The 72,089-nt window shown below is 34.6% G+C and overlaps 1 protein-coding gene across 1 annotated transcript; it reads left to right on the plus strand.

The window, feature by feature from the left end:
* Positions 1–34,228: 34,228 nt before the first annotated feature.
* Positions 34,229–40,733, plus strand: LOC131074153 (cytochrome P450 76T24-like). The gene is made up of 5 exons (XM_059218900.1): positions 34,229–34,446; positions 36,955–37,099; positions 39,978–40,097; positions 40,189–40,204; positions 40,408–40,733. The coding sequence occupies exons 1-5, from the start codon at positions 34,229–34,231 to the stop codon at positions 40,731–40,733; spliced, it is 825 nt and encodes a 274-aa protein (XP_059074883.1).
* Positions 40,734–72,089: the final 31,356 nt, after the last annotated feature.

Here is a 72,089-nt window from a genome sequence, read left to right on the forward strand (position 1 = left end):
CATTCACCCAGATTCCAAGAAATGAGAATAAAGCAGCAGATGCAATGGCTACAATAGCATTTGTCTTGCAAAATAAGGAGAATCAATAGCATTACAAATTTATTGTGGAAGATATCTTAACCCCTACCATCCAATCCCAGCATATCTATCGAATTTGCCATATATCAGGAACCAGTCAATCCTCATATGGTCAAATTTATCAGTATTTAAAAGATCATATCCTTCCTCTTGAATTATCTTGTAATCAAAGAAGAAACTTTATCCACCAGTCCTCTCGCTATACTATTATTGCTGATATCCTATATAGGCATGGTCTAGATGGTACGTTGTTTAGATGTCTTGAAAAAGATGAATCTGAGAGAGTTCTTAATTACATTCATGTGGGTATTTGTGGTACACACTCAAGTGGTTTAACATTGGCTAAGAAACTCATTCGTATGGGTTACTTTTGGCCTTCTATGGAAAGAGATTCATTCATCTATGCTAGAAAATATTTTCAAGAGAGATCTGCTATCTTGATAGAAGCAATAGAAGTAGTAAACATTGATACATCAAAGGATATTAAAATGCTTCATTTTTCTGCCTCATTGTCAGAAAAAGAGAGGAAATAATACATGGAATTCTTTATGCAAAGACAAGTAAATTTTTCTTGGTCTTATGTAGATATGCCAGGACTTAATCCAGATCTTATCATGCATCATCTTAATGTAGATTTAAAAGAAAAACCCGTTAAGAAGAAGCTAAGAAAGATGCATCCGCATATTTCTCTTCTTGTAAAAACTGACCTGAAGAAACTATTAGAAGTGGGTTTCATAAGACTAGTTGCTTATCCAGAATGGGTTTCAAGTATTGTACTTATATCAAAACCAGATAAAAGCATAAGGGTCTGTAAAGATTTTAGAGATCTAAATAAAGCATGTCCAAAAGATGACTTCCCGCTACCGAACATTGATATCATAGTGGACTTATCAGTAGGACATGAGATGTTTTCATTAATGGATGGCTTCTCAGGATATAATCAAATAAGAATCGCACCTGAAGATCAAGAGAAGACAACTTTCACATGTGCATGGGGAACATATTGTTGGAATGTTATGCCATTTGGGCTTAAGAATGCATGAGTGACTTATGAAAGGGCTATGACGACAATTTTCCATGATATGATGCATACATTTATGGAAGATTATGTCGATGACATACTTGCAAAATCTCATACAAGACAAGAACATTTGAATATTTTAAGCAAGATTTTTGACAGGCTGGAAAGATATCAATTGAGATTAAATCCAAAGAAATGTGCATTTGGGGTAACCTTTGGAAAGCTCCTTGGGTACATTATATCAGCTCGTGGCATTGAAGTAGATCCTGAAAAAGTCAAAGTCATCATGGAGATGGAGTCACCTAAGAACATAAGTCAATTGCGATCTTTACAAAGAAGATTACAATCAATTGGGAGATTTGTTTCTCAGTTGGCCGATAGATGCCTTCCATTTACCGATCTTCTACATAAAAATGTTCCTTTCAAATGGGATCTAAAATGTGAAAAAGCTTTTTTGCAAATAAAAGAATATCTTATGCATCCTCCAGTACTGATATCACCAACCAAAGGGAAACCATTGTTACTCTATGTCTCAGCAACAAGTGTATCATTAGGCACTCTCCTATCCCAACATGATGATGAAGGAAAAGAAAGAGCAGTTTATTATATCAGTATAACACTTGTTGGATATGAATTAAATTATTCCTCAATCAAAAAGATATGTCTAGCTGTTGTATTTGCAACTCAGAATCTGTGACATTATATGTTGATTCATTTTGTGAAACTAATAGCAAAGATAGATCTGCTCAAATATTTGTTGAGCAAGTCAACATTGACAGGGAGACTAGCCAAATGGGTTATGATACTGAGTGAATTTGACATAGAATATGTTGACCAGAAAGCTATCAAGGGACAAGTCATCGTCGATCAATTGGCCGATGCACCTTTATAAAATGACATGCCTTTGCACATCGAATTTCCTGATGCAGATATCTTGACAATAAGTACAAACTTTTGGGAATTGTACTTTGATGGTTCTTATACTGAATATGGATCAGGCGCAGGAATCTTTTTCATCACACCTCAAGGACACACAATTCCAAAATCGTATAGACTACGATTTCCATGCACCAATAATATTGTAGAGTATGAAGCATTGGCTATAGGGTTTAAAATGGCCATTGAATGGAATGTCAAAGAACTCCATGTCTATGGTGATTCACAACTTATCATCAACCAAATAAATGATGAATATCAAACAAAAGATGATAAGCTTATGCCATACAAACAGCTGGTGGAGGAGTTTAAAGAACACTTTAAAGAAATATCATTCACCCAGATTCCAAGAAATGAGAATAAAGCAGCAGATGCAATGGCTACAATAGCATTTGTCTTGCAAAATAAGGAGAATCAATAGCATTACAAATTTATTGTGGAAGATATCTTAACCCCTACCATCCAATCCCAGCATATCTATCGAATTTGCCATATATCAGGAACCAGTCAATCCTCATATGGTCAAATTTATCAGTATTTAAAAGATCATATCCTTCCTCTTGAATTATCTTGTAATCAAAGAAGAAACTTTATCCACCAGTCCTCTCGCTATACTATTATTGCTGATATCCTATATAGGCATGGTCTAGATGGTACGTTGTTTAGATGTCTTGAAAAAGATGAATCTGAGAGAGTTCTTAATTACATTCATGTGGGTATTTGTGGTACACACTCAAGTGGTTTAACATTGGCTAAGAAACTCATTCGTATGGGTTACTTTTGGCCTTCTATGGAAAGAGATTCATTCATCTATGCTAGAAAATATAAACAATTCAAATCCATGGGAATCTCATTCATGCACCAGCACAAGAGTTATATCCTATGACAGGATCATGGCCATTTTCACAATGGGGCCTTGATTTGGTAGGAAAGATCAATCCCTCTAATGGACATAAGTTTATTCTGATTGCTACTGAATATTTTACTAAGTGGATTGAAGTAGTGCCTTTAACAACAGTGACAGGAAAACAAATATCATCATTCATCTTGAATTATATAATCTGTTGTTATGGAGTTCCTATGACCATTATCACTGATAATAGAAGACCATTCAAAAATCAAGATGTGAAAGAGCTATGTGAACAGTTTCATATCCAACATAGGTTCTCTACTCCATATTATCCACAAGGTAATGGTCAAGATGAGGCGTCAAACAAAACTATCTTGAAAATCTTGAAGAAAATAGTCAATGAAGCTGGAAAAGATTGGCACATTCAGCTAAATCCTGCTCTTTGGGCATACCGAACTAGCGTCCGCACTCAAACAGGGGCAACTCCATATTATTTGGTCTATGGATTAGAAGCTATATTACCTATAGAAGCAGAGATACCTTCTCTACGATTATCCTTGCACAGTCTTATACCAGATGAAGAACAACGAGTCTCTCGACTCCAGGAACTAGAACAAATTTAGGAACGTCACCAAAATGCAACAGAACATTTGAAAGTATACCAACAAAGAATGACCAGAAGCTATAACCACAGAGTCAAGCCACATATTTTCCATATTGGAGATATAGTTCTAAGAGAGAATCCAAGAAATCAGCAAGACCGAGAAAAGAAGGGAAAATTTGAACCGAATTGGCTAGGACCTTTTGTCATAGTAGCAACATATGGATAAGGAGCATACAAATTATCTACCCCTGAAGGTGATTGGTTTGATGAACCTATCAATTCTATCCATCTCAATAAATTCTATGCTTGAGATATAAAGTCCTAAAAAAATCAACCAAAAACATATAAAGTCTTGAAAAAATTTTAAAAAGCATATAGAGTCCTGAAAAATTCAATAAAAAAATCAAAATATGAAAAAAATGCAATAAATTTAGATAGTGAAAACCTGGTAAATAGGCGCTATCTAAAAAGTAAGTTCTTCCATCTATGAGATCGCTTTGCACACCTATCCACTCCATCCTATCGCATCTATTGCTTCCATCATATCCTAGCTTATCCATTCCATATTTCGCATCCATTGCTCTGAACCATTTAGCAAGAAATATGCAGCTTACCAACAGTTAACAATCTTTGATATACTTTTCACAGTCACTGTCTTAGATTTTATCAAAATTAATCATATTTGCATTTTAATCCCGCCATGGTTTGGATCTTGATCAGTTCATACATCCATAATAAAGTTTTGTTTCCGGTGGGGGCAAAATCCTAATTCCTTTTGCTAAGGCGATCTTTTGAATCTTTGAAAATCCCAAAACATTTGAAAAACTTAGAAAAACCAAAAACACCTAGGATTTTGAAACAGATAACAAGCAACAAAGCAACAAAGATCAAGGCATTTCATCAACAACTGAATCGTGAACTCAAGAAATGAAGAATCAACTAGCAAGCTATAAAGAATTATCAAAGATCATTCATCAAGAGGATTATATTAGTTAATGACCATAAGAACATGTGAATGACATGCAAGATTCAGTTTTTATATCTTGATTTTATTGCTAATCATGTACTCTATGCAACTCAAGGATGTCCATGAATAGAGAAGCTATGATGAGGCATGATTATTTTTATTTGATTGTTGTCTGTGGTTTAACTCTCACTATGGTATGTACTTGTCTCAGGATATGATTGGTAAAAGATCAAGGAGGACGTTCCAAGTCATGCATGAAAGGAGACAATCCTTGTCTATTCTGCAAGCAATACTTAGGTCAACCTGATCCATTATATCAAGTTGCTTGTATTAACTTGCTATATCAAAATCCATGTAAGAATTACTCAGGTCATCTTGAATCTTTGTATTAAGTTGCTTGTATTTTCTTACAACATTTTAAAGCTCAATGATGAAATCAAGTACTGTTACAAGACAGCATATGAAGAATGGCTATATAATTTTTAGTTAGATCATTTCATTAGCTCATTATTCATCTGCATTATAAGCATTCATTTGTCAATTGCATTATAAGCATTTCATTTTATTAACAAATCAACGGCCATAAATAAAGATTGAGTATACTTGGACAAACAAAAACAATTTGCATTTAATTATTGTAGGTGCATTCTTTTTTTAGAATCATTTTAATCATCATCCATTTCATTTAGTTGTATATAAATCATTGCATTAGTTTGCATTCAATTAAGTGCATTGCATTAATCATGTAGTGTATTATCATTATTATTTACATTATCATTTCATTAAAGATCATTTAGTTGCATCTTTGCACTTAGATTCGTAATCATTATAAACATTACATATAAAATCAAAAACATTGCATGTAGATCATTTGCATTTGCATCATAAAAATCAAAAACAAATCAATCATTCATTTGCATTTCCATATAGATCATTTCATTTTTGCATCATTTACATATCATTTTAGTTAGTAATCATTTTCATTTACATCCATCATCCATATAATCAAAGCATAAAGCATCATCATAAAATAGAGTAACATGCATATAAGAAAGATCATCATCATATAAAGTCCATGTCTGCATATAAAACAATAAAAGTCCAAGTATACAATGATATCAGATAAACAATACAAATGCTCCAAATCAAGTCACGACTATCTTGTACCACTACCACCCAACTCTGTCCGTATCTGTGGTTGTGGGAAAGAAGATCCTCCATATGCCTGTCTCCCATGATCACCACTCCTCTGAGGAGGTCCCATGACCCCACCACTGCTAGTGTCCATCAATACGGTGCTATGATAACTACCTTCTCTCTGGCTCTCTACAGCTACCTCCTCATATCGTTGTCGCCAGTGGGAAGTCTCCTTCCCAGTTCGAACTAATTCTCTAATAGTGTCAGCTGAGAGAGTACCAGGTCCAACTTGCTGAATGTGATCAAGAAGGCCCTAAGTATCATGTTGTCTCCTAACAACTCTATCCCTCTCAGTCATAAGAGTTTGCACTTGTGCTCGAAGGTGATCAATTTGTGCTCTCAGACTATCAATGGTATCCTGCTCTAGCACATCATGCACTGGTGCATCCTACTCTGGAAAATCCTATTGTGGTGCATGAACCCCAATCTCCTCCTCACCAACAACCTGTCCAACTACTGGAATCTTGGTCTGAATAACTCTTCAAACCCGTCATCTAATTAGGGGAACATGATCCTCAGGATCCTCATCATCTCCACCATGAGCTACAATAACCCTAGGGTCTAGCTGAATTTGTCCAAAATCAATGCCTCTCCCACAACCTCCATCTAGTCCAATCATCCTGCCTCCTCCTGTCAATGGCAACCCTCTCGATGATCTCATACCTGCCCTACCATGATCTCTCCCAATCCATCCAACATCCCTCCCACCCATAGGATATGGTCTTCCAATCTTGCCAACCGGTCCAAACGGTCCTCCATAGACTCTCAAACGACCTCCCCTCTGTCCAGGTCTCCTACCACCACCACCTCCATCCCCACCCTCATCTCCACCTCCCCCAGACTCATGAGAATCTCTGAGCTCTCATCTATGTCTCCATCTCCTCAAAACTGGATCATCTGAATCATCATCCTCATCTCCTAAGCTAGGATGAGGATCTACTGGATCAGTAATACAAGGAAATCGATGAGCTAGTATGTACTGAGCATAATCTGCAGTAACCCTAGGATCAAGAATGTGCAATCTCATATCATAAGCCACTCTTGGAGTAGCAACAAACTTTGCACAAGCAATCTCAAATGATAACAAAGGTCCCCAATCTCGCCTATCTCTGTACCATCGAGCATATATCATCACACCAGTAGGCATAGGCTGGATCATCCCAAACTATCTAAGAATGCGACTAATCAACTATCGCTCAACAATATAAGGTAACCGACCAATGAGATATCTACTATGCATGATAAAAGGTAATGTTTGTGCATCATCCATCCATGGCTCACAACCAACATATGGTCTCCAATTAATGCTATCCAATGAATCAAGCACCCAATGCCAGTACTCCATCTTACCCAGCTTATGCTGAGTAAGGATACCTGCATAAAAATATACATATGGCATCCTCTCTCCATGAACTCTGTGATGGATAGGTCGAGTAATAGCAATGTGCTCCCAGCACCAAATCTGCAATAGTGTGCATCCAATAGACAAACTAGCACTCTCATAATACACCACCTGATAAAGATCATGATATAAATGTGCGAGCATACAAACACCCCAAGCATATCGAGTATGATGATGCATCATACTCAAAAGAATATCACCCCATCCAACAGAAAAACCTCACGATCTCCTATCAGGACAAATAAATCCTCCAATCAAACCAACAAGAATCATAGGAAGAGTCTCATAATACATCACCATATCCTCCTAGCGGATCTCTCCTCTAGAGATACTCTCATCAACAAACAAGACTCTGCAAGCCTCTATACCAACTCAATCTTGAAAATCATACTGCACTAGCTCACCAGTCATTGGGATGTGCAGAATCCTATAGACATCCTCAAGAGTCGCACTAATCTCACCCGTAGGTAGGTGGAAAGTGTTATGCTCACTGTGCCATCTCTCAGCTAAGGCCCTCAACAATCCTCTATTATGCGTAACCTTGGGCATATACAAAAAATAGCGTAAACCACATGCATCTATATGTCTAATCTTAGCTCGTGTAAACTCTGGCACTAAATGTCGCACTGCCAATAATTTCTCTCGACACTGGAGAACATCAAGTTTCTCCTATTTATCAAGAAAAATAAATCAATCATCAAATCAAATCGAAGCAATCTATGCTATCTATCTATCAAAATCAAATTGAAGCAACTTATGCTATCAAATCCTTTTAAAACCTATCAATCGTGGTTTTCTATCAATCATCGAGTTCACTCAAGACTCTGCTAAGCTCTTACATCAGAAACTAAATCAGTTTCTTAGAGCTACTCACACAATCAAGCCAATCAACCAATATATCAAGCAATCAAGCCAATCAATCAATCTATCAAGAAATAAAGCCAATCAACCAATCTATCAAGCAATCAAGCCAATCAACCAATCTATCAAGCAATCAAGCCAATCAATCAATCTATCAAACAATCAAGCCAATCAATCAAGCAATCCTATTAATCAATCCAGCAATCAAATCAATCTATCAATCACGTAATCATTCAATCAAGTCCCTATTTCATCATCACTGCGTATTAAACATGTTAAATCTAATCATCAAAGTGATTTTTAGCCTTTGCACTTATCAACAAACATCAAACTTGAGCAAAAGTGCTATCCTATTGAGCACTTGTGCTGAACTACAACAAATGTGCTAAATCTAAATGCATTTGTGCTAAACTAGTGCATATGCGATATCTTTTTGAACAAATGCGCTGAATCTACAAGCATATGCGCAAACCCATGCAAAAGCGCTAACAAACAAATCATTTGCACTATCCTATGCAAAAGCACTAACATCCTTAACATATGCGCTAACAAAAAAATCATTTGCACTAGAACATGCAAATGCGCTAATCCTAATTGCATATGTGCTAAAACAAATTGCAAAAGTGCTAACTTAAAATCGCAAAAAATTGAAAAATTCAAAAATGCACCTAAAAACATGAAAATTTGCACGAAATCTTGAAAACAAAGCTCGGAATAAGATACATACTGGATGCCCATACTCGGCAGGTCACTGATAATGCCGAACATGCTCAACATGATGGTTCTCCACAGGAATCACCATTTTGCCACCTCAACAAGAATATTTTCTCCACAAGCTGACAAGGATAACAATGAAATTAAAATTAGCCTTGCTTAATTTTATATTTACTATTCAAAGAGTACTTCATGCTATTCAATGGGGCAATTTAATTTGTTTTTTACAAATGAATTTAATTGACTAAATTTTTTTATCAATTATCATGAGATCAATCATTCAAACCAAATTTTTCAACAAATTCATGATCAATTTCCTGAGGGGGCACACAATCAAGATTTTTAATCTCCACCAGGCGCACTATCAAGTCTTGATTTAATCTTTGAAACAATGTTGTCTTCACATCATTTCAAAGAGGGGCAAAATGTGTACACATAAAAATTGGTTATGAGCGATTAAATAAATATTTTATATTTATTTAATAATTATTCTTCTATTAAATAGTTATTTTGAAAATATTAATTTAATTAATTCATTTTCGTGTCTTTCTATTAATTAATTCATCTATCCTATTCCTCTAATTAATTAATTAATTAAATATCTAATATTTAATTATTCCTTTTAACCAAATTAATTAAATGTCTAATATGTAATTATCTCCTTCAATCAATTAAATATCTAATATTTAATAGTTATTCTCCTATCCTATAGTCTCAAATATTAAATAATTTCTAAAATATTTAAATCCCTTTTCCAACTCACCTTCCATCTCAACTTCATCTTCCCTTTGCCAACTCATCCATCATGTGGCTAAATTAATTCAACACAATTAAAATAAATAAATCATTTATTAGCCTTTTATCCTCAACCTCCAAACTTAATGAATATTGTGTACATACACATATTTCATAACCATTTCCTATATTCTCTCCAACACCCCCTACATCTTAGGAAGGACTTGAGTCCACTTGTCCTATCATGCCTAAATCTTCTCCAACCATCCCTAGATTCCCTCAGTCAGCAACCCAATCAAGGTGAGATGAGTGACACTTGTCTTCTCCTTCCCCCTTTCTCTCAACCTTCACCTTTGCTCACAGCCATCCAAATCTACAGATCTGATCATGATCGTTGATCTAAATCACATCATCTCATCCTCTCAAAGTCTATAAAATCAAGAGCTTCAGTTGAGTGAGAGTTAGACTTCAAGAGACTTCAAGAGAAAATCAAGAGTTTTCAAATCAATCATATGCATCCATGAGTTTTTGAAGCAAATAGCAAATAGCAAATATCATATAGCATCATAGTATAATCATTTAGCATAATCATGTAGTATTGCATAGCATCAGTTAACTACAAGTTATCAGTCCATTCTTCATATGCCATCTTGGAAGCCATCAGTGCATTGTCTAAGAGCACACCATCTGCAACCAGGAACAGTGGAGTTAGGACACAATGGGACATAAGCCATGAAAGTAATATTAGTATTTTATTTCATATGTACTTCATGTAGTTTCATTGGTTGAATTTGGATTTCCTGTAGTATTTCCATTTGTATTTTGTGAAACCAACTTATTGCAAGTAGCATCTTGAGGATGAAATCCAAGCTCACATAGGTGTTTTCATAGTTTTGTTTTCAATCACCCAGTCTTGGCTTGTACATAGCAATTTCTTGTAAAAATGGTTGCCCCATAAAATCCCTTTGTGCTACCATCATGGCCTATTGGTACATGTAAGGAAACCACTTTTATAGTGTGTATATGTAGGGAGAACTTCTGGAAGTGAATATTGATATGCTTAACACCTTGTTCTAGGCGAGTCCAAGAGTAACCCAGCTAGAGAAGACAGGGTGAAATTTCAATGCATAGTGCAGAGGTGAACACAAACCTATAGCCAAATCATTTGGGAGGTTCATAAGGTCCGTATAGACTTTCCATTACAAGGAGAAGCCTTGACAAGACCTGTAGATACCCATTTCATAAACTTGACCAGTCACTGCTAGTTAAGAGGCCTAAAAACCCTAGCAAACCCTCACTTTTGGGTTAGGGCATCATACGGTGAGTTGGGAAACCAAAACCACCAAAAAAACTAGGGGATAGGTGAATGATTGAATAAAATCAAACCTTTTTGCAAGGTCTTTTGGACCATTTTCTTCTAAACCCTTGAAAACTGGATTTTGGAGGCCTAATAGGGGCTCATTCCTTGTCGCCCTTTTTCTAGGAAAAATGGTGAAATCGGTAGTAAGAATAATGGATGCAAACCACAAATGGACCCAAATGGAATAAATTTCATTTTAAAAGCCACCTCCACACCTCTGCAATGACTCACAACAATATGGGGATGAATTGACAAGTTGAGGTCAAGATAACAAGACTGAGCATATGGGAAACACTTTGAATTGGTAGGGTTCCTAGTTAAAAACTTGTTGCAAACACCTTGAGATTGGGAAGAAGAAAACCCTATAAGAGATTAAGAAGGACTTGGAGGTCTTGGAGCATAACTAGACCTGGAGAGGTTGGTGGAATTGAGCAACACCAACTAGGTGAAGTGTGAGCAAGCTAGGTGAACCCCATCAAATTGGTATCAGAGCCTATAAGATTTGGGCTAGGTGAGTAGATGTCCTTAGTGGAATCTATAGGAGACAACAACATGGTGACCACTATAGAGTTGGAAAAGAAAGTGGATGATTAGGAGGAAGATAATAGACTCCTGAAGGAGAAGTTGATTGAATTGAAAAGTAAGCTTGGTGAGGTCGAAACCAAGGTAGATGAAGTGTTGGTAAAGGTTGAAGGAGCAGAAGGGAAGGGTAAAGAGGTGTTAGAGATAGACAAAGTACTTGAACCTGATCCTTTCTTAGAACAAGAACCTTTCCTAAAGGCATTGAAGGCTTTAAGTGGTAAATCACTAGAAGGATTGCCATTGTTTACTGGTAAGATGGAAGTAGAAGTGGTTCTAGAATGGATAGATGGCATGGAGAACCATTTTGAATGTGAAGGCATAACTGAAGCCCAAAGAGTTAAAGTGGCCAAGTCTAGGATGAGAGGAGTTGCTCTCACATGGCAGAAATTTGTGCAAGATGAGAGGAAGAAAATGGGCAAAGCACCCATCTCTTCTTGGAAAGGGATGTTAGTCAAATTTAAAGAAGTCTATCTCCCTGATGACTATGAAGTGCAAATTCAAAGGAAAAGGCACAACTTAAGACAAAAAGACCTTGATGTAAGTAGTTATATGGAGGAGTTCCATAAACTTAGCCTTATATCTCATGCGGTGGAAGAAGAGAGTCTTAAAGTTGCTAGATACCTAAATGGTCTACGGTGGAACATCCAAGAGGAAATTAGTCTAATGAGCCCAAAGAAAGTTCATCAAAGCTATCAACTTGCCCTTAAAGTGGAAGAAAAACTGAAAAGAAAACATGATTCAAGTAGTAATAGGGGCAGGGGTAGAGGAAAAGAAAATAGAGGCCATAGGGGAGGCTTGGAGGAAGAAGTTCTGAACAAAGAACACAAGGTGAGTCTAAACTCACTGAGCAGCAAGAAAGTGGCACTAGTAAAGGAGGATTCAATAGAGAAAGGGGATCCAATAGTGGCTTTAAAGGAAGGTCTAGTGGATAAGGTAGAGGTTCTTCATATTTTGTCTGAATGAAGTGTTGCCATTGCAACCAACTTGGTCATCCAGCATATAGGTGTCCAAAGAAGGGATCATCATCACAAAGTAGTGAAAGGAGAGTGAACTATCTTCAAGAAGAGACTTCAAGCAAAAAAACTTTAGAGGTTGGCTTAGAATAAGAGGTAGGTGATAACTTGATGATAAGGAGAACTTTGATAAAATAACCTATCAGAGAAGAGCCTAGCCAAAGAAGGTCATTATTTAGGATCAAATGCAAGATTATGGGCAAAGTTTGCAAATCATTCATTGATTCAGGGTCAACAGATAACATTGTGTCAGAAGAGGTAGTGAGTAAGCTTAAATTGCAAAGGATACCTCATAACAACCCATATAGAGTCACTTGGTTGAACAAAGGCCAAGATGTCCTAGTCAATGAGCAAGCATGGGTGGATTTTACCATTGGGAGGTATAAGGACAAAGTTTTATGTGATGTCCTACCCATGGATGCATGCCATCTTCTATTAGGAAGACCATGGCAATTTGATAGACAAGCTATTCATGATGGAGCCAAGAATGCATACTCATTCAAGAAATATGGAGTCACATTCAAGATCCAATCTATCCTTGAGGAAGGTGAAAAGAGGGTAGCAGGTCCTAATGTTCTCTTGGTGAGTTAAAAATAGTTCTTGAAGACACTTGAGGAAGGTCAAGGTATAGGGTTTGCATTAGTAATGAAGCCTAAAGAGGAAGACAAGAAAGAGCAGCCAGATTTGCCAATAGAGGTTCAAGACCTATTGAAGAAGTTCAAAGGAATAGTGAGTGATGGATAACCATCCACCTTGCCTCCTAAAAGAACCATAAGCCATGAAATAGACTTTATTCCCAAAGCATCCTTACCTAACAAGACAAATTACAAAATGACTCCCCAAAAATATGTTGAGATTGCCAAGCAAATCCAAGAGCTTTTAGACCAAGGCCTAATTAGGAAAAGCATTATCCCTTGTGTTGTACCTAGCATTTTAACCCCAAATAAAGGTTGTACTTGGATATTGTGTACTAACTCTAGAGCTATAAACAGGATCACCATCAGATATAGGTTTCCAATTCCTAGAATAGATGACCTAATGGATTGTTTAGGGGAAGCCAAATACTTTACCAATATTGACCTTAAAAGTGGATACCATCAAATTAGGATTAAGGAGGGTGATGAATGGAAAACTGCATTCAAGACAACAGAGGGTCTTTATGAATGGCTTGTAATGCTATTTGGCTTATCCAATGCTCCAAGAACCTTGATGAGACTCATGAATGAGGTGATGAAGGACTTCATAGGTAAATTTTTGCTGGTATATCTAGATGATATTATCATTTTTAGTAAGGATAGGGAAGATCATATTAATCATTTGCAAGATGTTCTACAAAGGTTGTATGATGAAAAGCTAACCATGAACTTGGACAAGTCTAAGTTTGTTAAGCAGGATTGTGTTTACCTTAGGTTTGTGTTGTCTCAAGGAAACCTCAAGATGGATCCCAGCAAGGTTGAAGCCATAGTAAATTGGCCTACTCCTAAGTCAGCAACAAAGGTGAGAGGCTTCCATGGACTAGCTCAGTATTACAGGAAGTTCATTAGGCAATTCAGTGGTATATGTGCACCAATGTTAGACACCATTAGAGGTGGAATGAAGGCAAAGTTTCAGTGGAATGAACAAGCAAATAAAGTTTTTGAAACCTTTAAGGAGAAGATAGCTACTCAACCAGTGTTAGTGTTGCCTATTTTTGAGAAATTCTTCACAATGGAATGTGATGCAATCAATGTTGCAGTAGGTGTTATCCTAAGCCAAGAAGAAAGACTAGTAGCTTTCCATAGTGAGAAGCTAAGTGGACTTAGGATTATAGTCTTTTCACAATTTTGGCTTGTACTAACCTTAGCAAAATTAGGTTCCTAATAAGGACTCTAGGAGGGTCCAAAGAGTGAGTGTGATTTTTATTTTGAGTCAAGTGTAGGCCTAGTTGAGTTAGTTTTCTTCCTAGGTTTGTATTTTGTGCATAGGTAGCAGTTTGAGTAGGAAATTGACCTTCTTGATGGTCAAAAGTGGCATAACTTGGTATAATAATTAGTGAGGTTTATAATGGTCTTAGGAATGCTTAAAAAGTCATGAGTAATGACTTGAAATAGGTTTCATACGTTGACAAAGCAAAAAGTTGTAAAAGTTGTCATGACAACATTTGAAACTTATCATGACAATTTTTATCCTAAAATTGCTTAGCGATGGAGTTAGGAATAGAAAAATTCCCTAGAATGCCTCCACACATGGGGAAGACTATAAAAACCTCCTCTTGCATGGTTACCAGGGTTGGAAGTTTGTGTTTGTATGATCAACAATCTGAAACTACTCATTTTTCGGACTGTTATCACTATTTTTGGTTTATTTTTCTGACAATGTGAATACAAAATGGATTGAATCCATTTATCCAATTATGGATTAAGTTTCTTTGGTTTATTTTAGAGTCATTTGTTTCATTTCAATCTTTGTAGTTAGTGTGTGTTGGTGTTTTCATAGTTTTGTTTTCAATCAGCCAGTCTTGGCTTGTACATAGCAATTTCTTGTAAAAATGGTTGCCCCATAAAATCCCTTTGTGCTACCATCATGGCCTATTGGGACATGGAAGGAAACCACTTTTAAAGTGTGTATATGTAGGGAGAATTTTTGGAAGTGAATATTGATATGGTTAACACCTTGTTCTAGGCGAGTTCAGAAGCAACCTGGCTAGAGAAGACAGGGTGAAATTTCAATGCATAGTGCAGAGGTGAACACAAACCTATAGCCAAATAATTTGGTAGGCTCATAAGGTCCATACATACTTTCCATTACAAGGAGAATCCTTGACAAGACCTTTAGATACCCATTTCACAAACTTGACTAGTCACTGTCTGTTAAGAGGCCTAAAAATCCTAACAAACCCTCATTTTTGGGTTAGGGAATTGTATGGTGAGTTGGAAAACCAAAAACAAAAAATTAACTTGGGGATAAGTGAATTATTTAATAAAATCAAACCTTTTTGCAGGGTCTTTTGGACCATTTTCTTATAGACCCTTGAAAACCAGATTTTGGAGGCCTAATAGGGGCTCATTCCTAGTAGCCCTTTTTCTAGGCAAAATGGTGAAATCGGTAGGAAGAATAATGGATGCAAACCAAAAATGGACTCAAATGGAATTAATTTCATGTTAAAATCCACCTCCACACCTCTGCAATGACTCACAATAGTATGGGGGTGAATTGACAAGTTGAGGTCAAGAAAACAAGAATGAGCATATGGTAAACACTTTGAATTGGTAGGGTTCCTAGTTAAACACTTGTTGCAAACACCTTGAGATTGGAAAGAAGTAAGCCCTAGAAGATATTGATAAGAAATTGGAGGTATTGGAGCATAACTAGACCTGGTGACGTTGGTGGAATTGAGCAACACCAACTAGGTGAAGTGTGAGCAAGCTAGGTGAACCCCATCACTTGCCTATATAAGGAGGATCATATTCATTGTATTGGTTAATCCAATTGATAATTTTTATATTGATGAGAATACAATTTTTTCTTGTAATTCTATTGTCTATATTTATGCTTTTCATTGTGCCCTTGATCTTGGCAAAATCTCACAAGGAGCATAGAAATGGGGTCAAGGGTTGGAATCTTTGTCAAGTTCTTAAATTAAATTTGTGCATTTGTTGTCAAAAGTTGCATATAAAATCTAAATTCCATCAATCCTTTTACTTATTTTAAATTTCTTTTATAGAACATTGCTTGCTTCTTAATTGGAACTGTGTGTTCACTAGTCAAGATTAATACATTTTTTGTCATCATTTGTACTTTTCCTTGTTTTGTGCTCTTTATGATTAGGAAATTTTGTGGTTTGTAGATAAGCATATGAGATATTGAAAATTTATACAATTTTGCCACAACATTAGAGGCAATTGAGAACTGCCATTTTTATAGGGGAGAGACTATATGCTCAAAATGCATTAGTGTTGCAAACATTTCTGCATATTTTATGGATGATGGAATACACATTGATAAGATGTATAATATTCATTGGCATGAGAATTATCTACCAATTGTTGGAAGGATCTTAAGGATACAAATTGATGCTAAAGAAATTCTTAGTGGGGTAAGCTATATATATTTCATTTCATTGCAAGAGGTTATGCTTTTTAACAAGCTTTTTATCTCTCTTTGGTTAATTTCTCTTTTAGATGTTTTGAATGTTACTTTGCCATATGGGAGCACAAACATGGATTATTTTTTGGACTTCTTATTGTCTGAAGTAAAATATTTTTTTTATAACTATGGTAAAGATAACTTTATTACATCGAAAGAATTATCTATTCCAAATAAAATGGGTTGATGTGGGTGGTGCAAATTGTAATGTCTACCTATCTTGGTTGATGATTTGTCATGCCAGGTCCACAACTTTATTGAGCCATAACATGTGCAAGCATGTCTAATACAATAGAATCATACATCAATTTGACAAGCTACAACCAAATAAGTGGATGAAAATTTAACCTATAAAGTGCATTGGAGATAAGAAGCCGCTAATTTTAACGTTACAAAGTATACTAAGGTTTGAATTTGTTTTGTTTTAAAATAGTATTCAACACTGGTTGTATTTCATTCAGTTACTATGATTGAGAGTTTTCAATCTTGTCTACATTGTTTGATGTGGATTACCAATAATTTACTATTCCAGCTCACTGCTTGAAACAAATATGGCACAAAAGAGAATACCAATTTATATACTATGACCATAAAAGGCCTTTGAAACTGTTGCAACAAAACAATTATAAAATTTCTTGAAAACATGTTGTCCAACATTTTTTATCAATAAAAACTACATTTATTTTGTGTCACACTCGTATATTTTTGTGTGCTAAAAAATGTTGTGGCAGGATCTACTTGATGGCATGACATGAATGCTAGGGGACTTTACTGATCTCTTCCTATCAAGGCTTGATCCTTTATGATTGGGATTTCAAAGACCTTCATAGCTATATTGTTGGTACTACTCTTTCTCTATTTTGATAGCGATCCAGGTCCTTGTGTTCTTCTCTTAGGATATCTTCTTTAATGGTGTTGCTTTCCAAAACCTTTGTTAATTATTTTCTATTATAAACATTTGTTTTTTCCTTCTTGAAGCTCTAGCTTTTGTTGTGGCTCTAACAACTTATATGTTAAAGAAACATCCACAAGAAAAATATTAGTATTCTTATTGTTCAAAGAAAATAATCACAATATTCTCATAGCTACAACTATTATAATCTATTTTCCTTGAAGGAAACAAGATGCATATAATATTTTCAGGATAACACCAACTCTCAAACTTTGAAAAAACTAGAGTTTTTCTTTAAATAAATTATGGATTATCTCTTTATATAAAGTAGTTTTTTCATAAGATAAGATTTATTTTATTTTTTTAATTATTTAAGGCTTTAGATTTCCTTAGTCCATAAAAAAGTGATGAGTAGGTTTTAGATTTAACTATGTCTATTTGTTTAGTATCAATGTTTCCTGTCACACTCTGTGATCCATTATTCTATCTCTCTAGTTTTTTGATGATGGATCATAGAGTGTGACCTAAAAATATGATCCTAAACAAATCAAACACAGTTAAATATAAAATCTACTCATCACTTTTTTAATTGTTTTTATTATACAACAACCTTTTGTCTTATTTGTGATGGATGTATTTTGGTTGAACTTTGAGATCGGTATAGAGGAAAGGACCCAATAGCCATCCATGTACCCATAACCACTATGTTCTTTCCCACCCAACCCTCCAATTACTATCTTTATAAATAACTAATACATCATAATTAAAAGAAAATTAAAACATCTCACATGAAGTTGCCCGCTTGTACCTAGAATAATTAAGAATATTTGACTGGAGTTGTGCAAATTTATTGATGAATTTGGAGCAGGCAGCTATTGGATCCATTTCTCTAGACTTATTCACTTCACTTATTTTCTTATGTTTTATAGAAAGAAACTCTACATCTAGAGTTCTCATGTTCTTTTCTTCTTAAATAGAAGTCCTTTTTATCTTAATATGTACATTATATTCTCATAAAAAGATATTATGATTTATTATTTTATCATCCAGTCATGGATCACAAAATTTGATCCTTGTATCATCGATTCAAAATCTCTTATACAAAATGTAGACACCTAAAAATGTCTCATTGATCACATACTAACTATTCATCTACTTAATTGAGTAATTCTTTAATTATTTGATTAAAATAATTAGTTCTTCTAATTATCACATTCAACATTGCTAATTATTCAATTTCTATTATCGAATCAATTTAATCAATTAATCCTCTTCTTTATATTAATTAAATATTAATTATTTAATTAATGGCGACATTTTCCTTAATTAAATAATCTTTATTATTTAATTAAATTCCATTTCTAATGTTTAAATAATTTCATTTAAATTATTTTAATTAATTAATTATTCCCCAAATTTCAATCCCAATTAATTTCATTTTATTTTTCCCAAATTCGAATTTCATATCATTCCAATTAATTTCATTTCTTCCAAATTAACATTTCACCAAATCTGAATTTCAATTAATTTCATGTGCATTTTAGCATTCGAAAGTCCAAATTCAAATCCAAATTGAAAATAAAAATCAAATTCAATTTCAAAATCCTACAACACGTGACGAAATAAAATTGATTGATCAAATTAGTTGACTAATTAGTTAACTCCTCAATCTCCTTTTTTAACTCTCAATTAGTTTTTTCTGACTAATCAATCAATTCAGTCTTCTAATCCATCTAATCAGTTATCTCTCAATCAATTTTGTCAACTAACTAGTCTATTTAATTCACTAGCTAATCAATTGAGTTCACTAATCAATCACTCTTAGTTATGTGTCAATCAACACTTGAGTTCAAATCCTCGCCTCTTTTGTGTTGAAAATCTATAAATTCAATCCATTTTCTCATTTTCAAGCTACATCATAGTATTTAAAATAGTTGCTAATTGTAAGATTTTGCCAAGATCTAGAGGCAATTGAAAGCACAAATAAAAGAGAATAAAATAGATGATAGAAATAAACTGTATTCTATCAAGATGAAAATATTGATCAATTAGATCATCAATCGATACAGACAATGAATATGAGCATGCTTATATAGGCAAGGCTATATGGATGTGTGAGCACACAAACATGACATGTGGCTCAATAAGAAACAAGGGTAGGTAGGAAATAGGTGTGGGTAGGTAGGAAATAGGTGTGGGTAGGTAGGAGAAACCATAAAATATTCCACATGAGGTGGATCACCCACTGAATGTGGAATGTAACAATAAGATAAGTCCACAAAAGGTGGAAATTCTCCTACACACACTATCCCAATGTGGCACAAACACCCAAGTGTCTCATACCCAAACTACTCTGAAATGCATTTCCTAAGTAAACTTAAGTAAGGTGTAATAATATCCAAGATAAATAATTATTTACACCAACACCCCCCCCCTTTAAATGCAACTTAGGGGAATGCACTTAAGTCTACAATGCAACTAAGAAATGCAAGATGGGTCCCGACTACTAGGCCATGTTAGGTACCCATGTACAAATGCAAATGCATGAAAACCAATGCAATGAAATCTCTCACAAAGCGGGGAAAGAGAGAAAAACCCAATGGGAAAAAACCCTCCCCCAAAAGAGAGATGAAAACTAGATACAAATAACTCTCATAGAAGTATGTGAAGGAGAAAACCCCATGTGAGGAAAAGTCCCCCCCATGTGAGAGAATAAGAAGAGACTAGGAAGCCCCCCCTCAATCCGGAATCTACACCAATGATAGAAGCTCAATGATGAATGAAGAAACTGCTCCACGAACATCAAACCACGTCCCTCCCCTTAGGAAGAAACAAAACCAAAGGTGTATCCATGAAGTCTCCCCAATCATGAAGAGAATATGAAGCAAAAATACTCATGATGAAAGGAATCTCTAAAAACTGGTCAAGTGTCCCCATGTTGATGCTAAAAGTTACCCTCGCCAAAGGTGGTAAACTGCACCACACTACTGAAAAAGGTACTCCAAGATCCAATTGAGAAGAATGCAGAAAAATATCCAAAGACTCACATGTCTCCTCAAAAGATAAATCATCAACATAGGAAGAATCAACCTTATCAATAGGCCAATGATGGCTCCACTATCCAAGTCTCTAATGATTACTAAATTAGGTGTGAACTCCATAGTTTTCCTAGTTGCCCCATGTGTGAATTGATATATGGAAAGAAGATTGTTTGTCAAGTGGGGTACACACAACACATCATTGAAGGAGTTATCCCCAATGGAAATAGATCCTTTCGCAATCACATCTATGTATGTATAATTTCCCATCAAAATCTATGGCATGTCGCAAGCCTCAAATGTAGAAAACATAGACTATGAAGATGCCATATGATGAGAAGCCCCTGAATCTAGAAGCCATCTCCCTGAATCATGACTTGTAGTAGCACAAAGAGCTTGTCCCTTTCCTTTATCTGTCCCAAAAGAGTGATCCTTTCCTTTATCCTTGGTAGAAGAAGCCGATGTAGACATTCTAGAAGGTAGGTTGATTTTGTTCTTCTCAAGAAGATTCTTCAACTCATCAATATCCTTCTTGTAACAATGATGTTCATCATATCCTGACTTCTTGCAATATCCACAAAAAATATTTTCCTTATATGATTTACTCTTAGGTGAGAATGGTGAACTTTCTTGTTGTGGAGAGGAATATTGTGCTCCATCTTGATGTGGTTTTGACTTAGGTTGCTTTTTATTCTTGCCTTTTACTTGATTGTTTTGATTCCCTTTGTTAGCCACCAAAGCTTGTGACTTTAAAGATTTGAGAATCCCTATCTTGGTCAACTTAGATTACTCAAATATCAACATCTCATTGAATGAATCAAATGACGGAGAAGTGGAAGAGGAACCTTGAGCTAACCTATGGGTGTGAAAGCTAGATACAAAGGCTGCATACTCTAAAGGAAGCTTGTCCAACAAGTTGTAAACCAATTGAGCATCCTTTTTGTCAATTCCACAATCCTTTAGCTTTTCTCTTAGCTCATTTTCTTTTGTGACATAATCTTGGATTGTATCAAAATCCTTGGGACCCAAAGTTGTGAGTTCACTATCAAGCTTGTAGCCCTTAATCTCACCAACTTGACCATACAATTTTTGAAAAAAATCGCAAGCCTCTTTAATTGTAGTACACTTATCAATGTGAAAAATGAGGTCATCTGATACATACTTTCAAAGAGTTCCAATTGCCATAGCATTTTTAGTGAGCCATTCAAGTTGAGCATTAGGATCAACCTTAGGATCAAGTGGTGCTATAATAGTTCCAGTTACATAAAGAATGAGTCATTTTTACATTAGTTTACTCCATGCCTTAATCTTCCATGATGTATAATTATGAGGAGTTAAAAGTGGAAATTTAGGAGAACCCATAGAACCAAAATGAAAAAACACGAGATAGAGAGAGACACAATCACACAAGACACCCCCCAAAAATACTAAATCAAGAAACCCCTCCCATAATGGTGATTTGGCACTTTATACTTAGTGCATATACAATGGGCCACTTGCAAAACAAGGCAAAGTGGACTTCTAATTTCAATTTATAACTTCTCAAGATGAGATATAAGAGACTTCAACAAATACTACTAGTGATCTAAACTTAGATCCAAGCAAAATACAAGTACCTAATAGGCCAAAAAATGACCAAATACTGAAAGTACAATTTCTACTCACAATCATAGTAAACTAATGGAAAATTATGAAAGTAGACAAAAAATTATGCACTCTCAAAAAAAAAGGCACCTGAAAAGGAGTCCATATGAGCCCAAACGAAGCCTCCAAAGTTGTAAAAATCAGGATTTCGCGATTTCCAAAAAAAATTATCTGAAAATTAAAAAACTCTTGCACCACTGTATAGATCATGAAATTCTACTCCAAAACAAAAAAAAAAGCTCGAAGAAAGGAGTTTGGATGAGTGAGATATCACTATTTGAAAATTGCCTGTAAAATTATAATTTCTAGAAAATTTATGTCACAGCTTCAAACTTCAAGTGCCTCTAGATTTGGCCTCCGAAGCCTGATTTGGATGAAAAAAATGGCAAAAATGACTTTCTTGGACCTCCTCAATCCAATGGTAATCTCATATTTGACCCATCAAGCTTCAATAATAACTTGCAATAGAAAGCTCCAAAATGCAAACCCTAAATAGTATCAAATTTCTCTCAATTGACAAACCAATGACACTCTAATGGCTCTGATACCATGTGAGACATGGACCAGCTCTGATACCATGTGATATTTTTCCAAGATCTAGAGGCAATGGAAAGCACAAATAAGAGAGAATAAAATAGATGATAGAAATAAACTATATTCTATCAAGATGAAAATATTGATCAATTAGACCATCAATTGATACATACAATGAATATGAGCCTGCTTCTATAGTCAAGGCTATATGGATATGTGAGCACACAAATATGACATGTGGCTCAATAAGAAACAAGGGTAGGTAGGAAACAGGTGTGGGTAGGTAGGAGAAACAATAAAATATTCCACATGAGGTGGATCACCCACTAAATGTGGAATGTAACAACAAGATAAGTCCACAAAAGATGGAAATTCTCCTACACACACTATCCCAATGTGGCACAAACACCCTAGTGTATCATACCCAAACTACTATGAAATGCATTTCCTAAGTAAACTTAAGTAAGGTGTAGTAATATACAAGATGAATAATTATTTACACCAACACTAATATATGTAGGAAATTAGTGCAATACCTGAAAGCCATTCAAAAACAACTAAGGAGAAGAGCAATGAAAGCTACAATGCAATTGAGGGGGTTTTCAATTATGTTAGTTATTTAATTCTTTCATTTATGCATTTCATTTCATTGATTTATGTTTGGAATTTATTTGATAGTTAAGGATCTTGTGATCATCCTTATTCCCTATTTCAGCATTTACGACATTCAAGCATGGAAACATTTGGTGAATGATCAGATGTAACCTTCACTTTTTGTTTTATGTGGTTTTGCAATTCTGTACAAGCTCAAAAAATGCATGTAACCAATCGAAAACATTGAAATTTTTAATTGCTAATATTTATCTATAATTGATGTTAAAATCCCACGCAATCGCTATCAAAATTGATCGCAATTGCTAAAATCCACTGCAATTGCCTAAAAGAGGCAAAAAAGTCAATTTTTATTTGTCGTTTCTTGATTAATTGGTCCTGCGCACCTAGCCCATAAAATTTTTTAAATTCTAGAAAATTCACTTGTTTTCATAAAATGTATCTAATCTGATGGCAGAAAAGGTGAATTTCAAATTTTCAGGTGCAAGGAGTGCAAGACAGCATAGAAGACAACAAAGAACATACCAAGGACTGCTAAAGGCAAAAAGATAACTTTGTGAAATTAAAGAGGGAGAGGAAATCACTCAATACCACATGAACATTCATCAATTCCTTTCCAAATTCAACTTTTATGATGATATTGATGTGATGGCTCGCGTGATCTGGGGTAACATCATTGCTGAATAAAACTTCTATCTTTTGTCTTTTAATTATGTTTAAATTAAAAAGTTTGCCACTTAACTGCTCCACAATTGATATGACAATCTTACACAATCACTCAGAGATCAATTCGCAATTGCTATCAAAGTAATTTGCAATTGATAGCATATTAATCCACAATTGATCAGAAGGTAATCCATAATTGATCAGAAGGCAATCCGCAATTGCAATTTGATTTTTTCTTCATTTTGTCTTTCTTTTTCTTTTTTTGTTAGAATTAATCTCTGATTGTGAAAAAATAGAGCTCTTTAACTGAGGGAAACATAGGCTGGATAGCCCACCCTATGTCTACTAATATCATTTTCCCCTACACGGTTAGAGTAGAAAAATTTCTTTTGGTGTTGTTAAAAAGAACAAAAAAAATCTTTTCTTTACTTCAAAAATTGCTATGAAGATTAAAAATGAGCACCATGCTTGTGTAGAGTAGAAAATTATTGCAATTGAAGGATATAATGAATGTTGTTTTATGTGTCATTCAAGAGATAAGTATTATGCTCTCCCCTTCAATGGGTGATCATAAAACTAGACCCTCTTCTTTAATACTTTTATTTAAATTTGTTAATTACATCCTTTAGAGGGCCTACCTTCCCAAGTTGTCTTGAGGGGGCCAGTGTGAAGGGAACAACCCAAGTGAGTACGGCTAAAGCCAAGTATTCTAACTCACTATAATCAAATCACCTTTTGAGATGAAAATATCAGGGGACAGAGCATATTTGAGTTTATCTCATGTCGAGCACTTTGTAGGGCCTTGAGGTCACAATCATGCTTGAATGACTACATATTGCTTGGTACTTTGTTGGGCTATAGGCCTCAATTGTGCTTGCATGATTTCAAAGAGTATCTTCGAATGAAAGTTTGATTAAAAACCATAGCAATAGAGGCCAAATCGAGTGAATAACTAGACGCTTGGATTATCATAGTGCAAGGGTGGGGAAGAATCCACCCCCAAGACACTCACCATATATCTCCCAGGGTAATGGGCCAATTAAGGATCAATCTTCTTCGGCCTCATTTTTGAACAAAGGCAAAAAATGGGCACACCTTAGGGTGCAACAAGGATGTTTGAGCTGACGAAGTATCAAGTTGTGGGTTGTGGTAATACTTGTGACCCTTTTGACCTTAGGATATTTTTCTTGATGTGCTATCTAATTTCCAAATACTATCAAAAACAAAATGGGGTCTTTAAAGAGATCTCAACATTCATGAGGATTTTTAAAAGTCCTTTAAACAAGTGTTCTCTTTGTTTAGTTTAGATTGTTTTCTTTTTTAGCTACTGTGTCTTTACAACATCAATATAAACAAGATCAAATCCCTCAACAAAGTCAAGTTTCAACATCAACAATATCAAATCCCTCAACAAAGTCAAGTTTCAATATCAACAAGATCAAAACCCCACAACAAACAAGCTTTTCAAGATCAACAAATCAATCAAACATTGCAATATTCTAGAAATGGAGAAAAAATCTTAGATGTTATCATCCCAGGTCCAATACAATCAAGAAAACATCATGGATTGGAGTTATACATTTCATAGGGAAGGTGACGAATTCATCCCTTCCATTCCTATTCCATCACCATCCATAAAAAATCTTATCTCAATGAATCAATACTTTGCAATAACAAATGAGAGACATGACTAGTCCTAGCAACCATAGGGGATGGTTAGAAAATATTATGAGGGAGGTAATTACCACAAGGTAGTCATTATCACACCAACTCTATTTTTCTTATGAGACCATTCAAACATGCCAACCTTTATTCTCCAACAAAATCATTCCTACCTTAGTTCAATCAACATTAGAGTCATGTAAACCTTCTTTTTCTTTCAACCCAACATTCAAGGTACCTCTTTCAACCAAAATCAAACCCCATTCAACTAGAGTCCAAATCAAAATTTACACCAACCCAATATTCAAACCTCTTTCAATCAAGATCAAACCCCTTTCAACCAAATTCCTAATCAAAATTCACACCGACCCAGTATTCAAACCTCTTTCAACCAAATTCAAACCCCTTTCAACCAAATTTCAAACCATAATTCACACCAACCAAATATTCAAACCTCTTTCAACCAAAATCAAACCACTTTCAACCAAAGTCCAAATCAAAATTCAAACCAACCCAACATTCAAACCTCTTTCACCCAAAATCAAACCCCTTTCAACCAAAGTCCAAATCAAAATTCATTCAACCAAAATCAAACCTCTTTCACTTTAAAATCATAATCCTTTCAACTAAAATCAAATCCCTTTCAACCAAAATCAAATCCCTTTCAACCAAAGTCTAAATAAACCATATCTATCCACCATTTCATCATCACCTAAACTCACACAAGACTAATCCATACCATCTCTATCCAATAACACTATCTCCCAAGGGTTATCCATTGTACAAATTCAATTTAATTCAAGTCATTCTTCAGAGGATCTCATTCAAAAGCCTTCCTGATCATGCTAGAGTGTTGAAACCTTCAAAAAAACTCCCATGTACACTCCTTCCCCATGTCAGGAGGAGAATCCAAAACTAGTAGAAATTAGTCATGAAACAAGTCAGGATCAAGAACAAACCCTTCCATCCTAGCCAATTTTTGATCAAGATCCCACCAACCAAGAATGTTATGATGATCCCCTCATCTTTTTCTATTCCACTCATAATAATACCCTTATTTCTCAAGAGCAAAATATTCTTTCAAGTCCCATCTAGCATCCACCTCTCAAGCAAAATCAGGACATACCTTCCATCCTTCCTAATAATCTCTTTCCAAGTCAAGATCAAATAATCTCTTCACCTTCATTTCCTAAATAAGATCCCATTATTTCTCCAAATCTTGATCAAGATCCCTCCATCCCTTGATTTCCATGTTGTAATCCTCCATTTCTCTCACAAGATTCCGTCTCAATTGAATCTACCATTTGTCTTACAAGATTCCTTCATGATCCCAATGCCTCTACACAAGTTGTTGATGAACCCCTTATGAATGAAATCACCTATCCAGATCATACTACAGAGGACAACTTGTCAACAATTGTATGTGCGCCATCATCAAATGCCAATGTGGTGATTAAAACAAACATAGCACCATCCAATGAGATCGACACCTGGCTGGCTTCGTCATCCTCTTCAAGTGCATTAATGGAAAAAGGCATAGCACGCGATCATGTCACAACTTCATAACCAGAATCTATTTTCCTCATACACCTGCACTTGAAAGACTGGGGGCAAGAAGATCTATCACAACTGGATTGGTTTGAAAATAATGAGGCTATAGCAAAAACTATACAGGAAATACACCTAGTTCATCGAACTCTTCAAACAAAGAGCAATGAATTATCTACACAAAGTTCATACCAACTCAATACAAAAATGCACCTACAAAGATATTACATCTAAGGGTGGGTTCATTTCAATTTTCAGTACTGCATTTGCATATTTTCTTTACTGCATTGCATATCTTCATTTCGGAGTACATCATAGTTGATTGCATATCACTATTGAACAACATATAGTTGCATATCATTATTTCTTTCTCATATAGCTACATCAATAAAAACATGATAATTGTCTGAGTCATTCACTTGTCTGCACTAAAAGGAACGAAGGTTGTCTCATTTCCTAGATATATGTTCATGAAGCCTTTAGGAGGCCTTCGGTCATTCATCTTCAAAGTCACCTTGTGATTAAGCTTCATCCTTGGTTGGGTACAAGTTTCACTATCAAGTCTTGTTACCTAAAATCTATCAATTACTATATCTCACACATTAATCAATAGCTCTAAGTCATTACAAATACCTAGTTGGTCATGTGGCTAGTGAAAAATCCAAAATTCTACTTCAACGCAACTATAATTGTCATACCTACGCAGGTTTTATTACTTACAAGTCAAGGCAAGAAAATGAAGAAAAATAAAAGAAAAAATACTATGCAAATATCCATCTCAAGGCAAAATAAAGAATGATATATTATTGAAATATCACGCATACAAGTACGACAGTAAAGTCGTGACTCTGGAAACATGCAAATAACTCCATCGGGGCTATGGACGCCTACTAGGAATGGAGCAATATTTGAGATATTATAGTGCATAACCTCATTGGAGACCTAAAAGTTTCCTGGCAACGAGGCTTTATCCAAGATTCTTTTGACTAACTAACATAGCTAGCCACATAGGATTTCAAGGGTCTTTGATGGTTATAAGAGTAAGAATGAATTCAAATGCACACACATTAGCAAAAGAAGATCAAAGTTTCAAGAATTGATTGAGAATTTTTTTGCGCCTCCATTTATAAATATTGGCTACCTAGTGTGTTTGATTGAATTGTCTAAGTCTTTTGAGAATGGATTGAACTCCTATCTCTGAAATGTTTCACACTTTCAATTCAATCAGTGCATTTCAGAATGAAAGGCACACACATGCATCCTTGTTTGAATAAGTACTATATCTTCATATCACATACTGAATTAGCAATTTGCATTTGAAAAATTCATTATCTCCACCACATTCTATAGATCATCGTATCATACAGGTTTGCATACTTGGGGGCATAACTGAAATAATCCTAAAAAACATAAAAAGTCATTAAATCAACCCAAAAACATTCAAATATGATCTTGAAAAAATCAACCCAAAAACATTCAAATATGACCCTGAAAAAATCAGTTACCCAAAAACGTTCAAATACGATCTTGAAAAAAATCAATTAAAAACATTTAGATAAAATCCTGAGAAATCAATCCAAAAACAATCAAATATCAAACCAAAAAATAAAAAAACATTGAGAAAATACCAAAAACCCTAAACATCGAAAAGCTCTTTGAAAACAAACTAAAAATCAAAAAATATTAAAAATCAATTAAAAACTTGCAATAGATTATCTCACAAGAATCAAACACCCTAGCAGATATCCAGCAAACACTTTGCACGAAGTTAAACAAAGGATATGACTATCTTGTCAAAACATCTGCAATCAATAGGGAAAAAGGAAATAAGGACGATCATAAAATCCTTAACTATCAAAGCAATTTCAAACATAAATCAATGAAATGAAATGCATAAATGAAAGAATTAAACAATTAGCCTAATTGAAAACCCCCTCAATTGCATTGTAGCTTCCATTGCTCTTCTCCTTAGTTGTCAGTGAATGGCTCCTAGGTATTGCATTGATTTCCTGTATAGATTAGCAACTATTTTGAAGACTATGATCTAGCTTGAAAATGAGAAAAGGGATTGAATTTATAGATTTTCAACACAAAAGAGGTGAGGATTTGAACTCAAGTGTTGATTGATAGATAACTGAGATTGATTGATTGGTGAACTCATTTGATTGACCTATTAACAGAATTGATTGATTTGCTAGCTCATTTGATTGGAGAGTGAACTCAATTGATTGTCTAGTGAACTGAATAGACTAGTAAGTTGACTAAATTGATTGAGAGATAACTGATTAGATGGATTAGATGGATTAGAAGACTGAATTGATTGATTACTCAGAAAAAGTTGATTGAGAGTTAAAAATGGAGATTGAGGAGTTAACCGATTAGTCAATTGATATGATCAATTAGTTTGATTTCAACATGTGTTGTAGGATTTTGAAATTGAATTTGATTTTTATTTTTAATTTGGATTTGAATTTGGACTTTGGAATGCTGAAATGCACATGAAATTATCTTAAATTCACATTTTGTGAAATGTTAATTTGATGAAATGAAATTAATTAAAATGATGTGAAATTCGAATTTGGGGAAAATATGAAATGAAATTAGATGAAATTAATTGGAATTAGAACTTGGAAAATTAGAAGAATAATTGATTAATTCAAATAATTTAAATGACATTATTTAAACATTAGAAATGAAATTTAAATTAAATAAGAAATATTATTTAACTAAGGAAAATATCGCCATTAATTAAATAATTAATATGCAGAAAAGGATTAATTGATTAAATTCATTTGAGAATAGAAATTGAATAATTAGCAATGTTGAATGTGATAATCAAAAGAACTAATTGGTTTAATCAAATAATTAAAAAATTACTTAATTAAGTAGATGAATAATTAGTATGCGATCAATGAGACATTGTTAGGTGTCTACACAAACTAATATAGAAAAATAAGTTTATTGATCAATAGATACTATAAATTTTAGAAATCTTATATCTTTAATTATCGATAAATAATCCTACACTGGTAGGTATCTAGACAAACCTTGATTGCGTGCACATGATACAACAAAAACAATGTTGTCATAAGTTGCCCCTTAAAGAAGGGAAAGAAGTGAACTAGATGGAGTCTGTACTGCAAGTACATGTTTGAATCATTGGTCAAACTTGTAGTTTGCACACTTTTGTTGTAGAATTTATTCTATATGAATGAATGTTTGGAAGCAAATCTTATGGATTGACTGTACTTGTTATTTATCTAGAAAACCCACTTGACAATATTTTTCAACGAAACCTTGATAGACCAACTATTGTATACCTTAAGTCTTCCCATGAGTCTCAACTTTATACTCTGTCTAATCACAACAAGTCATTGTTATTGCTCTTGGATACTACAAACTTTGACAGTGCTATCATTCTTTTGGATATTTATTTGTTTAGTACTTTCGTTTGACTTTTTGACAATGAACTCTTTGACACACGTTGTCTTAAGAGAGCTATAGCCTACCTTCACCTATGATTGACTCCCTTTATCTTCCCATCTTCTTAGTGTTCAAAACTCTCTGCCACTATTCTTGTATGTCTTTCTTGCATGATATTATTTGTCTCTGTCTAGTACTATTTGTCTTGACAAACAAAGTTGTTTTCATAACCACTGTGGCTTAAAAAAATAAGGTACAAAACCATACTACCATTCATGTATTTTTTATGATTTCTACAAGTTACTTTCTTAATAATCTCTATTGGCACTGTCATTACCTCTTGAAACATTGAATTTATCTAGATTTTGATCATTGTACAAAAAAGAGTGTCATTGTATTTTGATGGAGCTTTGTTGACTGAGACTATTGCTCTTTGTTGTCTTCAACCTTACCTGGGACTTAGATCCTTGTGTTGGTTATGATTTGACTTCATTTGTCAAATAAAAATTATTTTTGGCATTTATTTTTTCATTCACTATCAAACTTATACTTTTAGGTTTAAAAGGCTCTACAAGTTCATAATCTTAAACCCCTTATATAATCACCATATTGAATTTTTTTGATGATAAATTCTTTTTGTCGCTATATGGACTGTCAATCTAATTTTTTTACTGTGGATTTGCATTATAGGTCTTTCACTTGAGCATTTTTTACATCTTTCAAAGCTCTCACAAAAACCTGGCATGAAGGGTTTAATGGTCTTTAGTTTTTCATGATAAATGTGTGTAGGAGGACTACAATATGGTCATCTCTCTTATATGAGTATGAAGATTTTATGAATTGAGGTTGCTCCATATCCTGCAACCTATTACAAGACCTTTGCACCTTGTTGCTTTCTCTCCTCTACCTATAGGTTTCATTTTACTGTTCCTAATAACTGCTCTTCTTTTGAAGGTTGTTGTTCTAACCTACAGTGCTACAATACTTGCTTTATCTATATCTTTCTTTTGAGTATTGGATCTTCTCTTATGGGTGCTTCACAATCCTTGACTCATTCTTTGCTGCTTCAAATGTCTTTCTCATTTGATAAGCATGTTGTCATTTCATTTCCATTCATATTCATACTTGTGAGTGTCTACCACTTTTTGGTCTTTGACTACTCAAAGAAGGATGGATTGCCATTATGCCTTTATGGCTTGCTACCCACACCTTATAGAAGACTTTTAGTATCATTTGGTTAATTTTGTCTTATATAAAGGATCATCATTGGTATAATAATTAATATCTTCATGGACTGTGCTTTTCCTTCTCTCTTAACCTTGCACTTGACTATGTAAATTTCATGATATGAATTTCAATGCTCTTTAGTTTTATCGCTCTTACCTTATTTTATTCCTCTTTTCTCCTAGAAATACCAATGTTTTAAAATCTTTGTCTCTGTCCATAACAAAGATTCTTAAATTTAAAACCTATTTGAACAAATGCATGGATTATAGCTCTTAGTGTTTTGATATTTGCATTGGCTACTCACATGAAACCTTATCACCATTTTGAGACTTAAATCTACTTTATTTCTGGATAGCACTCACAATACTATTTTGTTAATGTTTATGATAATTATTTCAGAATTTCAAATAGTTTCATAAATTTGGTTCAGTTTCTAACGATTTCACAATCTGATTGTAAATACATGAAATAAATGACAAAGTGACTGATGCACACAATGATCTGATTGTCATTCCTAAACCTTAGCAGGAAACCATCCTTGAATTTCAGCAAGCGGGAGATAGGAATAATGAGGAGGGTGTTCAATGTGATGAACAATCCACATGCACAATTAGAATAGTGCCTTGTAGAAAGAGCACACAAAGGAAGAGGATGGATGGAAACAAATGAACAAAAGACATATTTGCTTCATATCATTGCTTAGTTTTCATTGCTATTATAAACCTATTTCGTATATCATCATACTTGTTCAATGAATACTCATGTTTCTTTAATACAAGATGAAAATAGCATTATTATTCTTGTATTTATGATTGTCCCGTTTATATTTATTGTCTTTAGGGGTAAATTAAGCATAAATAACATAATCAGATGGAAAAGAGTGAATCACAACTCTAAATCTAATTACTACTACTCCTAAATAACAATAGAATAATGCAAGATCAACTGAAATAAAGAATAAATTCTAAATTAAAATCCCTCAAATGATGTGACAAAGCTTCCATTTCTCTTCAACATAATTGGTTGATTGGCTCTCAGGTATTGCATTGAAATTCCTGTATAAGATGGACAATAATTTTGAAGACTGTGATTCTAGACTGATTTGTGAAAATGATGTTGTTTATATAGATTTTGAACACATAAGGGGCAAGGATTTGAACTCAAGTACTGATTAATAGTCAACTGATTTAGATTGATCGGCGAACTCAATTAATTAACCAATAGATTGAATAGACTAGCTAGTTGACTGAATAGATGGATTAGAAGACTGAGTTGATTGGAGAGAAGTGGATTGATTGACTAGTGAGAAAAGGTGATTTGGAGTGAAAAGGGGTGATTGAAGAGTTAACTAAGTTAACTAATTAGGCAACTAAATTGATCAATCAGTTATGATTTAAACATGTGTTGTAGGATTTTGGATTTGAATTTTTACTTTCTAATGCTAAAAGGCACATGAAATTAACTGAAATTTTAATTTGGTGAAATGTGAATTTGATGATTTGGAATTAGATGAAATTAATTGAAATTTAAATTTGGGGAATTTGGAAGAATTAATTAATTCATTTAATAATTTAAATGAAATTATTTAAACATTAGAAATGGAATTAATTAAATAATAAATATTATTTTATTATTAAAATAGTCATAATTAATTAAATAATTAATATTTGAGAAAGGGGTTAACTGATTAATTAATTAAGAAATAAAAGTTGAATAATTAATAAGATGAAGAATGATGATTGAGTCAGTTTAGAAGAAAAATTAGCTTAATTAAATAATTAAAAAATTACTTAATTCATAAGGACAAATAATTAGTACATGATGAAAAAGACATTTTTCAATGTCTATAATTGTATATTACTACTATTATCCTCTTCTTTATTGATCCCAAAGTCTTTGTTTTTCTTTAGACTCAAGGTTTTCTGTTCCTTTTTTCTATTCTAGACCCGTAGCCCATCTTCTTCAACCCTTGTGACAATGATACATTCACTATTCTTATATCTTTATGGATTGCCTTTTCAGATTTGCTCTACTCTCTAGTATCAATGAGATAATTGTAGATATGACTTGTTAAATATTTAATGGTATTATAGCCTTCACATGATGGCTACTAAAATATTTGCAAAAAATGACATAGCTGATCATGTTCTATTTAGACATCTTAGCTCACTGCTGTATGCAGTATTTTGATATAACTGCATATATATATTTTATTGCAAATTGTCTTTATTTATCATGATGTTGAATCAAATCTTTTAATGCTAGCATCTTGTAGTTTGTTCGTATACGTAATATTTTGATTTTCTTTCATGTTCTAGTTCAAATTTAATATTATGTTATTTTTATATTATAAAATTTATGGTATTTAATAAATTATTCATATAATGATTATATTTGCTATCAATTAATAGAAACCAGTAAATAAAAATGATTAAATATATTACGAATGGATAGAAATCAGTGAATAAAAATGATAAAATATACTACCAATTGATAAATTAATGACTAAATATCTGACTCTGAATGTGTTGGTAAACATGTTCTTCAACATAAACATCTTTGATCTGCACAATCCATCTTCTTCAGCGGGAATCAAAGATACCGTCTTGGATATGATGGAGGTCTCTGGAAAGCTCAATTTAGTGGACTGTTTTCCTTTTCTCCGATTCCTCGATCCCGAGGGTGTGTCCGGTGATATGGCCACGCATTTGAAGGCCATGTATGACTTCTACGATACATTCATACAGAGGAGACTGTAGAAATTCTATTGCAGTCACTGATTATTAATCTCCTATCTCATAAAAATTATTTAACTGCTGAAAATAAATTTACAGCTGAATATCGAAAAATAACACAACTGCAACTTCACTAAAAATACGGAAAGAAATAAGCAACACAGGGACACAATATTTTTGGACAATCGTCCCTGGAAAAACCCCTAAGGGAAAACCAGTTCTATAGATGGAAAATATATTAATCTTCAGCAATATAAGAATTACAAAAGAATTCCTTGCCTCTTACTGGCAGAACTCCAACAAACTCCTAATATCTCCTGCCGATATCCTCCACTGCTATATCAACGCTATCACTACGCCTCTTGCTAACACTGCAAGACTATTTGCTATCACTGCAAATTCTTCTCAAGACTTCTTATTTTCCAAATGACCCATGACCCTTTTTTATACTACTCTATTGGAAAACCAACGGCTGAGATTAAGACAACTCAATTAACCAATACCTAATTTTGGCTATGAGGTGTCACCTAAAAAGAGCCACTATTAAATAACAATTGTTATTATCCTAACAACACTTGTTTGACAAAAACAACCATTTTCTAATTCTAGGTCAGGACGAACAGCTATCCAAAACTACCCATAACTAATGCTGTTATTTCTGGGTAAGGACGAACAGCTGTCCAAGCTACCCATAATTAACACTCCCTCTTAGCGAGGAAGTTGTTCTGCACGACACCCATCTTATCTCTGAAGAAGATGAATTTTGCCTTTCCCAATGCCTTTGTTAGAATGTCTGCTACCTGCTCCTCTGTAGGTATGTACTGTAGCTAAACAATCCCCCTCTGTACACAATCCCTGATGAAGTGATACCTGATGTCTATATGTTTCGATCTATCGTGAAACACTGGATTCTCAGTCAACTTGATGCAACTCTGATTGTTGCAGTGTATCACCGTAGTCTCAACCTTCTGACCAAACAAGGCTACTAGCAACTTCCGAAGCCATATAGCTTCACACGTCGCCATGCTAGCTGCTATGTATTCTGCTTTTGATGAACTCAAGGCCACAGATTTTTGCTTCCTACTGAACCAAGAAACAACTCCTGATCCCAAGCTGAAACAACATCCTGAAGTACTCCTTTTGTCCGTTGTACTGCCTGCCCAATCTGCATCAGTATAGCCTATCAACTTGATACCTTCACCTCGAACATATCTGATCCCATACTCAACTGTACCATGAAGATAACGCAACACATGCTTAGCCGCCGTCCAATGCACTCTCTTTGGCTCTACCATGAACTGACTAAGAGAGTTTACTGCAAAGGCTATATCTGGCCTGGTGTTGACCAAATACATGAGCGAACCAATCAGCTGCCTGTATAGGGTGGGATCAACATCCTTTTCCTTGGATGCATCTACCTTCCTCCAATTAGTGATCATGGGTGTAGACATGGCTTTGCAATCTTCCATCTCGAATCTCTTCAAGATTTCAATGCAATATTTCCCTTGACCAAGGAAAATCTCTCCATCAGTCTGCCACACCTCCATGCCTAGAAAGTAGTGCATAAGTCCCAAATTCTTCATCTCAAACTCTTCTGCAAGGTCCCTCTTGCAATCCTCTATGAGCCCTAGCGCACCAGTAAGAAACAAGTCATCCACATATAGAACAAGAATGAGAACCTCACCCCCAACCACCAAGTATTAGAGGTTCGCATCAACCTCACTCTTCACAAAGCCCATTTCCTGCAAGTATGTATCAATGCGCTCATACCACGCTCTGGGAGCCTGCTTGAGTCCATATAAGGCTTTCTTTAATCTGCACACGTGGGTCTCTTTGCTGTGTGCTACAAAGCCTTCTGGTTGTTCTATGTATACCTCCTCCTTCAATTCTCCATTAAGGAATGCTGTCTTGACATCCATTTGATGGATCTACCATCCCATCTGTGCTGCAAATGAGATTATAGCTCGTATAGAAGTATACCTGGCCACAGGAGCAAATGTCTCCTCATAGTCTATTCCCTCCTTCTGAGAGAACCCCTTGGCCACAAACCTCGCCTTATATTTCTCGATGCAACCATCTGCACCATGCTTTATCTTGAAGATCCAGCGCGATCCAACTACTGCTCTATCAGTTGGTCTAGGCACTACCTCCCATACATCATTCTGCATTATTGAGTTATATTCCTCAACCATAGCATCTCGCCATACCTGATGCTTTGCAGCTTCCTGATAGCTGGAAGGTTCACTATCTACCAACTGGCTGACTAATGCCACATAGTCATTGAACTTGGCTGGTTGTCTCCTCTGTCTTGTAATCTTCCTAGGAGCTCCCACAGACTCCCGAGTATCCCTTTGTATGTCTTGAACCTCATGGTTCCTACTGCCAACTGTAGAGGATGAAATATCAACCTCTATATCATCTAGATGCATATCCTGCTGCACCAATTGCTCCATACTCTGTGAATCTTCACTACCTGAGTCTATGCTTGTACTAGTAACTATACTTGAGCTTTGCTGTCCTTGACTTAGACTTGGAGCTTTCGTTGGCTGCTCACTCCGATCATCTGCTAGCAAATCTCTGGATCTTCTAAACGCCTTGTCCTCCATGAACTTGACATCGCGTCTGACAATAATTCCTCTGGTCCCTGGAATGAACATCCTATATGCCTTTGAAGTTTCACTATACCCAACAAAGTACCCCTTCTCTGCAGTCTGATCTAACTTGGTACGTGTGTCTCCAGGAATAAGGCAATATGCCAAACTCCCAAATATCCTAAAGTGACCAACATCTAGCTTCTTCCCCGTGAAAGCCTCCTCTGGTGTCATTTTCCCTAGTACCTTGTGTGGAACCCTATTCTGAATGTAGACTGCTGTACTACACACTTCTGTCCATAAGTAGCGGGGCATGTCCTGGTCATGTAGCATAGCCCTTGCTGCCTCCGAAATAGAACGGTTCTTCCTCTCAGCAACTCCATTCTGCTGTGGATTGTAAGAAACAGTCCACTCTCTCTTGATTCCTTCTCTGGTATAGAAATCCTGAAAGTCATTTCCTTTGTACTCGCCTCCATTGTCTGACCGAAGAACCTTTATCTTCCTTCCTGTTGAGTTCTCCACAAGAGCCTTGAACTCTTGGAAGCGACTGAAAACCTCATCCTTGGTCTTCAAGAAGTATATCAAGGTCTTCCTAGAGAAATCATCAATAAAGGTAACATAATACTCATATCCTTTGAGAGACTTTGTCAACATTGATCCACATACATCTGAATGTACTAGATCAAGAACACCCGTAGATCTGGTGTCACTCCTTGGAAAAGATGCTTTTGCAAACTTTCCCAACACACATCCCTTACATACATCATCATGCTCTGTGCTCACCTCTGGAACACCTATCACCGTCTCACGAAGCAATCTAAGTGCTCCATGATGAATATGGCCCATCCTCCTATGCCATAGCTCTCCAAGATCTCTAGGGTTACTGCTGCTCATGAGTGCCTTAGGATTATCAAACTACAACCTATAAAGGTGACCACTCCTAACTCCAATAGATACGGGTGATTTCCAATCTTTATGCTTAATCAAAACATGCATCCCTCTAAAGAGAACATTATACCCTTTATCCTGAAGGATAGATACAGAAACCAAATTCATACTTAAGCCTGGCACATGCAACACATCATGAAGAGGAATTACCTTTCCATTCTCCCTCTGAAGCTGAACAATCCCTTTCCCAACTGAGTTGAGCTTGGACAAGTTCCCCATAGAGATCTGGATTCTGGTGTTCTCCTCCTTGTAGCTGGAGAAGTACTCTCGAACTCCTGTCATATGAAATGATGCCCCACTGTCTATATACCAGACACTCTGTGAGGTTGAGCTAATCATACAGGATATGAGTGCAAACTCATCCTCCAATCTACTAGAGAGCTCCTCTGCACTTGCTGAAGCTGCCACTTGGTTCTTTCCCTTCTTATCTTTCTTCCTTTGTGGGCAATCGCTAACATAGTGGCCAAACTCGTGACAACCAAAGCACTTGACCTTAGATAGGTCCTTCTTCTTCTTTTCAATTTGTGAATTTGCTCCTTTGCTAGATCCCTTTTTGTTTTCCCCTTTCCTGCTAGGGCAACATTTTCTTGTTCTACCTCACTTTTCTGACTCTTATTGTTGGCTCCATTGACAAGGCTTAGTCTAAGCTCCTCCTGAGTGAAATCACTCCAAAGTCGATCCCAACTTGGTAAGGTGTCTCGTCCATTAATAACTTGAACAAAGACATCCCACTGCTTAGAAAACCCATTTAGGGCTATTCTTACTAGCTCGTCTTCATTTGGCTTATCTCCAACAGCTGCTAACTCATCCTTGACAAGTCTAAGCCTGGTGAGGTAACTTGTAACATCTTCTCCTTTGTTCATCCGGGTATTCCTCAATTTTTCTCTAAGAATCAGCTTCCGGTTAGTGGTAGCATTCTGGTACAGATTCAGAATGGCGTCCCACATCTTCTTCGCTGTATCTAACTCTGCGATATGTGGAACAACATGGTCCTTGACACCATCAAGGAATATCCTCCTCGCCTTGGCATCATCCTTCTTGTATGCTGCAAGTTGTACTAGATCTGTAGGTACAGCTACAGTACTGGTAACATATTCCTTGATACCATTCTCTTCCAGCAATAAAGAAATTCTGGCTTTCCAGACACCAAAATTTGAGGCACCATCCAATCTGTCCTGATCTCTCAAACCTGCTGAGGCCATCTCAAAGAAATAAAGGAAAACAATAACTCGAAAGAGGTCAAACTCAAATTTCTTTCCTTTGCTTAGGGTAAACCTTTTCTACCCTCAACAAAGCTCTGATACCATGTAGAAATTCTATTGCAGTCACTGATTATTAATCTCCTATCTCATAAAAATTATTTAACTGCTGAAAATAAATTTACAGCTGAATATCAAAAAATAACACAACTGCAACTTCACTAAAAATACGGAAAGAAATAAGCAACACAGGGACACAATATTTTTGGACAATCGTCCCTGGAAAAACCCCTAAGGGAAAACCAGTTCTACAGATGGAAAATATATTAATCTTCAGCAATATAAGAATTACAAAAGAATTCCTTGCCTCTTACTGGCAGAACTCCAACAAACTCCTAATATCTCCTGCTGATATCGTCCACTGCTATATCAACGCTATCACAATGCCTCTTGCTAACACTGCAAGACTATTTGCTATCACTGCAAATTCTTCTCAAGACTTCTTATTTTTCAAATGACCCATGACCCCTTTTTATACTACTCTATTGGAAAACCAACGGCCGAGATTAATTCAAACCAACGGCTGAGATTAAGACAACTCAATTAACCAATACCTAATTTTGGCTATGAGGTGTCACCTAAAAAGAGCCACTATTAAATAACAATTGTTATTATCCTAACAACACTTGTTTGACAAAAACAACTATTTTCTAATTCTAGGTCAGGACAAACAGCTGTCAAAAACTACCCATAACTAATGTTGTTATTTTTGGGTAAGGACGAACAGCTGTCCAAGCTACCCATAACTAACAGAGACTAGCCATCAGAAGCCAAAGCGTTGAACGTGACAACTTGGAGAAGGATTTTCTGGATGTTCTGCTGGATTTCAGAAATGAGGATTTCACTCTCGTTGGTATTCGGGCCTTCATATCTGTGAGTACCTAGAACTGATTTTTTTCAGAAAATAAAAGTTTATCAATTTCTGGTATTTTGTAGGATCTCTAACTGTGCTCTGTTGTTTCAGGAACTGTTTGTAGCTGGTACTGAGTCGAGCAATGGGCAATGATAAAATTCATTCGCAATCCTGAGAAATTAAAGAGGCTCCGACAAGAACTGGATGAAGTTGTTGGTTGCAACTGAAGAGTGGAAGAATCAAACATAGATCGTTTGCCTTACCTCCATGCGGCTGTCAAGGAAATACTCTGATTGTACCCGTTGGGTCCTCTACTGGTTCCCCATAAAGTCGAAATCTCTTGTGAGATCGAGGGATTTGCGATCCCTGAACACAGCCAGGTGATGGTGAACGCGTGGGATATTGGGAGGGACGCTTCTGTTTGGAAGAATGCTTCGCAATTTATGCCTGAGAGATTTCTGGAGACGGAGAATAGCAAGATAGAATACGGAGGGCAACACTTTGAGATAATTCCATTCGGAGCGGGGAGAAGGATTTGTCCGGGGCTTCCATTGGCAAGTCGCATAGTTCATTTCGTTGTGGCTTCTTTACTTCATTTGTTTGAATGGATACTTCCGGATGGGGTCAAGTGTGAAGATTTAGACATGAGTGACTAGTGTGGACTTTCTTTAAAGAAGGCTGCAAAGTTAAATGCAATCCCCAAACCACGTCTACCACATCATATATACTAGTACTCCTCACACTATGTTATGTACTTCTTGCCATGCATTAAGGCATTATTAGTTACGGTCTTGGGTTTTTGTTCTAATTAGTTTGATATTATGAACTATTTTATATTAAATAATAATATTACTATTAAAATCCACTAGTTTTTTAATTGGTAATTATTTGTTTAATTATGTGTATATGTGTATATGTATATGTATGAAGGTGTCATGAGAAGTTTTATTAATTATATTAAACAAAAATTATAATTTTAAGTCATGTAATAGAAATTATCAATGGAAGACACAATAGAATATTCAATAATATATAGGTATTTAAGATTTCATATGATTAGTTTATATGCACACGTTTTTTAATGATCACTTCTTGTGAACTTGACATAATTTTTATCCTCTCTTGTATTCGATTGAAATATTTGAATCTATTTACTCCTCTTTTAACATTTTATAATCTCAATGGGTGCTAAATTACAACTAATTGGTGTCAACCTTTTTATCAATATTTGAATCATCCAAACTTAGAATAAACCATCCAATGAATATAGAGGTCTAAAGTTAATTGTTGAAAAATAAAAAAATTATTTTTTTAGTAATAATAGAACAAATTTGATGACATGTCTATTAATGAGAATCTTTCTAACACATCAATAGATAAGCCTTCCTTCACAATCTTCATAGTAACATGATCAATAAACAATCCTAGTTGGAGAATAATAAGAGGTCTACTTGAAGACTAACAATAATATAAAAAACTACATATATTGCATCCAACATGCTAGTATAATAATAGAATAACACCATAAATATCACCAACGGGATTATACACAACTTCACTTGGTCTTATGTAGATGTGTTTATTCTAGGTACTTCATTTATTGTACACCATCTAGTAGTGAATCCAAATTTAAAAGGAGAATTAAGAAATTGTTGGAGGTTGAATTTATATGAACAATTGATTATCTAGGATGGATCTTTAATATTGTCCCTATCAATAACAAATCAAAAGGAATTGGAATTTATATACTATTTAAAAATATCAACAATACATATACTAAGGATAATAGATAGACATGATTGTGAACCTCATATTAGGGCATGGGATATTATCCCCTATACGCTTATTTTTAAGATATAATATGATTCAACTTACACCCAAATATCACCACAAATTCACTTTTACCACTCATTTAGAACCATCTAATCATAGAATTTGGGCATAAAAATATAAGGGCCACTTATAAATGAGAAAAAATAGTTATATTTCCTGATATGTTCCATGATATCATGAAAGAGTATGTAGATTATCTTCTAACTAGGTTAAAACCAAGATAGGGTCACCCACAAATCCTTGAGTGACTTTTTGAGAATTTTAGGAAATATAAAGTATGGCTTAATCTAAGTGTAATATGGTGAAAAAATGATGAGGGGAGATCAAGTGGAAATCTTTACTCCCCTCAAAAGAGGGATGAAAGTTTCACAAAGGATTCCCTTAAGTTTTTCACACATTATAGTCAAAAGAGGGGTTGAATTCACTAGATCCAATCCTCAATGGTAAGAAGTTGAATACTAAATGAATTAAAGTAAATTTGGAAAGTGAATTGACCCTCTTTTTTAATAGACTAGTTGAATTAAGAAAATTGAGACTAAGTGCATAAATGACAAAGAAACGATTATATCTTGAGATAAATATGTGAGATGAAGTTGTGCACCTAAAATTAGCAGTAGAATGTCGAGACAAAGTTTCCTTGCAAATCTGAGCAAAAGTTATAGGGATCGTGTGTAATGATAACTTTAAGAAACCCCCTCTCAAAAAATTGTATAAAATCTTGGCAAATATTTAATTTTTTAAAACATAATAATTATTTTAATTAGCGATTCTTTCTTTTTTTAAAAGAAAAATATTAATTTTATTGGGTAGAAAATATTGGTGAATATTAGCAAATAATAAGAGGATGCATTAACTACTATTGTAAATCCTTTCATTTAAAAAAAATAGTTTTCTATAGAAACGTAAAGGCCTAAAGGTGGGAAACATTAATGAGTTTAAAGGGTAGAATCTTCTTTATTTAGTTTCTACCATTAACATAAAATAATCTAATAGCCCTCTTTGTATTTTGTGAGATAAAATGTACCAACAATTTGTAATACTCATGAGGCCAAAAATTGCTTTTAGACAATTGATTTTCATTGACGTCATTACAACTTGTAGGTAAAATTTACCTCGTAGAATAGAATGAAGGTCATTAGATTATTTTAAATCAATGGTGGCAACTAAAGATTGTTGATATAACCCTAAATTAACTAATAATTATGATATAGTATTGGTGAATTAATTTATATTTCTACAATAAATTATAAAATGTTGGCGAATATGATCAAATCATGTATTGAATATTATGGCGAATATGAGTTAAAAAAAAAACTAAAAAATTAAATTCTTTGGTGATTTAAATAACACTAAATTAAAAATTTGTAAAAATGTAGCGATTCGAGTCACCTCAAAAGTTGAACTTATTAGCCAAATCTTGATTCCCAAATTTCAAAAAATAGCCAATTGGCGAATATTAGCCACTAAAATTTTCACTGATTATGTGCGGTCCTCCGAAAAATCCGCACACTGAAAATGGTTTTTCTATCTATGAAAATGAAGCCTAAACCTGCAATTACAGTCATGCAACTACAACCTACATGTTGGTGTAATTAATTATTCATGTTAAATATCATTACACCTTACTTAAGTTTACTTAGGAAATGCATTTCATAGTAGTTTGGGTATGAGACACTTGGGTTTTTGTGCCACATTGGGATAGTGTGTGTAGGAGAATTTCCACCTTTTATGATCTTATTTTATTGTTACATTCCACATTAAGTGGGTTATCCACCTCTTGTGTAATATTAGATTGTTTCTCCTACCTAACACACCTATTTCCTACCTACCCTTGTTTCTTATTGAGCCACATGTCATGTTTGTGTGCTTACATATCCATATAGCCTTGCCTATATAATTAGGCTCATATTCATTCTATGTAACAACGATTGATGATCCAGTTGATCAGTATTTTCTTCTTGATAGAATACAGTTTATTCCTATCATCTCTTTTTTTTTCTCTTATTTGTGCTTTCCATTGCCTCTAGATCTTGACAAATTCTCACATGGTATCAGAGCCATTAGAGTGTCATTGGTTTGCCAATTAAGAGAAATTTGATGTTATTTGGGGTTGTGTATTTTGGAGCTTTCTATTGAAGGTTTTTATTGAAGCTTGATGGGTCAAATATAAGGTCACCATTAGATTGAGGTCATCCAAGAAAGTCATTTTTGTCTTTTGTTTCATCCACATCAAACTTTGGAGGCCAAATCTAGAGGTATTTGAAGTTTGAAGTTGCGATGGAAATTTTCCAAAAATTATAATTTTGCAAGCAATTTTCAAATATTGATATCTCACTCATCCGAACTCCTTTTTTCAAGAAATGTTTTTTGTTTTGGGGTAAAATTTAATGATTTGTACAGTGGTGCAGGATTTTTCTGATTTCTGGATATAATTGTTTTTGAAATCGTGAAATCCCAATTTTTACAACTTTGGAGGCTTCGTTGGGGCTCATATGGACTCCTTTTCAGGTGCTGTTTTTTTTTAAAGCACGTAATTTTTTCATCTACTTTCATAATGTACCATTAGTTTGCAGTGATTTTGAGTAGAAATTGTTCTTTCAGTATTTGGTCATTTTTGACCTATTTAGTACTTGTATTTTGCTTGGATCTTAGTTTAGATCACTTGCAGTATTTGATGAAGTCTCTTATAGCCTATTTGAGGTAGTTGTAAAATTGAAATTAGAAGTCCACCTTTCTTTGTTTTGCAAGTGGCCCATTGTATATGCACTAAGTATAAAGTGTCAATTCACCATTTTGGGGGAGGTTTCTTGATTGAGTGAATTTTTTTTTTGGGCGGGGGGTGTGTCTTGTGTGATTGTGCCTCTCTCTATCTTGTGTTTTTTCATTTTGGTGTTATGGATTCTCTCAAATTTCCACTTTTAACTCCTCATAAATATTCATCATGGAAGATAAAGGCATGGAGTAAAATAATGGAAAAAAGGAATCAATCATTATGTAAATGGAACTATTATAGCACCACTCCATCCTAATGCTCAAATTGAATGGCTCACTAAGAATGCTATGGCACTTGGAACTCTTAGAAATTATGTATTAGATGACCTCATTTTTTACATTTATAAGTGTACAACAATTAAAGAGGCTTGGAATATTTATGAGAAATTGTATGGCCAAATTGATGAGATTAAGGGCTACAAGCTTGATAGTAAACTCACAACATTAGATCCCAAGGATTTTGATAAAATCCAAGATTATGTCACAAAAGCAATTGGTCTAAGAGAAAAGCTAAAGGATTGTAGAATTGAAAAAAAGGATGCTCAATTGGTTTACAACTTGTTGGACAAGCTGCCATCAAAGTATGCAACCTTTGTATCTAGCTTTCACACCCATAGGTTAGCTCAAGGTTCTTCATACACTTCTCCTTCATTTGATTCATTCATGGAGATGTTGATACTTGAGCAATCTAAGTTGAATAAGATTTGGATTTTCAAATCTTCAAAGTCACAAGCATTGGTGGCTAATAAAAGGAATCAAAGAAATCAAGGAAAAGGCAAGAATCAAAAGCAACCTAAGTCAAAACCACAACAAGATGGAGCACAATCCTCCTCTCCACAACAAGGTGATTCTTCATTCTCACCTAAGAGGAAATCATATAAGGACAATCTTTTTTGTACATATTGCAAGAAGTTGGTACATGATGAACATCATTGTTACAAGAAAGATATTGATGAGTTGAAGAATCTTTTTTAGAAGAACAAAATCAACCTACCTTCTAGAATGTCTACTTTGGCTTCTAAGGATAAAGATAAAGGAAAGGATCACTCTTTTGGGACAGATAAAGGAAATGGACAAGCTCTTTGTGCTACTACAAGTCATGATTCAGGGAGATGGCTTCTAGATTCAGGGGCTTCTCATCATATGGCATCTTCTCAATCTATGTTTTCTATATTTGAGCCTTGCCACATGCCACAAATTTTGATGGGAAATCATACATGCATGGATGTGATTGGGAAAGGATCTATTGTCATTGGTGATAACTCCTTCAATGATGTGTTGTGTGCACCCCACTTGACAAATAGTCTTCTTTCCATCTATCAAATCACACATGCGGCAACTAGGAAAACTATGGAGTTCACCAGATTCAGTTATCATTAGAGACTTGGAGACTAGAGCTATATTGCGATAGGGGTGGTTGATCATGCATCTTGGTTGTACTCCTTTTCACATTTTGGTCCTATTGATGAGGTTGATTCTTCCTATGTTGATGATTCGGATCTTGAGGAGAACTTTGGGTGCTTGAACTTGGGGATTCTCACATCTAACCTCATTCTTCAGCCTTGTATTTCATCTCCTCCTATTGATATCATACCACATATTGCATGTGATGATGCAGTTAGTGCGACAATTTTTCCTTCTTGTGATTCAATACAACATGATATTATATGTCTTCCAACTTTAGTTGATTGGGATGCCTACTTGACAGACATTGCAGGTTTGTTTGTGGAGTCCTACATTGCATATTTGTGAGACATCATTGATGTTATTCATCTTCTCTTTAATGAAGATGATCCTTCTTTGATTGTTGCAAGGGAACACTCTGACCCTCTTGTGCATTCTCTACATGATAATTCTTTAGAGGTTGACATGATTGTGGATACTTTTGTCCAGAAATTGGAGGAGGTCTCTTTATCTTTTGAGGAGACATGTGAGTCTTTGGATATTGTTCTACAATCATCTCCACTAGATCTTGGAGTTCCTTTTTCAGTAGTGTGGAGTAGTTTACCACCTTTGGAGGGGGTACCTTTCAGCATCAACATGGGGACACTTGAGCAGTTTTTCAGAGATTCCTTTCATCATGAGTTTTTTTCCTACTTCTTCCATTCATGATTGGGAAGACTTCATGGATACACCTTTGGTTTTGTTTCTTCCTAAGGGGAGGAATGTTGTTCGACGTTCATGGAGAAATTTCTTCATACATCATCGAGATTATATCATTGGTGTTGATTCTAAATTGAGGGGGGTTACCTAGCCTCTCTTCTTCTTCTCTCATATAGGGGGGACCTTTTCCTCACATGGGAATTTTTCCTTGACATACTTATATGAGAGTTTTGTGTATCTAATATTCATCTCTCTTTTGGGAGAGGGTTTTTTCCCATTGGATTTTTCTCTCTTTCCCTACTTTGTGAGAGATTTAATTGAATTGGTTTGCATGCATTTGTATTTGTACATGGGTACCTAACATGGCCATGTAGCCAGGACCCATCTTGCATTTCTTATTTGCATTGTAGACTTAAGTACATTCCCCTAAGTTGCACTTAAGGGGGGGTGTTGGTGTAATTAATTATTCATATTGGATATTATTACACCTTACTTAAGTTTAATTAGGAAATGCATTTCATAGTAGTTTTGGTATGAGACACTTGGGTGTTTGTGCCACATTGGGATAGTTTGTGTAGGAGAATTTCCACCTTTTGTGGTCTTATCTTGTTGTTACATTCCAAATTCAGTGGGTGATCCACCTCTTGTGAAATATTATATTATTTCTCCTACCTACCACACCTATTTTCTACCTACCCTTTTCTCTTATTGAGCCACATGTCATGTTTGTGTGCTCACATATCCATATAGCCTTGCCTATATAAGCAGGCTCATATTCATTATATGTAACAACGATTGATGATCTAGTTGATCAGTATTTTCTTCTTGATAGAATACAGTTTATTCCTTTCATCTATTTTGTTCTCTTTTATTTGTACTTTCCATTGCCTCTAGATCTTGGCAAATTCGCACACTACACATAGAAAAGAGAGGAAAATGTTGTTGGGATTGGGGGTTTGCCTTTAGGTCAAACCCCATTTTGGAATTAACCAAGTGGTTGTAAAATGCTGCAAGTAAATGAAAGAAAATGTTTGAAGTAAATCCACCTCAAGAAGGGGATGTAATTGAAATCTTGATACCTTTGTAGATGAATTTTCTTGAATGGATATGTGAAATAGGATGTCTTGAATGTTGATAGAAATCTCCTCTACAATGGTTGAATCCTTGACTTGAATGGAACACCTAGCCTTGAAAGGAGAATTGAAATGCTCAATGTTTGAATAAATTCTTGAATTCTTGCCCTTGATTTTGCCTTATGATCCACTTTATTATCAATTTCGCTTATGATCAACTTCACTTAAGATCGACTTCACTTATCAATTTATGAAAATAGGAGGATAAGTTTTCCTTATATACTTGCTAATTAGGTGTGTTTAGGTAATTTCTCATCTTAGACCGACATAGAGAAACTTTTCCCTCTCAACAATTGGCAAGCCCAATGTAAGGGGGGACCAAAGGGGGGCCAAAATAGGGCTAGGAAAAGGTTGCGATTCCCCTATCCTAGGAGGACAGGGGTGCCACAACCTTGTCCTGCCTTTATTTAAGACATGAAGCAACAAAAGGCAGTGCATAGTAAGTTATTGATGACATGAGCATGTTTCAGGTCTTTGATAAAGCTTAGGGATTTGTCCACTAATGCAAAGACCCAAATGCAGTTGAGAATTGCAAGGGTTGCAATTTTATGGCACTATATTCATCCCCCACTTTAGCAGGGGTATAAGCGTATGCCAATACTACCGGTAAAGTACAAGTAGACAAGACTGAAAGAATTTCACCATGTCAAGGAGGAAAGATACACCAAGCCCCTAATGGACTAAGGATCTTACAACTTCAATTGACAAAGTAAAAGGGAAGATCAAGAGGGAGAACTATAACTACAAGTAGTAAAGTTCCCCTCGCTATGAGTCATGAAAAGAAAGGATACCAGAAAAATTACCTAGCAAAGTTAAAGTTTGTTAATTAACTCCAAGTATCAAGAAGGAAAATATAAGCTAAGTATATGCACCAACGTTAAAGAGATTGTGCACACCTTATTGATAGTGATTTCTTTATGGTAGGATACACCTCAAAGAGAGAAAGAGAGGGAGCATGTTATCACAAGGATTTAGCCCCCAATTGAGGAATAAACCCAAGGATAATGAACACAAAACACAAAGTATGAGGTGGCTTCTCTTTCATCAGGGTCAGTATATTGTATGATAACTCATGTATATCATGTATAAATATAGAGTAGTCCTTATTCCCCAAAGAAAGGAAACCACATTGGAAGAAAGGGAACATATGTATCTTTTGAGTCAACATGAAAGAGACCAAAAGAGATCTCAATGCTTTACATTGTCCTCAAGTAGACATCACTAGGGAAAACAATTGAATAATAAGGATATACAGAGAAGAATGGTCACAAAAGAGAAAGAAAAGAGAGAGGTAGAGGACCTACAATACTAATGTAGCTAGTATAGCATGACATCCACCTCCCAATCTTGTTGATCATTATTTTTGGAAGGTGGGAAACACACCAAAGGAGCGACATTGACCACAGCAGATGGAGCTATCATAATATCCAAACAAGGACTATGCTCATGTGCTAAGTCACTTTGTTCATTTGTAGGATCAAGGATTAAGGCTTTTGAAAATTTCGTAGATAAATGTTTGTCAACATCAACATACTCATATTCATTATCAGAAGCATTAGGAGTTGTATTGCCATCATGAATAACATTTTCAGTCGTTTCTTCTTCATATTTATAAAAGGGGAGCTCTAACATGAATACACATAAAGCCATCACATGTTTTTTGCAACTTATGATTGGGAGAGCTAGGTTCAACATCTTGCATAGGATAAAATGGAATCATGTCAACTATTGGTGTTTTGGGAGATTGAATAGTTTGAGGAACAACTTCATGAGCTCTAGCACAATATTTTCTTTGGCATTCTCTTGCACAACGATTTTGTCTAGTCTTAGTGGAAGGCTGATAAGACTAAGGTATATTTGTTGAAAGAGAAATGTTCTCATCTTTGGTAGTTGGAGGGTTAGGTTGAGGTCTTGTAGGTTGGACAAGAGGAGAGGCAGGTCGCTTCTCTCTATAAGAGGAAGGAGGTGGAATTGCGTCATATAAAGAAGGAATGTTTGGTGTAAGAGGGAGACCAGGTCCATCATGAGGAGGAGGTATAGGTCTAACCAGGAGGAATATACTTTTTCTTCTTAGGAGAAGGCATGGTTTCATCCATAGGAATAGGTTATAAATATTCCTTATAGGAGGAAGATTAGTTCTATCTGTTAGGGGAAGAACTTCATCTTCAAGAATGATGGGAATATTAAGTTTTGGAGTTTTAGGTTGGATTGAGGATAAGATCACATCTTTCTTCCATTTTTTATAAGATTGAATGAGAAGAGATTCAAATTGTTAAGGCCAAAAGTAATCAATAGGAACACTTGGGTTTCTTTCGGTTGGTCAAAATAAGTTTTGGTTAACAATTATGATTTCTCCATTGTGGGGAAATTTTAAACACATGGATTGGAGAAGCAATAGCCTTCGTGGAAGATATCCAAGGTAGCCTAACTTCACACAGAATTGTTCAGATGAAGGAATGATAACAAAGTTGACATCTATAGATTTAGTATGAACCTTAATAGGAAGTGTGATAGAACCAACAGTAAGAAAATATATCAAATAACTTAACAACCACATTAGTATCATCGCGGATTGGTTGATGCAAATGTAAAGTATAAAGATATTCTTCAGTGATGACATTAACCATACAAGATGGATCAATAAGCACACCATGACAAGGTTTACCTTGGATCTTCACAACTATGCATAAAGGGCCATCAAGTCCCTTAATGGTATCACTAGGATCAAATGTGATACATGGATCCTTAGGTGTTTCTTGTTTCTCTACCAAATTAACCATATTTTCAGTTGTAAAAGTAAAATCAATGGGAGAGAAAGAAGTGTGTTTAGTCTCAATCATGTTAGAGTTAGGAGAGGGTAAAGGATTAGTAAAAATTATAAAATTTTGATTAGGAGGAGCTACTAATTTGTTTCCCTTATCATTCTATTGGGTGAATATTTTGTCACCAGCGTACTAATGACAAAATATATAATTCACACACAACTATGTTGAGAAATTAATCTCTCCTCTCGTCAAGGGGAGGTTCCCTTTGAAATTTCTTCTCTAATTAATAAAAAATCAAAATCTGTGGGTTGGTGTTGGGCATATAACTCTCTTTTTTCAGAGTCTATGTATTCTGCCTTCACCTTGTTACAATTTTTCTACCTCTTTAGATACTTAAAGAAAAGAACAATGAATCTAACAAACTACACTAAAACTTATAGTCAAGTAGCACAAAGTCTCTCTTGAATGTAATCTTAAGTCAAACTGATTATTACAAAAAGTTATAAATTTAACTCGTAGCTCAAAGTCTTCAAGTATGAATTTCTCATTATTTAAACTAAAAGTAACTGCAGCAATACAAATCCTACCACTAATTACTTAATTTATCAGAATATTTCCCAAATATGATAGGAGCACATAGTCTACTTGCACGATTCAGGAGCCCTTTAACCCAAATAACAATATCTTCAATATCAAAGAAGTAAAGAGCATATATAATTAATGGACATAAGAACATTAAATCATATAAACAATTTTCTTGACACAACACAAAGTTTGAGATCAACAAAATTGTTTTCTTTATTTGCTTGATATAATTTTCACAACAAAAGCCCAAAGTCTTAGTTGAGATAAAAATTCTATAGAGATTTGCTAAGCATGAAAAAGATAAATATTTACAAATGAGGTCCTCCTTAAATAGGAAAAGAAAGGAGAAAAATGTGGGCACAGTTGACTTATTCAACTACACAATCCTACTTTACTACAACTACAACAAAAGGAAAATGTACAGCTGCAAGAAAACTAGCAGCATCTAATGATGCAACTATGTAACAAAGAAAAAAGCCAAAAAGGGGACGTTTTATTCATCTTTCTCCTCTCCTGATTTCTGGAAATCTTTGAACTTGGTCAGGATGGATTTCATCTCTACTTCATCTAGCATTGGGGTGGAACTTGTGATCACTCGAACGCGAGAAATTGCATCTTCAATGTTTACCTGTTTCTTTTGCCCGTCCTTCAGCATGGATGCAAGGACTTCAAAAATGACCTGGATCTCCAATAGCTTATCAAATGTATCAAGTGAGAAATCATGTCCCATGCAGTGATCTATTAAGGCAAGGAATTATTGTGTGATAGCTTTTCGAGTAATGAGATTTTGATCGCCATCATATAAGTAACAAGGAAGATCAGCAACTTTGGCAAAAATGAGATCAATCTCATCATCACCTTCTTTCTTTTCCTGGTCTAGCTCCACAATCATCAACTTTATTGTCTCTTTCTTATGAGACAATAATGACAAGATCTGGATGTACTTCTCCCTTGTAGGAATTACCTTATTTTCAACAAGGACATCTATCCTGAAGTCCTCCATTTTGCTCCAAAAGGTAGTACTTTTCTCAACTTCCTCAATCTCCTGTTATAATGAAGTTTTGAGTCCTTGCATCTGACTCTAGATTACTTCAAAATCCGCCAATAGTCCCACTGTTGAACTTAGAAGATGAGAACCTTCTGACCTTAGCCATGAAATCCACTCATCCATCACTTAGCCTTTAGCTCCTACCTGTTCATTCTTCTTTAGAGCTTCGGCGTCCATTGAGGATCCTATGGGCTCAATTTCTTGAGAAGATTGTGTGACCTTCAGAAGAACATTGGTCAGTTGTTCACACTTCTACTTTAATTCATTTTTCTTGTCCCTCTCCTGGTCTAATCTTCTCAACAAAGAATCAAAGGTTGTCTGAGAATCCAATTTAACACTTTCATGTGTTTCCACCCCAAGCTCTACGATCTACATGGTATAGTCCTCAGATCATATATTGCCTTTTTCCTTATCTGACGATAACACCATGACCTCAGCATACTTTCTCTTAGAAGTTGGGTCTACTAACACTCAAGATACTGTCTTTGGCTTCTTTGTTCCCTTAGGCTTTGGAGGAACCAACCACTCAAATTCAAACTCATATGGAGAAATTACTTGTTTTTTCCTCTTAGGGGCCACTACTTCCATCCAAGGGGGTAATTCTAGATTGGTCGATGGAGTAGTAGCTCCTTGTTGATTTTCAATTAAAGCTTCAAGTGTAGGCTGACTAGAGCTCAGAGCCGTTATGAGTATTATTGATCACACCAATGTTGAAGTATCTAGTGGAACACTTGTCAATGTTGTGATATTTGTTGTTGCTGACACCTCTTCAGTTACTGATAGGAGGATTGAAGGTGTCGTGGATGCAACTTTAGAACTTACCAACGGTGGAATTTCTGTTATGATTGTAGTAATAGGTAAGTTCACTATAGATTGCTCTTCAAGTGCCCCTTTCAAGGCTTCATTAAAATCTAGCATCATATATTGAATGGTGGATGAAGGAAAATCATCCAAATTGGAGAAATTGGTTAGTGTGAAAAACTGTTCAGTAGCCTCTGACTGCTCCATGCCCATACTTAGATTTCCATCTTGAAAATCCTCATCCTCCTGATCACCCTCCTGATGTGTAAAGATAAACATCTTGATTGGCACCTCGAACTTTAAAGTCCGATGTGAAAATTTGAGGTAAGTTTATTAGCACATTAGACTTCAAAGTCAGATGTGCAATCTGGGGAAGATCAACAGCACATTAGACTTTAAAGTTTGATGTACAAGGGTAAAACCATATGGAAAAACCAGCACATCGGACTTTAAAGTCTGATGTACAGATCAGGGGAAAAACCACTTGATTGACATGTCAGACTTTAAAGTCCGACGTGTCAATCAAATTCCTCACTTCTTTGCATATCAGACATTAAACTCCAATATGCAAAGATTATCATCTTGTATATCGGACTTTAAAGTCCGATATGTAGAGAAGTCTCCATTCAGCTGCAGATCAGGTTTCAAACCCCGTTATGCAGGCTGGAGAAGGAGAAGATGAGGAGGGCAATCGGAGTTTAAATTCTGATTGCCCTCTTGACACATCAAGCAAACAAACAAAATAGAAAAAAGAAAAAAAAGGTGGAAAAAGGAAAAAACAAACAAACAAGAAGGAAAAACCTAAAAAGAAAATGCATAACCCTACCTTCTTCGCCACAATGATCGAAAAATCCAAAGGTGATGCAATCAAATCCGAGTTGGGGCAAGCGAAAATGGAGGAGGACACACGGAGAAGAGGAAAACACAAGCAACAATGAAGAAAAAGAAACACAAAATCAATTAAATAAAACCCCATAATTAACAATAAATGTTGCATTAATGACTAACACGCAGTGCATGTCAAACTTTAAACTCCGACATGCATGCTAAAAAATTGTGCAAGTCGTACTTTAAAGTCTAACATGCACTCTCCGGCCAAACAATCTGTAGTTCGGACTTTAAAGTCCGAACTGCAGAGGAAGACTACCTCCAGGTCAGACTTTAAAGTCCGAACTGTAGGCCTAAAACCAAACATGTGCACATCGAACTTTAAAGTCTGATCTGTAGAAGAAATTACAAAGAAAGACCTTGCAGTTCGGCCTTTAAAGTCTAAACTGCAAGTAAAACTGCAAACATTAAAAACCTTAGAAAACACTAAAAATGAAAAGCAAGAAGCTAAACAATCTAATTGACGGAGTCGATCAAGCTCTCCCGGAGGACATAAGGTATGAAACGAACCAGTTTCGTAGGGTTGTCTCACGATTTTGGCCATGCTGAAATCGACGACAACACATTAAAACCTACCAAAGATATAATATTATTATCAATTAAGTCTTGAATCTTATATTTTAATGCAAAATATTTTTCAGTATCATGAGTAGGTTGATGATGAAATTGACAAAAAGAATTATTATCAAAGCTAGGTGAAGTTACTTTAGAAGGATCAACTAGTTTTATTCAAGTAACTTTGATAACATTTCTCTGTAACAACTGAGACATGATTCTATACAAATATTCATTCAAAGGAGTAAATTATTTTTCTTTTGAAAAATTTAGAAAAAGGAGGCACACCTGTTGCAACATTCACATTGTTGTTGTTGATGGGGTCCTTGAATTTGATGAATCTTCTGTTTGGTTTGAACTTCACAAATGGTTGTTAAGCACTCTCACCCTTATCATTTGGAGCCATAGGAATAGATTGCTCAATTTGACTAACGGTTAGTTGATAATTGTGAAGTGTTGTGCACAACTACAGAAAGGAAGTAAACTTAGAAAAGAGAAGTTGTTCCCTAATGCCTTTTTGCAAATTAGAAATGAAAATTATTTGAATATCATTATCAGGCACTAGAAAATAAATTTGAGAAGACAAATGCTTGTATCTACCAATGAAATTAGTCACTTTTTCTTTAACACCTTGTTTACAATGCATTAAATCAGTTAAAGTGATTTTAGGGTCTATGTTGTTTTGAAATTGTTGAATAAAAGAATTTAATAATTGTTGAAAATAATTAATAGAATAAGAAGGAAAAGAGAAATACCATTGTAAAGCCTTATCTCTTAATGTTCTAGTAAACAATTTGGCAAGCAATATTTAATCATGAGCAAAGTCGGTACACAAAGTTTGGAATGTTTTGACATGTGTTAAAGGAGTCCCAATTGAGGCACTTCAACATGCTTAGGAGGGACAACTCTAACAATATCAAGAGAAAGTGGGCTCACAACATGAAATGTGGGCACACTAAACATGGATTGACTCATTGAAGTGATTTGTTGTTGCAATGAAGACACGGTTTGAGAAAGGTTATTAATGGTTGCTTCAGTTGAAGAATTTATGTTAGACATGTTGGATTGATAAGGTGGTGTGATGTTATTGAAAGAAGGCATTGATTGAGAATAAGGTTGTGAGACACTAGTAATTAGGCATAGGTGATGATTGAGTAGGAAATGGGACACTAAAAGGAGTAGTAAAATGATTGAATTAATTTTCCCCTTGTGTCACATTGATTGGTTGAGAGACAATAGGAATACTTTATGAAGGCATAGATGAAGATGGAGGATTGAATGAAGAAGAGGGATTACCCCCATGACTAATGGTTGTAGGTATGAAATTTTGAGTTGAAGTAGCAATGATGTTTGAAGTGAAATTAGGAATACTAGGCATAGAAGTGGTCAAAGGAATAGAGTGATTGATTTGTGCAGGGGGTTGTGAATAACCTAGGTTCTCGGCACAACTCTTCATAAGCATAACACTAGAATAAACAATGTGAGAAATACCACACAATATATCAATTACATTCTTATCACTTTGAATCGTGCATTTTAGACCTTCAATTAATGGAAGAGATTCACTATTAGGATATTATTGGGACATCCATTGTTGGAAATTGTCAAATTGATTGTCCAATTTTGAAAGTTGATCTATGAAAACTCTAGTCAAATCTTCTTCCTCATCATGGGAATCATCAATTGGGTAGGTAGAGATATTATTAGAATGGGAAGAATTAGCAATATCCCCATTGTAGAAGTCACCCAAATTAGGCTTCATCTCTTCATGAATTAACCCTTGGGAAGCCTTAATTCTAATGCTTCGTCTAATGGGGATAGTATAGGTAGGACTAATAGTTGTAAAACTCATGGACTAGACGGAAAATTTGAAATTTGAATTTGAATTTTGAATTTTGGTAACAAATTTTACAAATTGAATAATGCAAAATTAAAGAAAATGACTATTATACAATTTGAACTTTGTGGAAAGAAGAAATGACACAATCGCGAAGAAAGATGTATAATTAAAAAAAAGATATTGAAATTTAAAATTAGGCCTAATGGGATACCACTTAATTTCAAACTTAAAATTAGGGAAAATTATAATTACCCATTTAATTTTAAATGTTTCTTTGAGAGTTGCAATGTTGAAATTGGGATGTATTTTCAATTTTAGAGGGATCAAAATTCGACAAAATCAACCAATTTTCTAGATTTAAGTTATGCACAGTCCTCCCAACTTTTTCAAAAGTTTTTAGGGATGAAACCTACAACAATTTGAGAGATAACCCTAAAAATTGATTGATTTTACAATATCTAGATAGGTGAAATTAAGGTTTGAATGTCAAAATAGGACCCTCTTAGGGTTTTGGAAAAGATAAGAAATTGAATTGCAATTTTGCAAAAGGTCAAACCTAATGGATAGGGCCAACTTAAATAATATTTAGAAAATGGAAATTGGCTCAAATTGATTGAAATTTGCACAAAATCCAATTAAATTTGAAAATTAGGGTTTAAGGACCTAACCACTGAATTCTGAAATTTTGAATTTTGGGAAAAGGAGAGAAATTGAACATTTGAATTTTAGGCAAGAAGACAAGTTTGAAAATAGTCACAAATCTGAAAATTAAATGTACATCCAATTTTTTCACAAGTTCAAGTTGATGTTTGAAAATTATGGTTTTGACAATTAACCACTTAATTTTGTAGATTTGATTTGCAAATTGACAAGACAATGAAATAATTGAATTTGACAAGCAATGCAATTTTCAGATCTAAGACAACAGATAGCATTTTTTGCAAAATACAAGTTCAATTTTAGCAACTAGGGTTTTGAATGAATTAACCACTAGAAGTTTGTGTAAATTAAATTTGTAAATCAAAAGTATGCAATAATTTTCAATGTAAAGCATGTAAGACGTTAGGTTCACCAAAATGTAATATGGTGAAAAAATGATGAGGGGAGATCACGTGCAAAGTTTTCCTCCCCTCAAAAGAGGGATGAAAGTTTCACAAAGGATTCCCTTTTATTTTTCACACATTACATTCAAAAGAATGGTTGAACTCACTAGCTCCAATCCTCAATGGTAAGAGATTGAATACTAAGTGAATTGCAATAAATTTGGAAAGTAAATTGACCCTCTTTTGTAATAGACTAGTTGAATTAAGAAAATTGAGACTAAGTGCAAAAATGACAAAGAAACGATTATATCTTGAGATAGAGATGCAGGATGAAGTTGTGCACCTGGACTTAGCAGTAGAATGTTGAGAAGAAGCTTCCCTACAAATCTGAGCAAAATTTGCATAGATCATATGTAAGTTATGCACGGTCCTCTGAAAAATCTACAGGCTGAAAAGGGTTTTTCCGTCTCTAAAAATGAAACCCTAAACCTGCAATTACATCCACACACCTGCAACCTACACATAGAAAAGAGAAGGAAATGTTGTTGGGATTGGGGGTTCGCCTTCAGGTCAAACATTTTTTTGGAATTAACCAAGCGGTTGTAAAATGGTGTAAGTAAATAAAAGGAGATGTCTTAAGTAAATCCACCTCAAGAAGGGGATGCAATTGAAATGTTGATACCTTTGAAGATGAATTTTCTTGAACGAATATGTGAAATAAGAGGTCTGGAATGTTTATAAAAATCTCCTCTTTAATGGTTGAATCCTTCACTTGAATGCAACACCTAGCCTTGAAAGGAGACTTGAAATGCTTAATGCTTGAATGAATTCTTGAATGCTTGCACTTGATTTCACCTTATGATCCACTTTATCATCAACTTCACTTATGATCGACCTCTCTTATGATCAACTTCTCTTATCAACTAATGCAAATAGAAGGGGAAGTGTTCCTTATATAATTGCCAATTGGGGGTGTTTAGGTAATTTCCCATCTTAGGCTGACATAGATAAACTTTTCCTGTTCAACAATTGACAAGCCCAATGTAAGGGGGGACTAAAGGGGGCCCAAAATAGGGCTAGGAGAAGGGTGCCACATCATTGTCCTAGGAGGACAGGGGCACCATGACCCTTTCCTAGGGGATAGGGGTGCCACGCCCCTTTCTTGCTCTAATTTAGGATAGGCTAACAACAAAAGACAGTGCATAGCAAGTTATTGATGACATGAGCATGTTTCAAGTCTTCAATTAGGCTTAGGGATTTGTTCGCCAACACAAAGACCCAAATGAAGTTGAAAATTTCAAGGGTGATAATTTTATGATGCTACACTAAGAAATATGTCTTTTGTGTTACATTTGGTAACTTCTTGGTTTCATTATCTCTAGGTGAGGCATATAAGTTGATCGATTATCACCTTATTGAAGATTCCACCTCCACCAACTACAAAATACTTAAACAATGTTTAGGGAAAACTTTAGGTCACTAGAAGATTCATTGCATATCTAAGAAATAAGTGTTAATCATTCTTTAACCTCTTGATGAAAAATAATTATTTTTTACTAGGGTTAGTCTTGTCAAAATAATTTTCATAAAATAAAATGTGAAATAGTTAAATTCCTGATTGAAGTCATTTAGGGCTCATCAACAACGTGATTTTTCTATATAATGATACTAGTATGTGGAGAATATTTATCTATTCCCAAATGTATTGTATACATCATACAAGCATTTTCAATGTTATGCACATGTACTTACATATGTGCTTGTTGACACATAATTACTAACAAAAAATACCTTTTAAGTGAGCAGAAGTCAACAAATAGGGATTTAAAGGTGTTGCTTCAACTTTATGTGCAAACCAAAAATTTAACCATCACCTTGCCTAATATCATATATATTGAAACTCTGAACTAAAAACACAATATCATTAATAGTGAAGAGTAGTAGTCTTTAATTTATTTAAGTACCCAAGAATTAGAGATACTTTATACCTTGATTCCAATATGAACTATGCAAGTTAGAGGAATGCATAAACGAATTCTATTTTCTTTTCTTTTCAAAGTTAAAATGATTGTTGGTTCCTCTATTTTTAAATTTTCAAGGGAAAATCCATTGTTCTCATTCCAACTAATATTTGAACTATTGATCATCTTTAGGATCATAGGCATACTTAAACCTATTCTCCCAAATTATTTTTCCAACCTATCCTCCCAACCTATTATTACTAGAATAACAAAATTCTTGAAAATGTACCACTTTAAAAGTTTTAGAAAGTGTGTAGTTATGTGTCTCTAAGAGACGAAATTTAATTTGACAATTTCATGATTATATCACACATACATTCAATATTAGTGTCATATATAATTGATTCAAACAATCATCTTTCTTTTCCAAGATCTTTCTAAAAATTGGTATATTCAAATTTGGGGTATGTTTTATGTAATAATTTATGACCAAATTTATTCACATCTTGATTGTGTTGGCACTTGATTGAACCGGTAAATATTGTTGATGATATGCAATCGGTAAATGATTTGATTGGGGAATGTGATGAAAAGATTAATATTCATGTTTAATGACTAAGTCTTGTGTTGTCATTGATGGTAACAATTCTTGCATATTCATCTAAGTTTTGGAAGCTAACCAGTACAGAAGATAGTTTAGCAAAATATTGGTAATTAGGTCCCCAGTCGGTAAACTATGAACAGAGTTGCATTCCAAAAACTGGTACAAGTGATTCTTGAAGACTTGGATGATGTGGTTTCACAGGAGTGATGTAGATAGGTATTTGGAGCTATGTTCATAACCACATTGGCAGATTCAGCTAGACAAGTGAGATTTGATGTATAGAGCAGACATTCTGATGAACACTCAACTGGTAGTGATAAAGTCACTTAAATCGGTAAAATGACACATGTTTTTTATTTCTTATGTCAATGAATGACATAAGTAAAGCATGTCTTGCATGAATGTCTAGATTCATTGAACCTAGGAAATTGTTCCAAAGTTGTAGCTGACTAAAATTGATGTTTATAAAAAGTGTGATGAGGTATCAAGTCGGTGTGTGTATGAATATGTATGTTGGTGAGATCAAGGCGAATATTGAGAGTTTGATTATGCGGTGTTTAGTGAAGCTCTGTATGGATGTATTGTTGAAGTTTTGAGTTTCTAAAGAGGATCTTATCAGACACTAAGGTGTAACATGAAGATCATTTCATTGTTGTTTTCCTAACAGTTTGCAGTAGTAAAATCCCCTAACCGGGTATGTCCTAACAGGTCTTAACCTGTAAATCCCCTAATAGGGTAGCTCTATATCAAAGTGTTAAATCTACTAGTGAGGTTGATCCTAATAGGTTAGAGCTTCTAACAGGTCTTATTATTTAAATTCCTTAACCAGGTGACGCCTACCAGGTCTGCTCCTAACAAGGCATATTTGTAAGACCCTAACCAATCAAGATTTCTAATCTGCAGATAGTGAATCTTGTGGATATTAACTCCCACCGTGGTTTTTCCCTTTGGGGTTTCCATGTATAAATCTCTTGTTTTATGTGGAATTTGTTTTGGGTATTAGCTTATGTGGTGATATCCCTCTTATGCTTGATAATTTTTAAGTTGTTTAAGTCTGTGATCAGATTCATATTGTTTTTTCTTGCAATGATTCACCACATGAGAAGGATTCCTAAAGAAAACATGGGGGACATGAGTTATAGAGAGATGTTTAATAAGCTTGCAGAAATTGAGGAAGCCATAGAAACATTTAGAGGCAAGTATAAAGATTCAGTTTCTAAGAGAAGAGAGCCAACCGAACAATTGTTGGAGGTTTCTGAGAGTAGTTCTTCTGATGAAGCAAATATAGGTGCATTGGTTGATGAGGTAGAGAAGATAAATGATGAGAAGTCTAACCTAAGGAGGGAGATTGAAGCCCTTACAATCCAGATGAGTCAGGAACTTGAAGCAAGGAGGGCAATTGAGATCATGATATCTTTAAGATAAATTAGGAAAATGGAACTCTATATGCACTGTGGCATGAAGAAAAGGAAAAAAAAGAATAGATAAAGTCAAAATTGGATATCATGATGTCTCTTAGAGAGACTCTTATGAAAAGGAATGAAGACCTTACTCAAGAACTTGTTGAAGCTAATGAGAAGCTTGCAAAGTTTAACAAGAGTTCTACCAAACTGAATGAACAGATCCAATCTCAAAGGATGAAAGGTGATACAATTGTTAAAGGAGAACTGGTAGAGGCAATGATGGACCTTGGCGAGCTTCCAATATGGCTTGTTATCATTGTCATAAACTAGGACATATTGCAAAGTTTTGTAGAGCTAAGGTGAACCAACCAGTAAATTAATCTACTGACCAAAAAGGGAAGATGAAAGTTGATGTGGGGGAGACCAAAGTTGAAATGAACAGAATCTAGGAAATAAGGATGATGAGAAAACTGAAGTCAAACCATTTGAAGATCCTATTTCTTCACCTAGTGTGGAGAACCCTTCATTGGCAAACTAAGCTATTTAAAAGCTTAGGGAGAGCTTAATGTTAGATCTATTTTAAAAACCCCTAGAGGACCATAAGTTATGTTAAATTTGCATACTTTGATGTATTATGATGTTAAGAAGTGATTTTATGATCAAACCGGTAGGTTTAATGTGTTATGTGAATCGGTAGTGTGTTATAAGATATTTTAGGGTTTTACCGATAATGGTATTTAATGTGGTAGATAATGGGCAAATAAAAGGAAATTTTCAAATTTTATTTGTCACATTGTATACTTGTGAGCATACAGAGAGCGAGAAGAACATAGCTTGTATTTTTAGTATCTAACTTGTTTGACAGAGATTCAAAGTGATTTGGTGTTATATGCAATCGAGAATTAGTGAGAAAGATTTGTTGGTGTTTGGAACCCTAGTGCAGAAGTGGTAAAAGGTATTTATTCAGATATCTTATTATCTACTTATCTTTCTAAATCATTAAATATGGACACCCCATATTTAGTTGATGTTACAGATAGACCCTGCCCTAAATTTAAGAGGCACCCATTTAAGTCTGAGGAAACTAATCCTGTCAGAGCCCTATCTAGAGTTCCTTATGGTGTCTTGCATGTTGAAGATGTTAGATCTTTCTATCATTATAAACTAGAGGATCTTGGTGTTGCTGCTATTTTTTATTAGTATAAAGCATTGTGTGATTGGAACAGAGTGATAAAGGAATAGTTCAAAAGGTTTGTCGATAAAGGGTTTCACCATGCCCTAAATTTAATTAATGATTTTGATGATGAACTTGTGACATATGTGATTAGCAAAATGCATGACCAGTTTATGTGGCTTGACCGACCACATAAAATTTTTAAGGAAGCTATTCACACAGTCACCAGATTTTATGCCATCGATGAGGTTCCAGTTTTGATATTCATTCCTAAGAATAATGTAGAAAGTTTAACAGTATCTAAATAAGATGGAAGAGCAATGACGGTGAATAATATCAATGATCTAACAATAAAATATACTTCTATGGTGATCGCTTACCAAATCTATTACTCTAGCAGGATGGACAACATCCCTTCTACAACTATTCATACAACTTACTAGATGATAAAAGAGGATGTTAACTATGAGTTGTCAGAGGCATTAAGGAGTCAACTTGTGTTGAACCTAGAATCCATCAAGAAGGATAAGAGGTAAATTTTAAGTTTGGACAACTAATTCTTGGTCTATTCTTTTATTTTCCTGGTATTGGTGATATCCAATGCATAGATGGCACTCCTGCATTGATGCAGATGAAGTATAGTATTAGAGTGCTTAGTAATGATTTTGGCAAGATTGCATGGGGATACTTTAAATATTTTCAAAAGAAAAATAATGCAAGGGAAAGGATATCGACAGAGGTTGTCAATAGGTATGTAAACACAATTTGTTGTATGGTTGATACAGATACTTGCATGACGGAGGTAGTTGAGCACTAGAATACATGGGTGGTGCCCATGGGATATGAAGTAGACAAAGAACTTTTGGTTGCATATGATGATCATTTGCTTGCCCAACCTGTAGATACCTTAGCAGAACTTTTTGGCTCTTACATGGAGAAATCCCTTCAAGTGGATTCAGAACTTAACAGACTGGTCATTGCAAAGAAGGTTAGAAAGGAAGCTGAAGCATTTTCAAAGCAAGTAGGATTCACAAAGGAAACCATTACCCCCACTGGTGTAAAGACAAGAGGTAGAAAGGATAAAGTTGCGGAGAAAGAAAAGCCAGTAGCTGCTAAGAAGGAAAAACCTTCTAAGATTCAGTTCAAAGAAAAGGTAAGATACCAAAATGTTGAACCACCTACTGCACCACTTAATACTAGTAAACAGAAAAATCAACAAGCACAAAAACTGGTAGATGCTGATGAAGAAGTGACTAAGTCCGAAGGAGGAAAGAAATCCCTAAGGGCCAGCGGTAAAAGGTCAAAGGGTGTTGGTACTTCCACTATGGAATATTCAAAGAAACCAATAATAAAACTCACACCTCTTGAAAATTTAATACTAAACACTAAAGAGTATGATTTATTGACTGGTGTAAAGAAATCATATGATAAGTTTAATGAAGATTAAAAAAGGTAAATATAAGATGCAATTATTTACATGATGAATAAATATAGAAAGGCCCTAATTGAATTACAAGGGGAAATTCCAAACTTTTTGTACAATTTAATTGATACTAGATGGCAGGTAGCCATAAAACAAGATAGCGAATTCATTGAATATTTTTTGAAAAACTTGCAACCTGAAGCTACTAAGAAAGAGTTAGATGAAATTTTTTCTAAGGCAAAGTCATCTCTTAGGTCAAAGAAAAGGTTGACAAGAATGCTAATCGGAGGGACCCAATCATCCATGAGGAGACTAAATAAATTTTGAAGAAGGTACTGGGTCTGATTTCGAATGAAGAGGAAGAAGTTAAAAAAGTTGAACCGAAGGGGTTGGAGGCTGAAGATCTTCTTGAAGGAATCAAGATAACTGATTTTAAGCCTAATGAAATAGTAATGGGAGATCAATCGATGAATGCACAGACTGATCCCATTGACATTATTGATGATGACATGGGTACTAATGATGTTTATGCAACTAATAATGTAAATATGCATGATGTTGATGCTCAAATGTTTGAGGAACAGGAACAGGGACAAGAAGAAAAGAAAGATGAGGAGCCACCAGTAGTAACTCAAACTGTTGATATGCATCTCCCACTGGTACAAGAAAATGAAAAGGATAAGGAAAGTGAAAATAAAAAGCAAGTGACAGGAGATAAGCATCTAGATGCAGAAGAGAAGATGGAGAAGACATAACCTAAAGTGACACCTTTGTCACTTGATTCTAAAAAGAAAATTGTACATGAAGATGACGATGATGCATTAAGTCTTCAAGGACCCATTAATATAGATATGTTGAGTTCAATTGAGTTGATGGAGATTGAAATTGTCATGCAATCCCAAGCTAAGAAGAAGAGGATGCAAGAACAACAGAAGGAGACAGAGACAATAAGAATTGTTGTTGAGATTTTGTCAAGTCTCCTACTGGAGACTGATAGAGATAATTTTGTTACTCCTATTGACAATCTTAGAAAACTTGTTAATGATGCCAGAGAACTGATGAAATATTTTGAGGATGAAACTTATATTAGTGTTGACAAGGATTACAAGAAGAAGATAACATAGCACTTAATGACTAACATTGACAAAGGGAAAGTTGCTCTTACTGTCAATAAGGATGATTTGAAAGAAGCACTTGAGACTGGAGGTAAAATACTTTCAACTGCAACTAAATTTTCAGTGTTTTGTGTTGAATTGAAGAAGGGGGAATCTAAGAAAGAAATTGAAGTTCTAGTGAGTCATTTAAGCCTATGAATGACTGCTATAAATTTTGGAAAATCGGTTGTTGAACTTCAACATAAACTGAAAGCTTATGGAAATGAATAGGTTAAGAGGATCATATCACTATAGGAATTATACACACAGCTAATACCAAAGGTGGAAATATTGCACAAAGCCTATAAAGAATTTGAAGCCATTCTTGCAACACCAGAGATGAGTACCATAGTTGCCATTGAGGAATTTGCTGGACAAATCAAGACACTTGTAGAGATTACCAACACTATTTTGGAGACCTGGCATAACCATCTAATGCAGTTGAAATCACATTTTAGTGATGCTTTTTCTAAGATTGCATTGTAAAAACATTTTGAACTCTTATATTTCTATATATGCTATGCAATTTTGATGCATTTTTTTATGTAACTGTATGTATTTACATTTCTTTTCCATTGTTGTCAAAGGGGGAGTAGTAAAAAAGTCAAAATTTTGTTGTAATTATATTGGGGAGTAGTAGTATAAGTCTTTTAAATTTTTGTAATAGCAAGTAATTTCTATGGGGGAGTATATGTCATAGAGTCAATTTTTGTTTTGTACACTTAGTTGACAAAAATTTTCCTAAGTGTTGCCATCAATGCCAAAGGGGGAGAATGTTGGCATTTGATTGAACTGGTAAAGGATATTGGTGATATGCAATCATAAATTATTGATTGGTGAATGTGATGAAAAGGTTAAGGTTCATGTTTGATGACTAAGTCTTATGTTTTCATTGATGGAAACAATATTTGTGTAGTCATCTAAGTTTTGGAAGCTAACTGGTTAGGTATAACCAGTATAGAAGATAGTTTAGCATAAAATTGGTAATTAGGTCCCCCACCGATAAACTATGAAGAGAGTTGACCAGTAGAGGCGATTCATAAAGATTTGGATGATGCATCTTTATAGAAGTATTGGAGACAGGTATTTGGAGCTATGTTTATAATTGCATTGGCAGATTCAACTAGAGAAGTGAGATTTGATGTAAAGAGAAGCCATTCTGATGAGCCCTCAAACGGTAGTGATAAAGTCACTTAAATCGATAAAACGACACAGGTTTTTGATTTCTTATGTCGATGGCTGACATAAGTAAAGTGTGTATTGCATGAATGTCTAGATTCATTGAACCTAGGAAATTGTTCCAAGGTTGTAGCCAACTAAAATTCATGTTTATAAAAAGTGTGATGAGGTATCAAATCGATGTGCGTATGAATATGTATGTTGGTGAGATCGAAGGCAGATATTGAGAGATTGATTATGCGGTGTTTAGTGAAGCTTTGTATGGATGTATTGTTGAAGTTTTGAGGATCTGAAGTGGATCTTATCAGACACTAAGGTGTTACATAAAGATCATTTGACTGATGTTTCCCTAATAGTTTGCAGTAGTAAAATCCCCTAACTGGGTAGGTCCTAAAAAACCTTAACTTATAAATCACCTAACAGGGTAGCTCTACAATAGAGTGTTAAATACTCTTGTGAGGTTGATCCTAACAGGTGAGAGCTCCTAACAGGGCTTATCATTTAAATCCCTTAACTGGGTGACTCCTAACCAGGTCTGCTCCTAGCAGGGCATATTTGTAAGACCTTAACCAATCAAGATTTCTATTCAGCAGATAGTGAATCTTGTGGGTATTAATTCCTACCATGGTTTTTCCCTTTTGGGTTTCCACGTATAAACCTCTTGTGTTATGTAAAAAAAAATTTATTGGGCATTAGCTTATGTGGTTATATTCCTCTTATGCTTGATAAGTTTTAAGTTATTTAAGTTGGTGAATAGATTCATATTGTTTTTGCTTGCACTGAGTCACCTCCCCCCTCTCCGTGCCTTATAAGTTTATCAAATTGTGAGATCTTTTTCTAGTTGATATAATCTACAATCCATGAATCTTTTTGATTATTCATCCAAGTTAAATAATGAGTAACTCACAAAAAACCTACTACAATATTAGCTAACTCATGATATATCTATTTGCTCATGTGGCATTAATGGTCCAATATTTTTAAAATAAATTCTTGTCACATAGACAATATCATCAAGCTCTTTAAGAAAAGTTGGATTCTATTTTATTTTTTCTTTGTTATTCCTTATTTTGAAGTTTGGATTTTTATCTTCTATAGTTATTGACTCCAATTTCAAATTGGATCAGATTGCAGTTAAGTTAAAATGTAGGTTTAGGATTATCTAATGTGAACTTCTGAATTTGGTGCTAGCCACTTTTACACTTGCAACCTGGTCAATGATAGTAGGGGTGATATCAAGTCTTGCAACAAATTGTAGAAGAAATCAAGGAGGCTATTACTTTTCCATTAAGTTTTGTGATCATTGATAGTATGGGATTTAGGATGAAAAATCATTTTTTAGTAGTATTAGTGATTATTTAGAATTTCCTTGGGTGATGATGATAATGCGTGGTGAGTGTTGAATTTTTTGGTTTAGAATCAAGTTCAACCACCAAGAAGGATTTTCACCACATATGTTTGCACATAAATGCTACTTTTGAATCATATACAAGTGGCTTAGAGTCAGTGGAATACACTTTAAATTTCTTTCTTACAAGAATCTGACTATTTGAAGAGACTATGAATAGGTCTATCTACAAATAGCCACATGTTAAGAAAACAATGTAATGAAGAAAAGAAGCCTTACATGTATGCTTAGAAAAAAATTATAAATCTAAAATGTAATAAGTAGAGTATCATATCTACCTAAAAAATATAGGAACTATTTTTATGAGGGCCCTACTATTTTTATCACGGACCCCATCAAGTTAAAAGCAAATTTTTTATATATTTTATATTTTTATACTTTGTTGAAATGCATATGAAAAATAATAAATCTTTAATAAATTTTGGATGTTATACTACCCACTTTAAATTACCCCTAAAATTCTCAGAATGTTTTTAGAGAGCTCCCAATAAGCTTAAATTTTAAGTCCCCCTCCTTGGAAATTTTAAGCTTATGTACTATCTACTTTATAACACTCCTCAAAAAATAAATGGGACTACCCATGTTAAAATACTCCTAAAAATTATGAGCACCCATTAAATTTTTAAAGGAAGCCCCCCTCCATATGAGGATCCATGAATGGGGATTGGGGCTAAAGATGCAGTCCCATGGAAGAACTTCAAGAACTACTTTTTTAGAGTAAAGAGTTTGATGAGAAAAAACTATTTTGGTTTTGGGTGGGTTGGCACTAGAAATTTCCACCATAAGTTTAGAAGATTTTATTTCTTAATTTAGATTCCCAAAAATAGATTTAAGAATATCTTTTGGAAGGAAAATTTCTTGTTCAACCACTAGCTTCCTATAAAATCTCAACCAAATCATGTATCAAAAGTTGTTGTTTAAAAAACTAATAGGACCTCCTACTTGAATGTTCCTAAAAGTTTCAATAGCACCACTGAAATATTTTAAGAAGCCACCATCCATGGTCCATCGTCAAAGCTCAACTAGTAAAGATAATGGTTGATATTTTGATTATGAAAAAGATGCTATATACTTATGTTTCCATCTAAAAACATGCATTTGTGTATTAAATATTCGATTAAAAAATGATACTTTAAGATACAACAAGGATACCATATACATAAGTATACATAAATAGCCCTATATCTTAGTCATATCCTATACATTTGGATATGGTACCACACCAGTATTGGCAATTTGAGTTGTTAAATTGCATTGTCATTAATGTTACCATGTATTGTAGATGGTTCAAAAGTGAGTGTTCTAATATTGTTGAATGGTGAGGTGGTGATGATGAGGTGTTTACAAATGATTAGTATAATGGAAGTTTCAATATGCAGGAAACAATATTTATATTCAGGAGAGAGTATTTTATGTCCTAATGGAAAAATTATATGTATTCCTTTGGATTGTGAAGATTATATATTTTAGTTCTAGATCTAATGTTTATGATCAGTGTATATTGCATTGTTAGGTTTTTAGGTCCTCTGTTGCTTAGCTTGTAGAATTGGTTGTTGAATTTCTAATAACTTGAGATTCTATACCAAAACTAGTCTAGCTAATTCTTGGTGGTTATTTGATATATGCATACAAGTGTTGGGGCTTGGAGGACATGTATATTTTGTTTTTTTGGTGTTCTAATTTAATTGAATACTGCTAATTTAGTTGGCAAGTGAAGTTATGTTGTTTTGTGTTTTGCATTGTCAGTTGGTTTGGTCTCTAGATGATTGATGTGATGTATCTTAGTTATATCATGATCTTTTGGTTTGGATATAAATTGGAGGTTGAGTTTGGATTTTGGTAGGAATCTCAACGTGGCGTGTGTAGATCCGCATTAAGTATTGTGGATTAGAGGATATTTTTGGGCCAAATGGTTGGCGTATTTTATTAATCATTTACACATTTCATTTGATGTTAAATTTGGAGGATGTATTAGTATGTGCATGTAATTGGAATCATTTTAAAAGATTGTGTTGTGATGTGTTGGGTCCCCTCTATCTCCTAGAATGGACTACATCTGGTATTATTGGTTCAGATGGCCTAATTTATGAAATATTGTATATTTTATCTATGGAAAACCTACTTGAGGATTTTAAAGAATAATTTTGTATATATAGATGTGAAATTGTATGAGTTGAGGTATAGAATATGTATAAATCAATTTGATGTAGATGTGAACATTTGATATACAATAATATTTGGTGCAAAAGTGAGTTTGTGAAGAGCTTTGATGATAATATCTTTAGTGTGTAAGTGTTCTAAAAAGTGGTTGATTTTGGATATGTTTTCCAAGATATTGGTCTATTGACATAGTTGGTTCAAGGAGAATTTCATGATTAGGAAATCTCATTCATTTCAATTCATCTATTCCCTGTACCTATTAGAAGAAGGTGTTCTCATTTCGGTAGCTTGTTGAGTTATTTGTATCTTTCCCTCAGGTTGTGCTCCTTAGTCTTGTAAGATTTAGCAGTTGCAGTGAGCTCCTTGGCCTTGAAACTAAAGCATTGTAATAAGTTATTCCTATTGTGAGTGTGATTCTCATTTTTTTTTTCCCTTCTTATGGTTTTCTACATAAATCTGGTGTTCATTTGTTTGTTGTTCTTTGTGCTTTCACGTCTCATAATTGTAGCAATAAGTTAATTGAGGTTTGAAATTTTAGAAGTTAATTGTGTTTTGTGCTTTCACATCTCAGTCTTATGGGGTATTAATAAATTGGTATCAGAGCATGGTTCATCTTAGAGAAGATTAATCACTTGAGAAAGATCCAAAATAGTAGGAAGTTAATTACAAAGAATTAAATTTTGATGGCACACATTACTCTTATTAGAAAAAAATGATGGATTTTTCTTTTGAAATCTCTACTGACTGGAATATGGGATATTCTCAAGACTAGATATATTGCTTTGACAAATGGTCCTAAAATTCTAGATGAGGTTAAAGTACATGATAATAATGCAAAGGTTGGAGTTACAATTATCAGTTTCTTAAGTGACTCATTATTTGCCAAATTTATGGGGTTAAAGTTTGCTAAACAAATCTAGGAGAAGTTGAATAGTGTGTATAAAGACAAAGAAAGCCAAATTGATAAATCTAAAGAACAAATTTGAGAACCTAAGGATTTATAATGATGAGAACATTGAAATCTCTATCTGCACTATTGCAAATGAGATTGTGAGTGCAATTAGGGGTATTGATGGAAAATTAGAAGAAAGTCTAGTGATGACAAAAGTTATTTATGTCATTATATCTCTTAAATAGATGTGTTGTCATAACCCTCTTTTTGGAGATTGATATGACTTGCTATTATTATTATTATTATTTTTTTTTTATTTTTTTTAAATTATTTTTACTATGCTTGGTAAACTTTTTAACGTGATCAGTGACGCTAGCACGACACACCCTCTAGCTCCACATGAATTCTTTTGACCTGGAGCTATGAACCAATGAGGCCACAAATGGGGGACCTCATCCCCACACTTCACTTGTTCAAATCCGCGAGCACAACAACCCAACGAAGGCACAAGGCCTTGCGAGCATAGCGGCCCAACAAGGATTTGAACCTTGGTGGCCACTTCACTAACGAAGTGTTTTAACCGTGACACTACATGTTCGAAGACTAAAATTTGAGGTAAATAGTGGTTTGAACCAAGTATGTAAGCACTACAGGAAAGAAGCCCCACTATTTCTCCAAGGTTCTCCCCAAGGTAAGGGTACTCCATTTTTAACACGGTAGAGACGAACCCATGGGAGTTTGAACCTAGGTATTATTATTATTATTATTATTATTATTATTATTATTATTATTATTATTATTATTATTATTATTGTTATTATTGTTACTACTACTACTACTACTACTATTATAATATTAATTTTATGAGTAATGTTAGAAAGAAAAGATAAATTGAAATGAGGTTGAAGTCTTTAAATAAAAAGGAATTTAAGTGGTGACACACACATGAGGTCATAATTTATTTGAAAATTTCTTATTTTCTCAATATCCTAATTGAGCACATGGTGTAGGAGAAATAATAAGATTCTAGAAAAGAAATTTTAAATTCAAAATATTAAGGAATAAATATTATATTTAGCAAATCTATAACATGGGAGTTACAAAATTATTTTATGACAAGAATAATTCTATTCATGGCATTTTTATGACAAAGGAGTTACAAAATGCATTTTGATAAAATGGAGGAGAATTAAAATTTGAATTTTGAATGTATGGTCAAATGTAACCCCCACTATGACGACAATCATTTTTGCATGAAATTAATTTAGAAATTGTTTATTTTCTCAAT

The sequence above is a fragment of the Cryptomeria japonica genome, chromosome 4, assembly GCF_030272615.1.
Source record: "Cryptomeria japonica chromosome 4, Sugi_1.0, whole genome shotgun sequence".
Lineage (NCBI taxonomy): Eukaryota > Viridiplantae > Streptophyta > Pinopsida > Cupressales > Cupressaceae > Cryptomeria > Cryptomeria japonica.

What these genes read in the sequence shown, in the direction of transcription:
- LOC131074153 (XM_059218900.1), top strand. Translation starts at nt 34,229, where the DNA reads ATGTTCTTCAACATAAACATCTTTGATCTGCACAATCCATCTTCTTCA. An exon ending in ACATTCATACAGAGGAGACT is followed by an intron (nt 34,447 to 36,954) that starts GTAGAAATTCTA and finishes TCCTTGACTTAG; the next exon opens with ACTTGGAGCTTTCGTTGGCT. An exon ending in ACATCCTATATGCCTTTGAA is followed by an intron (nt 37,100 to 39,977) that starts GTTTCACTATAC and finishes CATAACTAACAG; the next exon opens with AGACTAGCCATCAGAAGCCA.